Here is a 71,916-nt window from a genome sequence, read left to right as displayed (position 1 = left end):
GGCTGTTGGCGTCTCCCAACCTCACAATATATTTCAGTGACGCACACATAGCAAAATGTCATAACTTCACATACAATGGTAGGCCATACAATCCAACAAGATATTAATGTTCAACAGATCAAGCCTTTTAAAATGATACCTCACAAGGCATGTATTGTACAAAACATTTCATAAACATATGACAGTGGTGAATATGGGGCTCCAGGGTGCTATTCTGAGGTACAGTGTGTCACAATGTCTTAACACTATATGAGAAAATATGGATACTTAATGATATTATGCTTTAATGTCTGTGGCCAAACAGTGAGGTTCTGGAATGTAGTCACTCCACAGGGACTGAAGCCATGCTTATCGCACCACAGTTAAGCTGGGCTGGTCATCTGTTGAGGATGGACAACATCAGAATGCCAAAATGGTTACCGTATGGCAAACAAAGTGGGCAACTGCATAGGAGGTGTCCAGAAGAAATGCTTCCAGGGCACACTGAAGCTTAATTTGAAACAGGGCAACATTGATGTTGACAGCTGGTGAGCAATAGTCCGTGATGGGGTCACCAGTTCAAGATTAACCTTTTGGATCTTGAGGCATAGAGGCTGAGTTGTAAACAGTGGTGGTCTCAGCAGGCAGACTGTAATCCCTTCTTTGGCATCAAGCTATCTGAGCATTTCATACAGAAAAGACTGCCTCTCGTGCATCAATCTTTTTAGCCACAACTGTACCCACAAGACGTAATACCATCGTCACCACCATTTTCAGTCATGAAGGGCAACAACTGGACTGAGATCACCATATTTATTTTGTGTAAGTCAGATTTCTTTATTTAAAACAATTTTTACGAATGAATTTCCTACTGGTCAAAGTTGCCCTTCCTCCAACTCATAACCACTAATTTCCTGAATGTGCTGGTTTGAAAATGTGCCCTCTCCCCCAAAAATGAGGAGGAAACAGAACAGAAGTCACAAACTCTTACCAGCTAGAGAAGTAGGGAATGAAGTAAGCAGCAGCCAGCTGCAACATGGCAACTTTAGGCTGTGCCAGCTTACCTCTTGACAGATTTAAAAGGCCAGGCGGAAAATAGCTACCCAAGAACAATTCTATAAGAATGCACAAAGGAAGCTGCTGGGGAAGAGATTCTGTCTGCCTTTTTTCTATTTACCACCAGAACTGTGTGAATAGTGGATGTTTTGGTTCACTGGAAATTCTGCAAAGTACAAAAGAATTATATTTTGGGTCATGTGAGCAGTGTCCACCCCACACAGGATTGGAAGGGGTTAGGGTGGTTAGGGTGGCCTATTAACTCCACAGGCTGCACCTGGAGGGAGAGCCAGGGGGCAGGGAACTAATTGAAAGCAGGTTCAGCTGTGCAGGAACAGGAGGGGCCTGTATAAAGCTCAGGAGTTGTGAGCCATAGAGGAATTACTGGGAAAGACTGCAGGAAGCAGGCATGCCTTGGGAGGAGGGTTTGGTGCTGGTACATCTGGAAAGTGGAGGGGAACCAGAGTGGAAGGAAGCAGTCCAGGGAAGGAGCAGTGAGGGGAAAGCTACTGGGTTGTGGATCCCTGGGCTGGAGAGGGCCCTCAACCCAGAGTAGAGGGTTCCCCTGCCAGCTGCTTACAGGGCAGTGAGAGGGAAGACTGCTAGGGAGAAGGGGCCTTGCTACCCTGGAAGAGGGGGAACACTGAGTGACTGGGCCAGAGGGCTGAGTCATGAATATGATGTTGCAGTTCCTGGAGTGAGAGAGGGGCTGTAGACCAGAGGGATAAACAAAGTGATGGTGTGCAAACTGTGGAAGGGGGTGTTGGTCTCAAGAGGTAATTCCCAGAGTGACCAGGAGGAGGTGTCAGACCAGTGGCGAGAGGTGCACTCTGTGACTGCTCAAATAAAAGATTTTATTTTGGTTTTGAACCTTTTTTTAATTTTAAAAAATAAAATGAAAGGACATTTTGAAATGATAAGTTGTTTCAAATCAACACATTTAATTTCAAAAATGTCAAAATCAAACATTTTATTTTCTGAATTCTTGAAACAAGTTGGTGAAAACAACATGAATTTGCAAAAATGTTTCAGTGCCACCAAATTACCAACTTTTTTTTTTACACAAAAAAAGTTTTGGTTGAAAAATGTCATCCAGCTCTCAACCCCTGTACTCTCCTAGCAGGCTGTTTCATAGTTGTCCATTGTGCATTCTTTGTACTTCTGTCTTAAGCATTTTGGACTGACGGCTGTTGGAGAGAAGATACTGGACTAGATGTACCACTAATCTGATTTACTATACAGTTCCTGTGTTCTTATATGCACAGTAATAGCTCAAGCTCTAAGTCTGTGAAGGAGCATTAATGAGCTGTCCCTTCAGTCATTTTGCTTCTCTTTCTGTGCAGCTCTTGAGTCTCTCTTCTAGCCCTTCCTGTCTCACCCTACTTCAGATTTGGTTGCTTATGGCTGGTAGGCAAAGAGAAATGTAACATATGGGTATGTGCAGTTGCTGATTTATCGGTGCTGCATTCCCCGAGTCATGCTTTTTAGGGGAGTGGGGAAAGGGAGGCAGTAAGGAATGCCAATAACCTTGATTTGCCTGATTTTTTCTTTAAATCTTCTTTATCCTTTGGCTTGATTTTTATCACACAACAGCCATGACATTGAATGCAGATAGAATAATAATCAGTCCAATCCAGACAGATGATGGTAAGTCAGGGTGCAGATTTTACAATCCAGGTACTATTTTGTGTGTGTGTTTAAAAACTACTTTAACTTAAAATCACCAGTATAAGCTTTCTGAAAACTAACATAAACCTAAATCACTCTGGGGCTCAGACCTTGTTTGCCAAGTGTTAAGCTGGAGTGACATGCTATAGCTTTGTGATAACTATATATAGTGTGTGTGTTTGTGAGGGGAAGGCAGAAGGCCCTGCTGTCATAAAATATTAATAACAATGGAGCATTTCACTCAGGGATCTCAAAGCACTTTACAAACATTGAGCTAGATAACTCCCAGGCAAAGGGTATGATGAGGGAAGGTGTTAGGAACCTTTCGCACTTTGCACCCAGTCGTGTGAGAATAAAGCACAATCCCCATCCCTACACTCAGGGGCGTACAGGACTGTTCCACCTGGCCCGTGAAAAGGTGCTCCCTTGACACGGTGGGGTGGGCCCCTAGCAGTGTCCCTCACAGCAGCCAGAGGAGCTGGCCACAGAGGAGAGACAAGCCTGCTGCACTGCCCCAAAGGGTAGAGCAACGTATACATTCTGCTGTATGCCAGGAGCTCTGGGAGGGGTTGTGCTGCCTGTGAGTCACAATTGCTCCCCAAACTGTCTTTGTGATGATGCAGCTGGGTGAGCAAATCCCTCATTAGCCAGTATACAATTAGTGCACACCTACTTGTGTGTGTCCTCAGTTTCCTGTGGAAAAGTGGGCCTGTCAAATCAGACTAGGACAGAAAAAGTAGCTGATTATTTTTTTTTAGCTTTGTTGCCTGGGCCCTGATAATGTCCTGGAACTCTTTTATATATTGCCAGGAACTGAGGTGGTTGGAGTGACCTTTTACTCATCCCCTACTGAATGCTCAGAGACACTGCAGTACTTAAATGCAAGCTTTGCATTTTTATCTCCTTTGTGGTGGATGGAAGAGGCTATTCTAGCTATCTCCCCTGTGCCATGGGAGGGATGCAGTTTGCGTCACAAACACAAAACTGATGCTGACTAAGCCCAGGCACTCTATTGCCTTTGAGGCTTGGGAGACAGATAGAAGACTTTGCTTAAACAAACAGGGTCCCTTAGACAGAGCCTGAACTTGCTCGGGAAGGGATATGGGACCTGCTGACAACAACCACTTGAAGGCCTCCAAACAGCCCCAAGTGCTCAAAGCTTGCTCAAGTGGCTGAGTCCATCCCTCCTTCTCAGTCTTCATCAATGTCCTTGGGATAACATTATTGACCACGCTAAGCATCTGTCAGTTAACATGGGGCCTAGCATTGCAAACCCAAGCTGTCTCCTTGCAAGCAGTGGGTCTATGTCTCCTCACGCATCATGAACACTGTGCACATTATCAAGGCACGTTCCTCTTTTCTTCAGTAACCATTTCATCTTTTTCTGAATGCCCACCCTTCTGCTTTGCTACCTGGCTCCACCTCTTGTGCACTTGTGTGCTGCCAGCCCCTCATATGCAGGCAGCCAGCCCTGGGTGCCTTCCAGCAATGGTTCTTTTCCTTCTTTTTGCTTGTCCATTCATTCAACAGGTATATTTATTAGATCACATAACTGCCATGCAGCATTACACCAGTTAGTCTAGAAGGGGTTGTGTCCTGTCTGTCCTGTGTGTCTGACCAGCTATTGGCTTAACATGGTTTCAAAAGGTTGCCCATATGAACCTGCCAGACAGTAAATGTATAATTTCAAAGGATCAATTTTGATAGTACTGTACAACCGCTAATGAATGTTAGGGCATCATTTAGGCACTAGAACAAACTAAGCTCCACCTGCAGTGAAGATGCAGGGGTTGGCAGATAACCAACAGAAAAGGAAAAAGAAAGGTCCCTTGAAAAAAATCTTTTTTTGGCTACATCTACACTTGAAGCTGGGGGTGTGATTCCCAGCTCACTTAGATGAACCTGTCCTAGTGCTGCTTGAGATGCTGTGCTAAAAACAGTGGTGAAGCTGGGGTAGCTCCCCTGCTATTTTAAAGCACTTGCTCAAACGGAGCAAGTGAGCACACAGCTACACACGCTGGGAATTACTCCCCACCAGCTCCAAGTGTAGACCGAACCTTCGTTCAGAACGTCCAGCTTGTGGCTCACATCCAACCTGCGTCATTTCCATGGCAAAGTCAGAGAGAGCTGTGAAGATGTTCTTGAGGATTTAATTTGCAGGTCTACATTGTTGTTCACCCATTGCTGTGATGTGTTGAACTCGTCAGGTGCTGTTGCTGTTCTGGATTTACAGCCTCTAATTTGAATATACCTGACCCAAAAGCTTTGGTTTATTATTTTTTAAATGAAAAATGGGGGCAGAGCTAAGAACTTTTTTAAGAGTTTGATAAATTCCAGTCTTCTGATACTAGGGAGTACTACAGCATTGAAGACAAGGAATGAAAGGAAGTAATTCACAAGATACCAATTAGGTCTAGTAAAAACAGGCCCCTGTGTGATTTATTTTTTTTAATAAAAATGTTGTCCCTTATTTTTGTTGAAAAGTTTCAAAACTTGAAATTTTTCACTAGCCCTTGTACCAGTCTAACACCTTCCCTGAGCAGTAAAGTTCACATACACACGCATACATTCATAGACCCACAGCCACACAATTAAGTCCTTTAAAAACAAAAACATTTTCATCCACCAGACCATTTGAAAATTCACCTCTCTCCCCCCGCCCCCCACCGGCCCGGAAACATGTTACATTTCCCTCCTACATTTAGAAATTGAATGTGCAAATGATTCATGTATAAGTATGTGGGTGGCCCCTAAAGGTAAATGCATGTACATATTTTCCAAACCAAAAATGTGTGTGTGTTTAAAAGCAGCATCAATGAGCCTCCACACAGCTCTCTGGAGACCTTTATACAATACTGTTGTTCTTCCAACCAACATGCCAAGCCAAGTCCTCGGGGTGAAAGGTGCAAGGAAGGTTTAGAACAGAATAGTTTGGCAGAAATCTGGAGGGATGGAGAGATGTTATGTTATGGACCCCTGGGGGAAATAGAAAGCTCTCGATGGTGAATGGTGCAAAGCTGAGAATGGGAGATTAATCTCACCATGTGATGCGATGAATCACTGAACGTGGAGGTAGTGTGTGGCAAATCCACCCCAACTTCCGTGATTACACAATCCACAACTGGATCATTTGGGAATGTTTATCTTTCTTCTTCCTTTTATTGTTTTTATAATAGTGAGGCACCAAGCCAGACTTCCTTTCTGGGGTCAGACCCTCCTTTGTTCGGCCCTTTGTGCACTCTGGAGATGCACATGGGTGTGTTTGGAGAGCTCTCACTGGTTATGTCATTTTGAGAACAGGATGGGGAAAAGTCTACTTCTTGCACTAAACACAGAGTTCTTCCGTTCTTGGTGTGGGCAGGGTTAGGAAAAGGGTCTTTAGGTATTGCTACAGCTAGCCGAAATCTGCCCCCATTTTCTGGAACAACAGAAGGCCTAGTCTGAATTGGAACCACTGGGTTCTATTGGCCATGGAACGGGGCAGGATTTAGTACCCAGGCAACAAGTGCAAACTCCTGTACATGGAAGCCCAGCTCCATGGAGTCTCCCCGTGCAGCTGCATTCAGCAGCAATTTGGGGTGGGGCAAGTAGGGTGACCCCTACTTGTGGTCGTGAGTTGTGCAGTGTGAAAAATCGGGACAGGGGGTGGGAGGTAATAGGCACCTATATAAGAAAAAGTCCCAAATCTTGGGATTGTCCTTATAAAATCAGGACATCTGGTCACCCTAGGGGCAACAGCACTGGTTCTGCTTCTACTGTATGAATTCACTGGATATTGGTCCACATGCAAAGGAAGACAACAAGGCTACAGAGGTTGTTATTCCAGCTCTGTGGGCTGGTGTAGAAGCCACAGAGTGGCTCCTTGGCCGCCCCACCATCAGCGGGAAGAACATGGCTGTTGCTTGGGCCCTGAGAAAAGGATTTGCCCCTTTATCAGCTAAGAAGGCAGAATGCTGCTGTCTTAGAACTGTTAGCCAGTGACTCAGGCTACAGAGCCATCTGGCCTTGTGTAACACTGCCCGGTCAGGATTGCCAGCCGTAGCTTTGTCCTTTGGCACTGCAGCAGAATGAGCCCTCTGTAGCAGTCCGTTTGTTTGATTAAGGAATACAGTTCCTCTGTGTGGCTCCGGAGATGGAAAGACAAAACTCAAACTGTTAAAAACGGTGACGTTTTTCAGGCCACAGGAGATTGGAGTTCTCAGACTTCCCCCTTTCAAGTTGTAGTTCGGCATAATTGTTAGTAAATGATCAGCAATGCCTTTAAAAGCAAGTAAGTGCAAGGAACTAGGAAGGGAATGTTTATGTATGTACCACTGCACTGCATACAAAATGAATTGAGTGAAGAAAGTGGTTTAATAGAAAACATAACCTCAGTTAACTTTTAACATAAGGGACAGCTTTGGTGAAGCAGTTTCATTGAGGCATGAAATACTGCACATTATTACATGCCAATCTCCATAGAACTACTGGAAATAGTAGGGCTAGGAGTAGGATTTGATTAGGCTCTCCCTCAGCTCCTTCCCATAAATATATCAAGGGCACAAGCAGAAAACCAGGGAGCGGAGTAGGGATGGGGTCTCTGCAACAGGGCTAATAAAGATTTGGAACATTAAACATTCTAGTGGCTGTCAATAAAAGACACAACCACCCGATGCCTAGCTCTAGTTTTGAAGTGAATGCTGATTGAGGCCATTGTGTTTGGCAGCTGCATCTTGCATGTTGTTCCTCCATTGCTCACCTGTGCATGGCATGGGCACATTGGGTCCCTAAAAGGGATCTTCATAGCCCAGAACTCTCCCTGCACACCCTGACTTGCCCTGCCTCTTGTCATCCCCTTCTCCAGTCCTACTCTTCCCCCATTTGTAATCTGTGGGCAAGCAGCCAAATTCCCAAAGCGCTTCCTGAGTCCTGGCCTCTGACTCCAGCTCTAACGTCTACTCCTGTCGCCTGGCTGCCCCTCAGAGTGATGTTGTTCCACAGTGGCAGAAGGGAAAATAAACCATTAGTTGATGTTATGCCAGAATGTCTTTTACCGATTTGAGATGGGGCAGGGCTGTTCTGCGGCCTCTAAACAGCAGACGTGAATGTCTTGCTTGTGAAAGGTGAGAGACTGGCAGCCCTGGAAACTGAAGCCCTTGTTTTACTCACAGAACAGGTGCAGTAGGGCAAAGGTGAAGCAAACTCTGCTAATGTGCCTCAGACCTGATGAAGGAACCAACTCTATGGAAAAATAAAGTCGTTCAGCTTCAGTGATCCATGACCTCTCTGCTAAAACTGCTAAAAACGATGCCAATTACTGCTGGTGGTTTATGGGAGGTGGCTACCTGTCCATTGGGAACTAGACGGAGACCATCGACTCATTGCACACAGGCCACCAAACAGCGATCCACTTTCTATAATTTGTGGTCGTGAGTTGCAGTACCTCTATGGGATGGATTTAAACTGATGTACTGTAGGAGGTGAAGGGTTCCACATCCCTAACCAGTTCCCTGAATCATCCAGTGTTGCAAGCCCTTATTAGTCTTAGATAACATGTAGGTTTTTATGTCCATAGCAACCCTGCCCTCCCCACCGCAGTGATCATATTGTCTTACAGAATTACCAATGGTGTACATTACACAAAGGGATACTTAACCTCACTCACTGCCAAAATGCAACCACAGCTGGGCTGGGATGCAGCAGCCATTACAGATCGCACCAGACACGCTACACGACGGGATAGGAAAAATGCAGGGAAAAGAGACAAACCTTTAGAGGTAAGGAGCAGGGTATGATTACACTACATTGTAAACTAGGGCTCTGACTCAGGGTTGAGCCCCCTGCCCCCACCTCCATCCACACACAAATCGGTCCCACTCGAGTCAGCAAGAACGCAGAGTCTAGATCCTAGGTCCCTTCCAGGGGGGGTGGATCTGAGTCTCAGATCCAAGTCCTGTCATTGTGCTGTGTGGCTGCAGCTCAAGCTGCAGACCAGAGTCAGAAGGTTTGTGTAGTGACATACAGATGCATTAGCATGGTTATGAGACCCAGGTCCAGCAATTGTAAACCCAGATTTACAATGCAGTGTGGACACCCACGGGCAGGCTTGGAAACACTGAATTCACGAGCGTGGGTACCACAGCCTCAGGTTTACAGTGCAGCATATACATCCCCTCTCTGCCCAGTGAAGTATGGTTAAAGTGGGCCGAAAGGCAGACTGAGAGCACTCAAGGTGGTTGTACTAGGAGAGGGGGGCAGGAAAGGAGAAATCTTCAGGGATGATATTTCTTGGAAGCCCACTGATGACAGGCAGCACTGGAAACTGCTGAAGAAATCTGCAGCAATGGAGCCCATGGTGCTGCCATTCTTTACTGTATGGTCAGTGCCACTCAGCATGGGTCCCTAGGGAAGCTGCTGGGCCTACAGTAGGGTGATGTGTGGGCAAGGAAAGGCAGGGCGAGGCTGAGGAGTAGCTGGGGCCAACGGGATGTACGTAACTATATAAAAAGTGACAGATGTGTTACTCACCTTCTTAGCTCCTTGGGGCAGGGACCATGTTTACCCTTACGTTTGTCCTGAGTCTGTTGTAACAGGGCACCAATCCTGATCAAGGCCTCTGGATGCTACTGAAATGTAAGTATGAATTATCATAAGTCCTTAGATAAAGACTCTGCTAACAACAAACGTTAGCGGAAAGAGTGTAAGAAGCCCTGGGAACACACTAGCTTGAGATTTAGGGTCAAATTCTCCTTTCTAGTACACCAGTGCCACTTCCCTGAAGGTAATCTTCATTGCGGGGATGGAGAGAAGTCTGTCTGCAGACTACACTGCCACCCTGATGGATGTGTTGCAATATCAGTGGATGAGCAACACGACAGTGGAAAAAATGCTGGCTCCCCTTGCTACCACAGAGTCGTTTATTTCTGTGATACTTCTGAGACTCAGACTATGAGACTTTTGCCTTTTCCTCCCTCAACACGTTTAACTTTTGACCTATGTCAGCTGTCAGATTAGAATGAGTTTAGTCACATCAGTCTGGGCAGGAATTAAAGCCAAGCCCTGGAGGTGAAAGAGCAGAGCCTTAAAGAGATCACCTTAATTGACTGGGCCTCTTAATCCTCCTGTTCTTGTACATTAATCCAAATGCCTCGAGTTCTTCTTTTTAACCCGCTTTTTAAAGCTGAAGGAGTTATACTTTTATACAACAAAGCTGAGCGAAGAAGGCAAATGTGACCTTAGCCCTTCTAAAGAGGGGGCTTTAAGATCATTTTGAATGCTGGTCTTTATTCCGGTCACTCCCCGGCAGTGTAATAGCTGGAAAGTATCAGCCAGATCCTCCTTAACCTGAAACCTGTCAGTGATGTTTTGCAGAATAGTGCTGGTGTTTGACATTCCATTTGCAGTTTCCATTTATGTTCTTAGTGTCCTGATAACCCGGATACTTGAAACAAGCACAAAGAAAGCACAGTTTAGAGCACGCTAAATTTATCATTGAATGAGTCTTGTTGGCTAGGACACCATTTCTCCGAGCACCTTCTCGACACAGTAGCTGTCAGTGTGTACCCCGTCATTGCCAGTCTCAGCAGAGAGGCCAAGTTCTGAATGGGCCATGGAGACTGTATTGTCCCCTAACTTCCAGAGATGCCCCCTTTAGTCAATGATATGGTGGTGAGACAACTGGGGAAAATATTGAATTCAACAGCCCATGCCTTGTGTTATGTAGCCAGATGGAAAACTTTGGGCTCCAGCAACTTTAATGAGCAATCGACTAAAAACCAGATAGATTTCCATTGATACTTATTTACAGGCAAACTGTCATCATGCATAATTAAGCAATTGAGTTGGCTCTGCAATAAATAGACCCAGCATCTGATTTCCACTGTAGACATATGCATTTAACTATATTACAAAGAGGTGTTCTGGTGCCCTAAGTGGACAGTGGGAAAGTTAATCAGCATATCCCAAGGATGAAAATGTTAATAAAAATGCTCATTTAACTCTTCAGGGCACTGATCATGGCTTCATGCATATGTGTATATATCTCCTAGCACAATAGGATATACATACAGAAAATGGTGTGGCCTAGATGATAGAGCATTGCACTGGGATGCAGGAGACCTGGTTCTAGATCCAGCTGTGTCACAGACCTGCTGCGTCACCTTAGGCAAGTCATATCACTGCTCTGTGCCTCGGTTTCTCTATCTGTAAAATGGGGATAATGATGATGCTGACCCCTCTTGGTAAAGTGCTTTGAGATCTACTGATGAAGAGCTAGGCATTATTATTTGCATAGCTCTGATCCTGACTGGGGTCTCTTGACACTATTGCAAGATGAATATTTAATAAGTGTGCAGGAGGAATTCTTCTGACCATTATCAGGCAGAGTGAGAAATTCTGCTCTCAGTTACAATAGTGCAACCATATTGACTTCAGCGGAAACTGCACTGATGCAAAATAACTGAGAGCAAAATTGGGTTCAAACACTTCAGGCCAGATTGCTCCCCAACCAGGATGCTGTGCACTGCTCTGGCCACTCAGCTTCTCCCATCTCTGTACATGAACACAGCAGTGTTACCTGCACAAAATTCTCTATTACCTGCACACTCTAGGGGAACCCACCTTTACCCAGTTCCTAGAGCTCAGGGGTAACCCTGTTAATTTAGCCACCCACCCTTATCCTTCCAAGGGCTCAGGGCATAACCTTATACTCTGTGGATTTGCAGGATCTTTTACCTCTATTTATTAACAATCACCAAAACAGAATGCACACACTAGTCATACAATGCTCACCACTCCCAATAAGGCAGATGAACTTTTCTTGATGGCCAGTCAGGGTCAGGTCATCTGGGGAACTCGAGCTTCTGCACAGTGTCATTAGCAGAGTGAGGTCTGGCAGTTCTGATCTTGGGGTTGTGTCCTGGAGTTGGTTCCAAAGAACTTCCGTTTGGACCCCAGTTTATATAGTGAAACTTGAGTCTTCCTTAGCTGTACCTTAACCAACCATTTTACTAAAATATTACTAAACAATTCTCTAACCAAACCTAACATATTGTAAAACAATTCTTTAACCAATCATACCCACCACTATAGTTGATTTACACCTAGCAAAGTTAGTTATGCGACAGAAGCAATCAAAGAACCAGACAGACCATACAGATAAACAATAGAGAAGTAGGGCAAAACAATAGATTTCACAATCACAACTGTTGATAAGGGATTTCTTGCCAGACAGAATGCTATCAAACAACATTTTCTTCCACCATCTTAAGATCTGTTTCTTTACCTGATGATGGTGGGTGCTATGAGGACAGGATCGCCTTCTTAACAGCCCGATATTACATTGTTTTAATGTAATTTAGATGGAATGTGAGGATGTGACTTTCTGCTTCTTGGCACATGGCTGCTGCTCTCCTAATATGGCTGCAGAGAAAGGCCTCAGACCTTATGGCAGAGAGAGTGAGAAACAACAGAACAATTAAACAGGAGATAAGGCACATAAAGCTCAACCTGCACCGCCTAGCTCGTACCAAGAACTATGCGCATTAAAATTTCATCAAAAGCAGATTTAAGCCCTGAGCTGTAGCTCCAGAAACACTGAGCTTGGTACAGCTCAAACAATGTGTGTGCAAAAGCAGCTTTAAGCCATATTTGCACTCCCCCAGTATGGAGGCTGATCTGTACCTGTCTGATCTGGTCTCCCTGATAGCTGCTGTGACTTGTGCTGGCTGCCAACAGTCCCGAGGGACCTTAGTGACACCTCAAGATTGTCAGGGGCATGGATATCACAGCCATGTCTCTTCTCCCTAGCCACACACTTGTGCCAGCTTCAGGGATCACTGGGGTGACCCTCCTGTGGCCAGCTCAAATAAATTTGTTAGTCTGTAAGGTGCCACAAGTAATCCTTTTCTTTTTAGTGGAGAATCTGTCCCCCTTCAATTATTATAGTCTACAGCTCTGGTAAAAATGTGGGAAGACCAAAGAGTTTTGATACATTTGGTACATACAAATATTTATTCAGTGCCACATGTATGCATTGTACTCTGCAGACAAATAAATTGGCTGGCCATAAGGAACTTCCACTGTAAATACAATTTGCCTATAAATACAGGCAAGGCATTGTTTTCTACATGTGATGCTAGAGTGAGATCCATATGAAACGTCAGAAAGAATGAGGTTCCAGTTAGAGCAGGGCCAATTTATTTTGCCTCATTCTGAGCCCACTCAAATGTGGGATCAAACATTCAACTCAAATATTTCCAAGGTCAGATTCTACTGAAGAGAGGCTATGCAAGAAGCAGTAGTGGATTAAAAAAACATCCAATCAAGAAAAGTGCAAAAAAAAGTGATAGAGAGTGAGCAGGATTAAAAACAACCATGGCCTCCTTTGAGAGAGAGAGAAACTCTAATGTGGGGCGGGGGAGGTGAAATCTTGGCCCTGTTCGTCAATGGGTGTTTTGCTATTAGCTTCAGTGAGGCCAGGATTTCACCCAATGTACCTAATCACATGTATAGGGCACTCATTTGTGGAAGACTAACTTCTGAAGTTGTCCTTCTATTTCACTGTATATCCAGAAAATAATCCCATATATCCAATAGCCCGGGCTTCTGTTTAGCTGGGAAATATTATTTTAAACCGAGTGAATCACACTTGAAAAAACTCACGCTTTCAAATTACCTGGGGAAAAACAGGGTTCATGACCTTGAACTAATTCTGTGCACCCTGTGAACACACAATAATTTGAGATTCACAAAACCTCAAATTCCACAAGGCTTTCCCCTCCCAAGGTTTGGTATCGCTGGGCCAGAAGCCCAGATTTGTCATCAAGTTGAGTCCTGTACGGATAGTGACAATAATGATCCTTTCTCCCCACCTGGCTAGAAATAAAGCCCTGAATCTCAAAAGCTGAAAAATAAGATATTTGGGCAGCGAAAGTGGGAGACGGGAGGGACTGTCCCTTTGAAGTAATCAGCTAACCAAGGCGTTGGATAAGAGAAGGACTTCTTGTAATCAGACATCTGAGAGGACTGTCAAAGAAACCTCCAAACACTTGACTGCAGATAAAATAGGAGCAGCAATAAAAATGAAACAGGAGTAGTTAACTCTCCTGCACCTGGAGAATGCAGGGTGCAGAGCAGGGAATGAGAAAAGCGGGAATGTTCTTTTCCTACTGTCTAGTGAATCGAAGGCAATAATGCCCTTTCCACCTACACTACAGGGGAATATTAACAAGCTGCTGGGGTTTAGTGCATGAAAGTGTGTGTGAGGATGTTCCTTAGCAGCAGAGTAGGGCAAATATTGAATAGGTATTGCCCAGCATTTGTCCAAATAAAACTGAGAATTCACCTTTACAGTATTCAGTCCTTTTTAGTAGTGTTTGATGAACAGTAATGATATGGTATGGGATAGTGTATGATAATTGTATGAGCAGGGGCTGTTTTTTGTCCATAAGAATGTCAATGGCAAATGAAAGTTTGCGAATGCTTGTGTGAATTGTTCCCAGAGCGTTTACACAAGAAATGCTTGCACTGCCGTCTTGCCATTTCTTTTACTTCCTTCCGCCTGCTTATAAAAATTTCAGTCACCCAATCAGGGAGCTAAAACAATGCCTCCATTGAGATTTTTGCCTTCATTAGGACTTTAGGATTGACCCAATGAAATGATGTGTACATCACAATTGTTGGAATCTATTTTAATAGAGCTCTGGCCTCATTAATACTTAGATTGATTTCTCATACACAGTGAGAACTTCTGTTATGTCAGCAAGATCCTTCTTGTACTAAGTCATCTAAGCTTTTATTGCTTCCTATACTCATTCACACATAGAAAACGTAGTGGGCCAAATTCTACCTTCTGTTACGTGTGTGCAATCCTAGTGTAGCCAATTTGTTTACATGGGTATGAGATCAGAATTTGATCCAACATGTGTAGTTAATGTAAATGAAATGCCACAGCAGGGTGAAGCTCCATGTATTTTAGCTGTTCCCCCGCCCTTTACTTGTTAAGCTACAGTAACTTTCCGCCTGTTCCCCCAATTTCTAATACCTGTATAAATAGTCTAAAGGTCTCTTGTCAACATAGCTCTCAGACTTCTAGCTCTTTGAGGGGTGAACTTACTTTGTTTTATTGCTTGTATGGCATTCCTCAAAGAAGGGGACTTTGACCTTCTTAAATTCCTGCTGGAGATTAAATACCAAAACCAGCAGTCCACAAGGGAGTTAATAGACAGCTTCAGTACACACAGCAGGCCCTCGCAAGGAGGTCAAGTTATTAACACACTGGGAAATGTAGATTGTATCTCCTAATGCAGGATATAACTAGCATTCTAGATCAGCTCCTGACAACGGTGCCCAGAAAGCCGCATTTCAGAGTGGAGCACACTGGCTATCAGCAGATCTACAGATTTCTGCTCGTTTCGCTGAGCAGACAAACTTTGCTGGTTTTAGAGGCTTTCATATTAACTTTATTTTATATATTAAATTTATCTTCCGAGGCAAACTATGCCTTCTATACCATAATCACTGAGTACCATGTGGTTTTATTTTTAATTCAACAGAGAACATTACCTTTGGGCTTAATTATCTGTTCAGTATGCAACATTACTATTACCCAAAGTTGGGTAATACTAATAAAATCTTTGGTTAATATTCATATTTTAAACTAATTAGTTCCAGCCATGTTTTCAACTTGTACGTGTTGACTTTCTGCAGATATTTGGATGATCAGATTTGGTTAGCATTAATAGCTTTTTTTTTTTTTTTAAACAGACAAGCCTGCAACAATGACTATTCCTGAAAGACAAATGTTAAATTTGCTTTTTATGGGTTTTTGCACTAGAAGCCCAATTATAAGAGTTATGCTCAACTAGCCAGGCTCAAGAAACAATATCATGTGTCTAGAGTTGGTCAAACATTTTAGAACATTTTGAATTTGAACAAAAATCAGGAAATTTTGATATTTTTTCCATCTTCCCCCTTATTTTTGATCAGCTGTACATCTGTCTCAAATTTTTCTTATTTCAAAAGTTTACATTTTGAAAAAGGAGAGAAGTAGCATTCACAAAATGTCTTTTCTTTATTCTGAGCCAGCTTTATGTGACTTATGTAACTGATCACAACTAACCCCACCACATTTCTAAGTTGGAGATGCAAGGAAGTGAAACGTATGAAAAATGAACACATTGAAATATATTACTTGTTTTGGCTAGAATTACAATAAACAAAACAACATCCACGCCACAACAGCTGTCCACACATATTTTCTGCTCCAAGGTTTCCAGAAGTCTTGCAAATGAACTTACACCATTCAAATGGAAATGAAAAAGGCATTAATATTAGCAATGAATGAATCTCAAGAGGATTGGCGCTGGGGTTTGGTTTGGATAAACATAGCTGATATATGCAAAGTGTGCCTGGAGAGCCTGCAAAAACAAGCTTTCTTGGGAGATTTTCTGCATTTCTGGTTGGGCTGGAAATACCATGACAGCAGGCTTTTCCGCAGCACTTCAGCACTCCATGTTCGTTTCCTAACCAGAACTCAGATCAGAAGTGCAAAGATGCATAAAAATGAAAGAAACCTAATAAAAATACTTTGGCTGGGAGGTGCTATAGAAGTAGAATGATCTCAGAGCATTTTTACAAACAGTAATTCATAATGAAACCTCACAATACCCCAACGGAGTAGTGGTTGTTAATCCTGTTTTGCAGATGAGGAAACTGAGGCACCAAGCAGTTACGGGCCTGTTTTTTCTCCAAAGCTCTACACACATTTACATATGAATACCTAGCATAGGGTCACTCACTCAGTTCAGCATAGAAAATGTCAGTCAGTGAGCCCTATAAATAAAATCAAAGAGCAGAGGAAAAGCAAAAGAAATCAGGAGTCCATTGTACCTGACAACTGGTATTTTAAAGTAATATCCCCACCACTGTAAATTAATTGGATCTATTAAATTCCAATAACTCATTTCAGATAAGATGCTCTTTTCTCATTGAGGCTAAGTTTTAAATGTAAGAACTTCTGCCTGAAATCTGACCTGGCCTGAGCTGCCATATGAATTCTAAACTGGACTGAGCTGCTAAGGACTCAGGATCAGCTTCAGGCATTCAGTGGACTGTACTTCAGTCAGTTGTACTGAGCTGACTGAATGGGTCCATGCTACCCACCGGGAATGAGTATAAAGTTTGCCCCACTAGGCCACCTTGCATTGATTTGAGTAGAGAGGCTGGACAAAAATAACTACTCCCTCAGCTGGTGAATCTCTGTAGTTTGCTGGGTACCCCCTCTCTGGTCCCTTACACACTCCACAGTATGCCCCAACCCTGAAATGCCCCCTTTCCCTGCTCTGCAGCTCGTCAGATGCAGATTATTGTCTGGGACTGTAATCTCTGCTCCCTCTGGTCCATGCTCCCCCACATATACTGCTGCTCTGTGAGTAGCTGCACTACTTGACTGCAGGAGGAGCAGAGCTGGAAGGTGGGAGCAATAATATTTGGGAGAGTAGGCCTGTGGGTGGGGGAGGAGGGGAAGAATGTGAGGAAACCTGAAGGGGGCAGACATTGCAGATTTTGGACCCTTTTTGCTTCCGCCCTCTCCACTATTTCATGTTGTTTCCTCCCAATACCAATAACAGGGTTCCAAAAAGAACTAGATAAGTTCATGGAGGACTGGTCCATCAATGGCTACTAACCAGAATGGGCAGGGATGGTGTCCCTAGCCCCTGTTTGCCAGAAGCTGGGAATGGGCGACCGGGGATGGATCACGTGTTGATTACCTGTTCTGTTCATTCCCTCTGGGGTACCTGGCATTGGCCACTGTCAGAAGACAGGATACTGGGCTAGATGGGCCTTTGGTCTGACCCAGTATGGCTGTTCTTATGTTCTTAATCAGCCACATAAATCAGGGCTACAAAACAGGACAACACAAACTACTACCGCCTAACTTATATTGGGCAAGTTGACTACGCCTCAACGAGACGCTGCAGTGCTGATTCCTCACACTAGGTGGTGCTGTGCCAGGGTATGAATAGCAGCATTCCCCACCCCATCAGATGACCTCACATGGTGTCTCTCAATAAGTACTGATCCTTGTTCCAGAGAAAACTCTTGGAGGTAAAGAGATTCCCTCTGGCAGGAGGGCCTAGGCCTCTGCTTTGTGATAACTAAAAGATGTCGAAAGAATGCAGGAAGGAAATGGGCAGCTTGCAGTGGGGGGTGGGGCGGGGTGTCTCCTTCACTCCCTTTCTCTTTTGCTTATGGCTTCAATGAATGTTGTCAGTAATGCTGGAATGTCTTTCCATTCATCCTTGAGTAGCCCCGCCCCTTGGCCATGCTCATGCCCCTTGACAGTTTGCTCCACCCCTGCCCTTTCAGACACGGACAAGCTGGGAATTTGGGACAAGAAATTTGGTTAGCCTGTTCCTGGTGCAATCACCCTCTTACAGCTGTGTGCTGTACTGGCCTGCAGCCAACCTAGCTTTGCCAGTTCTGGGGTAGGTGGACCGGAGTTATGGTCCACTCCATAATTCCCTTTGGAGGAAGTGTCACCTCCCTGTCAGTGCTAGACTTTCCTTGTACATGTGTGCTAGGAACATAAGTGGCCAGAACTGTGCCTGACCCCTGTGCAGGGAGGCAGTGGGGCTGAGGGGTGTCATACCATCCCTTTTGCACGTTTGCACAGGGGTGGGCACAATCTCACCCCGTGCTTACAGTCTGTAAAGTGTACATAAAACACAGCAGTCAATAAAATGCTATCACATGTTTCAATCATTGGGCCCAATGCATCCCTGGTATAACTCCATTGGTTTCACTCCTAAGAGAACTTTAATTTTCCGAAGGATACCGGGTGACACTTCATGTGCCTAAATATATCATTATGATCTTGTTTTTTAACCTTATTCCTGATCTCCTTTTGCTCCGTAGAGCAGAGAGAGGCATGGTCTGGCGGGCCAAGCCCATGACTGGAAGGCAGCAGCTACTGACTGCTGAACTTTTTTTGACGCTGGCTCTTTCTGGTGCCCGAGGCAAATTGCCAGGACCTCAGTTTCCCAATCTTCAAAATGAGGTAAGAATAATACCCTGCCTCGCAGGGTGTTGTGAGGATACATTAATGCTTGGAGGGTTCTCTGGAGATCATTGGTATTAATCAGTTAGTGTTGCTGATTTGTTCCATTCCTGTGGGTCTAACTCAGTGTGGAAGCTGCAGGTAGCTCCAGTCTTAAATTGAAATCATACCAAAAAGGACCTATCTTTTCCTCAATCCTTCAGCCCTGCCAGTTGGAGGCACATATTTCTCAGGTTGCTTGGTGTGAGTTTCTGTGTGACTTGGCTATGAAACAGTCAGCTAGGGGTTCTGTGAGTACCTCTTGCTAGTGGTTAGCATTGATAACAAATACTGGTTTGCATGGCACCTGCTTTTGCCTTGGCACAGTGTCACTGTTGGGACGACAAGTACCGGCTCCCAGGAACCTGGGTTCTCACAGTGGTGGATGCAACCTGCTGTGTCTTTCTCACGCAGCTAATATTCCCTTGGCAAGTTTGACTTTCTCCCACACCTTCCTTCCTCTTTGCCCTGTGTCTGAGTCCTTATTGTTTCAGGTCTGGCCTTTGAGGGCCACTGACTTACAGCTAACTTGGAAATTATGAAGGTGCACTTGGCACCAGCCATAAAGGGGGTACAGGTCCCATAAAGGAGACAAAAGTAGTGTAACTGGAAGAATGCATAAATCCCTGGCAGGAGTTTTAATCCTCTTACCATGCTGTCAGTTTTGATTTATCTTCCTGTTTAACTTTAATACTGTTGCATCTTCAGTGTTCTAACCCAGTGGAACAGCTGGGTCATTTTTCTGGTTTTGAAACCACGTAACATGAGATGAATTCAAAGTGCCTCCTCGGGACCTTGTCACTGTAGACCGGCACTTTGTTCATCTTTGTGGTGGAGCCATTAGGCTCTCAAAGTCCACATCAAAATCCTAATTCCTAAATGATTCTCATCTCATCCGCATTTCCCCCACCCCCTCTCCAAGCACATAATGTTTCTATTGTACAGAGGCTGTTTTTCTGGGGAAGTGGCAGGGATTTCAATATCATAAAGGCCGAAGCCAGGCTTTGATATACTGTCAGCAAAAGCTGAATACTGTAATTTTAAGCAATTTTCTAAAAGCTTCCCTTCCCCCACTCTTCCCAGTGTTTTTTTTCCCTTATGAGCTTCTCTGCCCCTTCTTTCACATGATGCTCACAGGGCAAATTAATGTAGTGCTGTTGATGAGAGACAGTGAGTTACTGTGAGCATAGACTCGCCCGTCTCCCTTTACGATTACACCCTGGCAACTTCAAAGGTCTAGTCATCCTGTTTCCATCTTCCCGTGGGTCCGCTCGGCCTGACTTGACTGCACAGTTCAAAAGTGCAGGCTCCTAGGGCTGGCGACAGCAGCCCCACGCCTATCACATTCGACTTAGTGACAAGATCTGACGGACTTGGTCAGTATGACAGAATTTTTCCCTTCTCCTTCCAAGAAGGATTATTGCACGGGGAGGAAAATGCTTTTCCCTTTTTGCTCTGAACTAAGGCAGTCCTTTGTGCAGAGCCCTTTTTTTTTTTTTGTACAAATATTTAATCTTTTCCAATCTGCCCTTCTGCACCGCCTGGCAGTTCCTGTGGCTATAACCACGCTGTTTGTTTTAGCTTGTAACGGGACACTGTTTTGAAAAGTGATGCAAAATTCAGATTACTGTATGAATTTAGGCTTTATTTTGCATGAGTGCTTTTCAAGGCAGCTATAGTTTTTTTTTTAAAAAAAGGTTTCTTCTCCAATAAGAACGATTTTGCCCCTGCAAGGGGGAAGGGTATGTGTAGAGAAGGCTAAAGCTGTGTCTGAGTAATTGTCAAACTACTGTTCTCAGAAACGTGGAGCTCTGTTGACAAACGTTGCTGTGCCTTTCTTGGCAGTGGACTTTGCGCCTCTTTGGGAGGGAGTATGGTAAAAAAGGAGAGTGAGTGATTAGGAAACCAAACTCCTTTCTTCCATTCCCAGCGGAGCAACTTGCTCCTTGCACGAGCTTTGGTGATACTTTGGATCCAAAACTTATGATTTTGGGTGCCTAAAGTTCGGCACTCAAACCTGTGACCTGCTTTTTGTAGATCTGAGCAGCTGCAACTCCGACTGACACAAGTAGGAAGCTCAGCGTCTTTTAAAATTAGGCCACTTTCTGGCTGTAAGGCCCAGATCCTCAAAGGTATTTAAATGTCTAGCTCCCATTGATTTCAATGGGACCTGGGTCTGTAAATGCCTTTGAGGGTCTGGGCCAAGGTGTCTAACTTCACGAGGCCAAGTTTGACAATCTTGGCCTTAAATCTTTCTGTGCCTCAGTTTATTGATTGTAAAGTGAGTATAGTAATAATAAAGCCTCAGATCAATATGAGGCTAAAAGAGTAGGCTTCCTTTTTTACTCACAGCAGCTGTAGCAAGGCTTTTTACACACTACTGAGAAGAGCTGAAACAAGACACGGAGCCAGGGATTCCTCCTCAGGCCTCCTCTTTGGTGCAGTGGAAATTTCCTCCTGCTCTTCCTCTTCTGCGCAGTGTGAGAAGGGCAGATGGTGATCCAACCGGATGCGGCAGTTGACACCTCTCTGACAGCTGGTCCTTGCTGCATTCCCAGAAGGTAAGTTGGCTTGATGGAACACACTAAACTTCACTCGGGCTGCATCCACCCTCGTCAGCTGAGGAGCTATAATTTGCCACAGTGCAGCTGCAGTGGCACTAGCTGTAATGGAACCGTTCGTGCAGGCTAGGCACAGTGTTTGCCACCATACAGCCTGGCCCGGAGTCGGGCTGCATGATATGGTAGTCAACACACTAGTGTGTGGTCCACGCTAGTGTTCCCGCTGTTGCTACTACTGGTGGAGCTGGACCCATGGTGGGAAAACTTAGGGGGGAAAGGATAGCGTGGACACAGCCTGGAAGTGGAGTTTCATTCAAACCAACTGATCGCTAAGCAGGCTCCTCTGTATTTTGGGGGCAGGGGCGTGAAGGGGAAAGAGGAGGGGCAATTTTTTCCCCCTGTGCACTCCAGGCTCCATCACATCAAATCCATGACACAGTGTTAGCCAACCAAAAATAGCTACTATGCAGCCTTGGAGAGGAATACACTGCCTACAGCCTGGGGGAGCCCCCGTTCGTGAGATAGATATGTGCCCTCTTGCTCTGACACAAGGTATACAATGTTCCATATGCCAAGGAATCACTTTGCATTGAATGTCCAGGGACAGAGGAATGGGGGGAGGGATAGCTCAGTGGTTTGAGCATTGGCCTGCTAAACCCAGGGTCGTGAGTTCAATCCTTCAGGGGGCCATTTGGGGCAAAAATTGGGGATTGGTCCTGCTTTGAGCAGGGGGTTGGACTAGATGACCTCCGGAGGTCCCTTCCAACCCTGATATTCCATGATTCTATGACCTGCTGAAAGACTAAACTCCCATCAGATTGTATTCAGCCCCCAGACACAGCACTGCCACTGCTCCTGTGTCTGCCGGTGCTTCCCCTGCCCCCGACCTTCCTGCAGGAGGCAGGATCCGCTCTGGTTGGCTGACTGACTGGCATCTGAGGAAGAGGCATAAAGGAGCCACCTTTTATGAACACTAACCCCTGTCTGGCAGTTCGTAGTAGTAGTAACTCTTTCTACTGTGGTAGCACGCACAGGCCCCAGCGGTGATGCCAGGCACTGGGCAGAGAATCTCTGCTCTGAAGGGATGGGACAGGAGCTCTCAGTAAGCACAGAACTGTCATGAAGATTTCTCCATCTGGCCCCACCCAAACAGTGATCACTGGAAAGGGAGGAGAAAACTCCCGTTCTATCAGCAGAGCCCTGACAGTTCAGGGGACACCCACTACCTCAGGGGCTTCCAGCCCCTGTAGCCAGAACATCCATTCAAGAGCCCTTGCAGCAGCAGGTTTGGCTCGTCCTTTGTTTTTCTCATTGCTGCCATGTTTTATATTGCTCAGGCTGTGACTGAGTTGGTCTCTCTCTTCCTGCTGGAATTACCCCCGCGCTGTTGACTACAGTCTTAAGGCTATAGTAGCTCTGTCTTCTGGTGTAGCCTCCCTGGAGGAAGCAAGGGAGTCTGAGAACAGGGAATAATGCAGGACAGGAGATGTTTACATTACACACAGTGAGGATTTTAAATGGCTTTTGGCCTTTACCCATCCAAGCTACCCATCCCTAGGATAGGTCACCCTAGTGCCCGGCTGAGATGCACAGCCTTCTAGGGCTTTGGCACCCTTGAAAGATGCAAATCTTTTGGGCAAAATAATGCCTATAGGGAACGCAATGACAGATAAAAGATAATAGAGAGGAAGGATGGCCCAGTGGGAAGAGCACTGGCCTGGAACTTGGGAGACCTGGATTCCCTTCCCTGCTCTGCCACAGGCTCTCTGCGTGACCTTGGGCAAATCACTTAACCTCTCTGTGCCCTACTTCCCATCTGTAAAAGGGGATAGTAGCACTGCCCTACCTCACAGGAGCGCTGTGAGGATAAATACATTCAAGACTGTGAGGTACTCAGATACACCAGGGTCATAAGAGTACTTAAGATGTCTAGAATTTCTATTCAAATAATAGATCTGATTTATCAATGCATAATCTGATACATGCCAAACCAAAATTTATTCCAGAAAAAAATTAGGTGCTGTTTACTAAATACCTGTTTGACTAAGGGATCTGTTAGAAGAATGTATTTTCATCTGAGCAGGTTATATGTTTATATATACACAGTTTACCACATTTTCCTGAACTTGTTACTGAAGGATTTGCTAAAATGTAAACATTTGCCCAATGTTTCACTATAATTGACTTAGAACAGGTCTGAAGCTCTCACCCATATCATTCCCATTATCTCAACGTAATTTAACTTCAGAGAAAAGTTCAACAGAGTAATTTCATAGAAAGGCAAAGCCATACAGTTTAGTGGTTTGCTAGTCTTTCTGCTAACAAGGAACTGAATTTCACTCTCGATGTTTCAACTTGAGTCAGTGTTTTCTGATGAGATCTCAGTGGATAAAAATCTTGCTCCTGGCATCCCTGTTATGCTTATTTTCCTCATCATGACATCACGGTGTTTATAATGAAATGTTAGCAGCTCATTCACTGTGCAAACATCAGTCTTGGAGGAGCAGATTGCAATCTCTAAATTTATATTCTGATTAGTACAGCTGTAGGTTTTTCATGGTAAATTTAGAGAAGTCCTAAGCTGCGAAAGTCATAGCAAAAATGAAGACTGATGGACATGTTTTACAGCAACTAAGCTACCTTTGCAGAATCAGTCCTCTGCAGTTAATGTTGGATTCATCTCATCAGTTCCTGGGATACTGAGTTACTGCCCCTTCCTCACCTAGACCACAATGAGCACTCTTAGTTCCTCACAGGAATTGCTCATCACCTTCACACACTTCATTCTCAGGAGGCTTAGTCATCTTTTGTTCCCCACTCTTTCCTCAAACATTTTATATTTCTAGGGGGGAGGAGTTATCACGCCATCATCTGATTTTCTTTCCTAGTTGTCATCCTGGTGTAGCACTCAGATGTGGCCTTTTGTGTCTTCGCATTATTGCCACTCATTCTTCTTGTGAACTTCTATGGGCTAGATTTTAAAGACATACAGTCTGCACAACTCATTACCTATTCATTGGCTCATCTGCCACACACTTATTCGGTCATGTAAAAATAACATCAGCCCTGACAAACACTTATCTTCAATTTTTATATAAGAGCACAGCCAAACAAACATTAGGAAAGTAAAAGGCAAAGAATAATTTGGCAACCAATATCTCCATCTATGGGCTGATTCTTTGCAAATTGATTTTCTTTTTATTGATATATTTTAACATTAAATGAAGTCCACTAAAAGTAAATCCAAAGGAATAGTGGTTGAGATTCTTTATATTTTGTTTTGTATTTTTTAATGCTGTAGTGATATTCCCAACTACAGCAAATAATAAAAAACTGTCCTTAAACAAAAGTAACAACTGGTGGAATATTAAAACCGATGGCTGGTTGAAACCACCAATGGAATAGTCCCAAAATGTCCACTTGCCAAAGATGGTCACTAGGATTCTCTGAACTGCATGCAATAATGAAGGAAGACAGAAGGTTGGAATACCTGTGGTGGAAAACCCAATCAGCACCCGTACATGAGAAGGTCAAAACTCACCTACAGACATATACTGCATCCTTAAGAAGAGAAACTAAGGAAACCTTCCTCTCAGCAACATTTACATTGTCCAAATCATGACCAGCAGAATAGTATGAAGAATCTGGGTTACTGAGCCGTGAACTGGCTCATTGACCTACAGTGCCTAAACATGCCTTCAGACCTAACCCTGCCTAACGTTCAAAGCTCTCTAATCTGGCTACTTCATAGGAAAAATCTGTAGAATCAGAGGGACACACTGGGACAAAGGAAACAAAACTAAATCCAGGAACGGCACTCAACTCGATATGGAGTTGGGCCCATCACCCATGTCAAAGCCCTGGAAGCTCTGAAAAGTATCAAACCCACCAACTGTGAAAAAGATTCCTTACCCACTGTGGGAAGAATAGCAGTGGTGGAGAAGAGCAATAAAACACCTGACTCCTGCGATAACTGAGATAATCTATGTCTTGTTCAAAGAAGGCTAGCTACCAGTTTTCCTAAAGAATGCAATGGGCTGGCCAAATTTGAAGAAGTCTAAGCTTGATGCTAACAGTCCTACTAATTACCACCTGCTTCCCAAAATCCTTGTTCTTGGTATCTGGGCACCAATGGGATGTGTCCTCTTGGTTAGGTTTGAAACCAGGACAAAGCTCAAGAATGACCCTCCTGGCACTGAAGGGTGAAATATTTTGATTTGCCATTGAGAAAAGAAACTGATGAAATATTTCATTTTGGGTTGATTTGAAATGAAACATTTTGGTTTGTTGAACCTAATTGAAATGTTTAATTTCAGGTCAATCTGGCATTAATCTGTGTCTCTTTGAGCGGCCATGCTGTCTCATGAGAGTTGTAGTTTGGGTTCTTTATGCTCCCATTCTTTCCTATAGACCAGGGTCCCTGGCTGGACTACATCTCACAAGATACGTTGTTGTCTTCCCTCCAGTTGAACCAACATGTTGCATCATGGGAGTCTTATGATCTCAGTGCATCATGGGAGTTGTTGTCTGGCTGGGGAGCCTGGCCCATAGATGAAAACTGGGAGCTTGAGGCACTTGAACTACAACTCCCATGAGGCACTGTCAAGCTTCCTTCCCCACTCTGAAGTCTAGGGTACAGATTTGTGGACCTGCATGAAAACCTCCTAAGCTTATTTTTACCAGCTTAGGTTAAAATTTCCCCAAGGTACAAACTATTTTCCTTTTTCCCTTGGACTTTATTGCTGCCACCACCAAGCGTCTAACAGATATGTAACCGGGAAAGAGACCGCTTGGAAACGTCTTTCCCCCCCAAATCCTCCCAAACCCTACACCCCCTTTCCTGGGGAAGGCTTGATAAAAATCCTCACCAATTTGCATAGGTGAACACAGACCCCAAACTCTTGGATCTTAAGAACAATGAAAAAGCAATCAGTTTCTTAAAAGAAGAATTTTAATAGAAGAAAAAGAATCACCTCTGTAAAATCAGGATGGTAAATACCTTTCAGGGTAATTAGATTCAAAACATGAAGAATCCCTCTAGGCCAAACCTTAAGTTACAAAAAGACACAAAAACAGGAATATACATTCCATTCAGCACAGCTATTTTATCAGCCATTTAAACAAAACAGAATCTAACACATATCTAGCTAGATTACTTACTAAGTTCTAAGACTCCATTCCTGTTCTGTTCCCTACAAAAGCATCATACAGACAGACAGACAGAGCCTTTGTTTCTCCCCCCTCCAGCTTTGAAAGTATCTTGTCTCCTCATTGGTCATTTTGGTCAGGTGCCAGCAAGGTTATCTTTAGCTTCTTAACCCTTTACAAGTGAAAGGGTTTTTCCTCTGGCCAGGAGGAATTTTAAAGGTGTTTACCCTTCCCTTTATATTTATGACAGCATGATAGCAGGTCAGGGGGATGCAGATGAATGTTGAACTGAGCCCAAATGATATGTTTTCATTCAGGAATGTTAAACCTTTTTTCTGTGGTAATATCAAAACAAAACATTTCAAATAGATTTTTTTTTTTAGAAATTTTTATTCTATAGAAAACTTTGATTATTTCACCCTTCTACCCTTATTTGAATAAAAGCAAATGTGTAAATATCTAACAAATGGCATGACTGAGCCAGGGAAGTGCTAATGCTCCCAGGTCTTCCTCTCATTCCTGATATACCAACTGTTGTAACTTTACAAAATGACATCATGCCACAAAAAACAGACTAATGAGGGGCCGGAAGCACAGGCTCACTTTTCAGTGGGTAGGCTGGCTCCGATCACCTGGATGTAGTTAAGACAAATCACACTGAGCTGTTCTGCTTTGTAGAGGCTGAATTTCTTGCTGTGTTACTGTGTGTTTATCTGAGATCTTGTTAAAACTGTTGTCCATTTCTCCTGCCTTTAGATCTTTTGCTTTTCTTAAATGCTAAAACTCCAACTGTGACCTCTCAGAGAAACTGATTCACTTCATCAAATGGATCCTGTAACTTTGATGTAGAAGCTTTTATTAAAAGGATCCAACATAAATGAGACAAGGAAATGTCTTTGCGCTCTTCAGAAATGCATTGAGAAAGAAAGGGAAATGGAAATCAGAAAATAAGCAAAGTAAAATATCCGCACTTATTTAATAAAAGCAATTGAATGTTCTCTGGGTTTGTGCAATATAATAAGGTAAAACAGAAGTAAACATTATAGTAATAAGACTTAAAACATTGCAGTGTTTAGGTGGCACAATGAAAATCATTAAAAGTCAGAATGGGCAGAAACTAAGCTACCAACAACATCCTTTAAGTTTTATAATATAAAGTATAAAATAAAGTGCAATATATTATGCTATGGATTTAATCTGGAAAGCAGGAAGATTAAATACTAATTATGTGCAATGGGCTGTGTTAACTTTGCTGCTATACCATGAAATGTAGCATTTTCTGTCTTTATGAATTTAACTGTGCAGGCTGAAAGTTGCATTAACACTTTTATTCACTTAACAGTTTAGTTTAAAAACATCCTTCATCAAGGTGAATTGAGTAGAAAAATGGAATGAATTCCACCCTTCATGGTGATATTATTTGGCTAGAGTTAGTTTTCTGGTACAGTGGTTTAACAGGGCAGCAGCACATCATAGAAATGTAGGACTGGAAGGGAGGGCTTCAGTACGTCATCTAGTCCAGTCCCCTGCATTCAAGGCAGGACTAAGTAATAACTAGACCATTCCTGACAGGTAGTTGTCTAACCTGTTCTTAGAAACCTCCAGTGATGGAGATTTCACAGCCTCCCTAGGTAACTTTTTCCAGTGCTTAACCACCCTGACAGTTAGGAAGTTTTCCCTAATGTCCAATCTAAACCTCCCTTGCTGCAATTTAAGACCATTGCTTCTTGTCCTATCCTCAGAGATTGAGAACATTTTTTTTACCTTCCTCCCTATAACAAACTTTTATGGATTTGAAAACTATTATCTTATATTACCCCCCCCCCCCCATCTTCTCTTCTGCAGTCTAAACAACCCCATTTTTTTTCAATCTTTCCTCATGGGTCATGTTTTCTAGACCTTTAATCGTTTTTGTTGTTCTCCTCTGGACTTCCTCCAATTTCTCCACATCTTTCCTGAAATGTGGCACCCAGAACTGGACACAAGACTCCAGCTGAGGCCTTATCAGAGTAGAGTGGTAGAATTACTACTTGTGTCTTGCTTACAGTGCTCCTGCTGATACATCCCGGAATGATGTTGGCTTTTTTTTGCAACAGTTACAGTTACACTGTTGACTCATATTTAGCTTGGGATCCACTGTAACCCCCAGTTCCCTTTTCATAGTACTCCTTCCTTGTACTTCCCTTTCCACATTACTTCCATCAGTTTTAGTCCAATAGCTGTATATTCACACATGAAAAAGTTAGCTCGTTAACTTTGTAATGACATCTTAGAATTTGAAGGTTATTGCAGAAAATCAGCCAAAATTAGCGATGCTCTAAAATCAAAAGTACTTCTGGCTTTTTTTCCCACATGGATTTTCTCTTGTCACTAATGTTAAAGCAAAGGGTTTTTTTGTTTTGGGGTTTTCTGTGTATTTCAATGCTATTTAGAATCTCATTCATGTAAATGATCCAAATGACAAACAAAGGGTATGCGTACACAGCAAATAGAGGTGATTGTAACATCAGAAGGCATACCAATGCTAACTTTATTCTAGCTGGCATGGATAAAAATAGCAGTAAAGACATGCTGGCATGGACTTCGGCATGGGCTAGGAACCTGATTAGATACCAAAGATCCCTGGACAGCTTGTATTGGGACAGCTAGTCTGCACTGAAGCCCATGCTGCCACATCTTCACTACTATTGTTATCCATGGCAGCTAGATTAAAGCTAACACAGATGTAGCTATTCATGCTACAATGACACCTTCATTTGCTATGTAGGTGTATATCCTAATAGCTCCTGTCCTTACTGAAACTGAGCAAGTATAAGCAGGGATGTCACTGCCATCAAGTCATTTCTCAGTCTACTTTTTGATAAACTAAACAGATTGAGCTCTTTAAGTCCTGAGATAGAGATCTCATTAAGATAGAGAAGAGTGGTTGAGAGGAGCAGTGATTTGATACAGGACTGGTTCTACTGGCCACACAAGACGAAAGATATCAGGCCAGATTCTCATCAGTAAATGCCACTGGTGTCTATTTTCAGGAGTAAGTTTTACCCATGTGACTAAGGGCATGCAGGAGCAGACCCTTGGCTAGAAAATAAATATGTAATAAATATTCTTGTTATATCTGTGGTAATACATTATTTTTCAGAGAAATTTGCAGAAATATATTGCAGAAATATTGCCATTATGCGGAATGGTGCTGGTATGTCTCTCAATGGCAGCAGACATTTTGCTGATACAAACAACTGTTAAATTAACCAAATAAAATAGAACTTACAACCCCCACCTTTGAAAGTATCTTGCTGTGGCCATTCACATAGTGAGAGGCAGTTCCTGGAACCGGTCCTGCATTTGTAACACAGCCAAAATGCTCCACTGACTGCAGTGGGCATTATTTGTATGAGTAAGGACTGCAGGACTAGGCACCCTATAGCAGCAGTCTCTCCAGAGTGTAACCTCCTGCCTGAATGTTGTTCCTATTAGCCCTGGTCTCCACTAGGACTTTAGGTCGAATTTAGCAGTGTTAAATCGATGTAAACCTGCACCCGTCCACACGATGAAGCCCTTTTTTTCGACTTAAAGGGCTCTTAAAATCGATTTCCTTACTCCACCCCTGACAAGTGGATTAGCGCTTAAATCGGCCTTGCCGGGTCGAATTTGGGGTTTCGTGGACACAATTCGACGGTATTGGCCTCCGGGAGCTATCCCAGAGTGCTCCATTGTGACCGCTCTGGACAGCACTCTCAACTCAGATGCACTGGCCAGGTAGACAGGAAAAGAACCGCAAACTTTTGAATCTCATTTCCTGTTTGGCCAGCGTGGCAAGCTGCAGGTGACCATGCAGAGCTCATCAGCAGAGGTGACCATGATGGAGTCCCAGAATCGCAAAAGAGCTCCAGCATGGACTGAACGGGAGGTACGGGATCTGATCGCTGTATGGGGAGAGGAATCCGTGCTATCAGAACTCCGTTCCAGTTTTCAAAATGCCAAAACCTTTGTTAAAATCTCCCAGGGCATGAAGGACAGAGGCCATAACAGGGACCCGAAGCAGTGCCGCGTGAAACTTAAGGAGCTGAGGCAAGCCTACCAGAAAACCAGAGAGGCGAACAGCTGCTCCGGGTCAGAGCCCCAAACATGCCGCTTCTATGATGAGCTGCATGCCATTTTAGGGGGTTCAGCCACCACTACCCCAGCTGTGTTGTTTGACTCCTTCAATGGAGATGGAGGCAACACAGAAGCAGGTTTTGGGGACGAAGAAGATGATGATGATGATGAGGTTGTAGATAGCTCACAGCAAGCAAGCGGAGAAACCGGTTTTCCCGATAGCCAGGAACTGTTTCTCACCCTGGACCTGGAGCCAGTACCCCCCGAACTCACCCAAGGCTGCCTCCTGGACCCAGCAGGCGGAGAAGGGACCTCCGGTGAGTGTACCTTTTAAAATACTATACATGGTTTAAAAGCAAGCATGTGAAAGGATTAATTTGCCCTGGCATTCGCGGCTCTCCTGGATGTACTCCCAAAGCCTTTGCAAAAGGTTTCTGGGGAGGGCAGCCTTATTGCATCCTCCATGGTAGGACACTTTACCACTCCAGGCCAGTAACACGTACTCGGGAATCATTGTACAACAAAGCATTGCAGTGTATGTTTGCTGGCGTTCAAACAATATCCGTTCTTTATCTCTCTGAGTTATCCTCAGGAGAGTGAGGTATCATTCATGGTCACCTGGTTGAAATAGGATGCTTTTCTTCAGGGGACACTCAGAGGAGCCCGTTCCTGCTGGGCTGTTTGCCTATGTCTGAACAGAAATGTTCCCCGCTGTTAGCCACGGGGGTGGGGGGAGGGTTGAGGGGGTAGCCACGCGGTGGGGGGAGGCAAAATGCGACTTTGTAACGAAAGCACATGTGCTATGTATGTAATGTTAACAGCAAGATTTACCCTGAAAGAGTGTAGCCACTGTTTTATAAAATGTGTCTTTTTAAATACCGCTGTCCCTTTTTTTCTCTCCACCAGCTGCATGTGTTTCAATGATCACAGGATCTTCTCCTTCCCAGAGGCTAGTGTAGATTAGAAAGAAAAAAAACGCACTCGTGATGAAATGTTCTCTGAGCTCATGCTGTCCTCCCACACTGACAGAGCACAGACGAATGCGTGGAGGCAAATAATGTCAGAGTGCAGGAAAGCACAAAATGACCGGGAGGGGAGGTGGCAGGCTGAAGAGAGTAAGTGGCGGGCTGAAGAGAGTAAGTGGCGGGCTGAAGACAGGGCTGAAGCTCAAATGTGGCGGCAGCCTGATGAGAGGAGGCAGGATTCAATGCTGAGGCTGCTGGAGGATCAAACCAGTATGCTCCAGTGTATGGTTGAGCTGCAGCAAAGGCAGCTGGAGCACAGACTGCCACTACAGCCCCTGTGTAACCAACCGCCCTCCTCCCCAAGTTCCATAGCCTCCACACCCAGACACCCAAGAACGCGGTGGGGGGGCCTCCAGCCAACCAGCCACTCCACCACAGAGGATTGCCCAAAAAACAGAAGGCTGGCATTCAATAAATTTTAAAGTTGTAAACTTTTAAAGTGCTGTGTGGCATTTTCCTTCCCTCCTCCACCACCCCTCCGGAGCTACCTTGGTAGTTATCCCCCTATTTGTGTGATGAATGAATAAAGAATGCATGAATGTGAAGCAACAATGACTTTATTGCCTCTGCAAGCGGTGATCGAAGGGAGGAGGGGAGGGTGGTTAGCTTACAGGGAAGTAGAGTGAACCAAGGGGCGGGGGGTCTCATCAAGGAGAAACAAACAGAACTTTCACACCGTAGCCTGGGCAGTCATGAAACTGGTTTTCAAAGCTTCTCTGATGTGCACCACGCCCTCCTGTGCTTTTCTAACCACCCTGGTGTCTGGCTGTGCGTAACCAGCAGCCAGGCGATTTGCCTCAACCTCCCACCCCGCCATAAACGTCTCCCCCTTACTCTCACAGATATTGTGGAGTGCACAGCAAGCAGTAATAACAGTGGGAATATTGGTTTTGCTGAGGTCTAAGCGAGTCAGTAAACTGTGCCAGCGTGCTTGTAAACGTCCAAATGCACATTCTACCACCATTCTGCACTTGCTCAGCCTGTAGTTGAACAGCTCCTGACTACTGTCCCGGCTGCCTGTGTACGGCTTCATGAGCCATGGCATTAAGGGGTAGGCTGGGTCCCCAAGGATAACTATAGGCATTTCAACATCCCCAACCGTTATTTTCTGGTCTGGGAACAAAGTCCCTTCCTGCAGCTTTTGAAACGGACCAGAGTTCCTGTAGATGCAAGCGTCATGTACCTTTCCCGGCCATCCCACGTTGATGTTGGTGAAATGTCCCTTGTGATCCACCAGTGCTTGCAGCGCTATTGAAAAGTACCCCTTGCGGTTTATGTACTCGCCGGCTTGGTGCTCCGGTGCCAAGATAGGGATATGGGTTCCATCTATGGCCCCACCACAGTTAGGGAATCCCATTGCAGCAAAGCCATCCACTATGACCTGCACATTTCCCAGGGTCACTACCCTTGATATCAGCAGATCTTTGATTGCGTTGGCTACTTGCATCATAGCAGCCCCCACAGTAGATTTGCCCACTCCAAATTGATTCCCAACTGACCGGTAGCTGTATGGCGTTGCAAGCTTCCACAGGGCTATCGCCACTCGCTTCTCAACTGTGAGGGCTGCTCTCATCTTGGTATTCATGCGCTTCAGGGCAGGGGAAAGCAAGTCACAAAGTTCCATGAAAGTGCACTTACGCATGCAAAAGTTTCGCAGCCACTGGGAATCGTCCCAGACCTGCAACACTATGCGGTCCCACCAGTCTGTGCTTGTTTCCCGAGCCCAGAATCAGCGTTCCACAGCTTGAACCTGCCCCATTAGCACTATGATGCATGCATTGGCAGGGCCCATGCTTTCAGAGAAATCTGTGTCCATGTCCTGATCACTCATGTGACTGCGCTGACGTCGCCTCCTTGCCCGGTATCGCTCTGCCAGGTTCTGGTGCTGCATATGCTGCTGGATAATCCGTGTGTTGTTTAATGTGCTCCTAATTGCCAAAGTGAGCTGAGCGGCCTTCATGCTTGCCTTGGTATGGCGTCCGCACAGAAAAAAGGCGCGGAACGATTGTCTGCCGTTGCTCTGACAGAGGGAGGGGCGACTGATGACACGGCTTACAGGGTTGGCTTCAGGGAGCTAAAATCAACAAAAGGGGTGGCTTTACATCAAGGAGTATTTCAGGCAGGACTTCACAGAGGGTTCCAATAAGAAATGGTGCACCTAAGTTATTGTTCTTCTTGGAACAAGCAGGTTGGTCTGGCCTCTGATTGATACACGGCTAGATTTACCTCGCTGCACCTTCTCTGTGAGTGACTGCAGTGTGACCTAGAGGAATGAGTCCCCTAGACAGGGGATGGGGGGGAAGCAAATGAGTACAAAACAAATCTGGTCTATTTCTTGTTTTGATCCACTCCATCTATCTTTTACATCTTTGGCTGGCAGCAGACGGTGCAGAAGGACTGCATGCCATCCACATCTCAGGGCTGCTCGGCAGAAGATGGTACAATACGACTGCTAGCCATCCTCATCTCTTGCCTGCCCGGCAGAAGATGATGCAATAGGACTGCTAGCAATCCATATCGCCTGCCTGCTCACCATAAGATGGTTCAATAGGACTGACTGCAGGACTAAAGAGAATGACTTGATCAAGTCACTCCAAATTTAGTCCCTGTGCCCATGTCTGCCCAGGCGCTCCTGATCGACCTCACACAGGCGACCAGGAGCACCTCGTACATGACAATGACGGCTACCAGTCATATTGTACCGTCTGCTGCCACAAGGCAATGGGTTGCTGCTACTGTGTAGCAATGCAGTACCGTGTTTGCCAGCACCCGGGAGACATACGGTGACAGTGAGCTGAGTGGACTCCATGCTTGCCGTCGTATGGCGTCTGCACAGGTAACTCAGGAAAAAAGGCACTAAACGATTGTCTGCCCTTGCTTTCATGGAGGGAGGGAGGGAACGGGGGCCTGACGATATGTACCCAGAACCACCCGCGACAATGTTTTAGCCCCATCAGGCATTGGGATCTCAACCCAGAATTCCAATGGGCAGCGGAGATGGCGGGAACTGTGGGATAGCTACCCACAGTGCAACGCTCCGGAAGTCGACTCTAGCCTCGGTACTGTGGAAGCACTCCGCCGAGTTAATGCACTTAATGCACTTAGAGCATTTTCTGTGGGGAGACACACACTTGAATATATAAAACCGATTTCTAAAAAACTGACTTCTATAAATTCGACCTAATTTCATAGTGTAGACATACCCTTAGTAACTTACCCCTCTTGGCACTTGGATGTAGTAATTGGGATAGTCATTAAGTTGTATTGCAGTTTTCCTTTAAGAAAGAGTGAAGTAATTTTTAAGTTACAGGAGTGCAAAAATCCTGTGCAACTAGTAAACATTTATATATAGTAGCACTCTTTTAACTTAAAAACATCCAAGGAGGATTTTTGGTGTCAGGGAAAATATGTTAAAAACAAATCCCCTAATTTATTTGCTGCCAAGATTTTTGCCAAGTGAATATTTTATGTCCAAGTTATAAACTTCTGAAAGATGGGGGGATATAATGGAAATATTGAAATAGTCTTAAGCAATGCAGTGCTATGCACTGACGTACTGTATGGGGTCAGCCCTGTTTCTACTGAAGTCAGTGGCAAGCCTCTCTTTGACTTGAATGGGAAGATGCCCAGGCCCTGTATGTAATTTTTCATGTCTCAGTGGGAGTTTTCATACTGTGTCCAGAGATGATCTCATGATCCCTGTTGTCCATGAGTGCTGGCAATGTCTTCCAGCAGTTGGTTAGCTAGCTCAAACATAAGTGCTAGCCAAGTTACCTGGAATACTTATGTCATCACAAGATTTACAGGTTCTGAAATGCAGTGGAAATATGGTGATCTTAGAGAAAACCTAGCAAATGCTAGCTGTAGAAATGAATGGAAAACTTGCTTTCACACAGAAACCAAGGAAAATATATTCTGCATGTCCTTTGAGATTACACATGGATCATGTTGAAAGTGAATTACTTATTCCATGTCTGAATAAAAGTGAATCTAGGACTCCCGATCTTCCCTTATATAATGATAGGGCAAGAGGGAGGATACCAATCAGCTATTACTCAAAGCAACCACTCGATGTCCCCATAGTGCTACAAAAATGCAGCACAAGTAGTATTTTTCTATCTGAACAAAATATCCAGGAAGACCTTTTACGACAGGTGGTTTGACGCAACTGTAGCTGATACCATCAAGAAATTCACAGAAGTCCATCACATCTCTATGCCTGCTCCAGGCACTTAATAGGACTGTAAGTCTGCAGAACATGCAAGGAATATGTAACAGAGATCTGTAGTTTGAGTCACAGAGGAGAATTTGATACTTAATCCACCCTACTGTCCTTAGCTCTAGGGTGGGGAAAAACGGAAATCTGTTTCCTCCAAATTTGGATACATTCTGTGATATAGATGTCTCACATGCTAACATCCCTGTGGGTTAGGATCTGGAGTCTTGATGTGAGAGAGGCCTTTTGTGAAAAAGATTATCATTAATTATTTCAGTGTCAGCCCCATGCTGTCTGTTTAATCTAGGTTGGGTTGTCAAAACTGCCAAAGTTTGATGAACCTGGGAATATTTTCAGACCCAAATCCATTTATAACAGGATGGTTGCTCTGATTTTTTTTTTCCTTTTAGCAAAAACTACCTTCTGGTATTTTTCTACATTGCCAAAAGATAGCAAGAAATAACCAGGCACAGGCAATTCTCAGAAGTGGGGACAACTAACTTCTAACTATTTCTCTTTAACTGTGTGTCTCGGGGATCTCTTGATGCCAACTCGCAGAGGCCATAAGGGTTATAGGAATCCCCTGGTGAGGTATTTACATTCTAGTTCATCAGACTGTCATGCAAGGTCTCCAATGAAAGCCTGTGTCACATGGAAAATGCATATATGGCTGGTGTGTAAGGAGTTATGTATATACATGGAAAATTATGTTAAGATCTGTGTCTAGGGACTGGTCACCAGCAAAGGTGAAAAATAGATAAACATTTTGTGTCTGAAAAACCATCTATCTGTTTTCATGTAAAGTATGTATTGGCTCACAATGGACCTCCACTTACAAGTCTGAACCCAATGATAATGAAGGATTGTGAAATCTTCAAAGAGAGAAAATTAATAGGAAGAGGTAAACAGCAGGATTTATCCTGTTTTGCAAACTAAAACAATGGAGTGGGGTACTATATATGGGGTACAGTTGAACCCCTAGTTATTCCTTCAATCTCTGAGGCAAACTGTCAGTGGGCTGATCTTATGAGAGGGGGGTCTCAGTCAAACTGGTTGAAAATGCCAGGGAAAGAACTTGAAGTAACCCATCTTGCAGAAGATAGGTGAATGCCTTGTTAGCTAAGTTTAGCCTCTAGAAAGTGTGTTATGATTTTATTTTATATGTAACCATTTGTTTCCAATATTCTCACTCTCTTTCACTTGAATGTCTGTTCTTTGATGATAAACTTATTCTTGTTTTCGAGATAGATATGTAAGTGCTGTGTGTTACGTAAAGTGGTCATTCTGAACTGAATCCTACAAGTTGGTGTGTACTGTTTCTTTGGGAACAGCAGGCCTGGTAATTCTGTGAGTGTTCAGTGGAACAGGGGCGGAGCACTTAAGAGGGTTGCTCGGAGGACTCGGGGTTTTGTGTGTGCCTATTGCTAATCTGTACAGAGAGAGTTAGGCCTACAGTATTTGTGTTGTCAGAGGCTGGTGGTTTCAGGGAGCTGATCCACAGCAGGCACAGACAAGATTTCCTCATGCCCTGGGTGCCCCTGGGAAGCATCACACTCTCAATCTCTTTGTGTCAAACTTAGTGTCACTTTAGCTTTTGAATTCCAACTGCTACTGTGCCAATCAACCCACTCCGATGTGGCACCATTCATTTTAGTGAAAGCAAAAGAACACATCATACAGATGGGTAATGATCAACACACATTAAAGAATTCTATAAAAATCTAATAATAGACTGTAATAATCTGAATGGATCCCAAAGATTTAGGAATGTTTCCAGCCATTTTATGGGATTCCCATCTCAGCTCTTTGGCCTATCATGTGGGCTGCACTGTAGTTGTTTTGCACTGCACAGTGGACTCAACTCAATCTAAATTCTGCATATGTGGACACTGGGGGATTACCCATATTTCAGCAGCACAGAGCCGGCATAGCAACTCCCATGCAACCCCTGCAGCTAGTGTAGAGGGAATGGGTGAGAGGTGATGCAGCTGGTGTATCAGCTCCTGGGGGATGAGGAGAGGCATAGGTAACTGATGCATGCTGTCACTCAGGGTGATCTAACTGATGCTGAGGGATTGGCCGAGCACTCAGCCAGCCCAGGCACAGGGAAGTATAAACATGGCTTAAAGCCATGAGTTACGCAGTGCACTCGTCAGCCTTAGCTGAGTCTGAGTCCTTGATTTAATTTCTGCTTTCACTGTGGACTTTTTATTTGGGATTTTTAGAAGGTCTAGAAATGGTTTTCAAATTAGGATCAAACTCCCACTTTCTAGTAGCAGAGATCTGATATAAACAAGACTACTGCATGCACCAGCCACCAAAACTTTGGGGCTCAATTCTGTTCCCACTGATGTCACTGACAAAACTCTGATTGACTTCAATGGGAGTAAGAACAGGACATGGGTACCTCTGACCAGGGGTTAACAGAACCTGCTGGGGGTTGGACTCTAACCCTCACTCTGACCCCAGATAGGAACACAAATGCACTGGCCTGCAAGATACAAGGCTCCACTTGTCTCTACGCAGATGAGGACAATCCGGGATGATTGTAGACTTCACCATGCTTGTGCTGTGGCTAAGTTTTCTAAACTTTGGATTATAGTAGCATTTATTTATCTTTTCAGCCACTTGGAAATTGATTTCATACTTATTGCACATTTTGCTGCATTTCAGTGGGAATGTGTGTCAGAGACAGGATGGAATTGCTCATCATTTTGGTTAGCAAATACTTACAAATTTTGCCCAGCTCCCAGTGAGACCATGGCACATATTTTGCACCCTTTAGCATACAGGTAAATCTTATGCGTTCTCTGTGGGACATGTTCATACACCTTTGAGCTTCTCCAGTTTGCCCTCTTTGAAAACCCCAAAGCACCCAGCAGTTTCTGGAAACCCTTTTGAACCAGTTATAATTGCAGCTCCAGAACCTTGCCTATCAGCCACTTCACCTTCCAGTTGCTGTTTCACACAGAACTAAGCTCAGGAAAATCATCTGGAGTTGAGTCCTAAATAGTATGTGAAACTAAAGGCCTAAGCTGATTTCTTTTAAATTAATAAATCCATTTATTTTTTTTGAAAGTTATACCTTAAATTAGTATTTGTTGTTTTGTGTTTTTCCTGTTGGTTTGTGGAATGGATTGTTTGTATGTGCTAACTGCCAGAAGTGCACAGGGAGAGACAGAAACATTCCCTTTTCAGGAAAACCCTGAGAAGTCATAGCAGAGCCAGGCTGGTGACTTTCTCACAGGTCACATCCATCCACCCACTCAGACAGGTCTCGCCCTTTGCAGTGCATTGTCCAGTCCTCCCTGAGGAAGGAAAAGGCAAAGAGTGAAACTTAGGTTTTATTATTATTAGTAGTAATAAATTATGTTTCTCTAATGTCCCTAGCAATAGAGAAGAGATGGGAATCCGTTGTAGTAAACCCTGGAAGAGGATTCTGATTTCAGGATGTTGGACACGCAGAGACCCTGAAGCTCCCTGGCTCTTTTATCTCACAGACTGAGGAACACAGCCTGTGCTGTGCAGTGTGTTACCACACTAAGTCTATCTAAACCTGGCCTGGATTAAGCAATCATAAGGCCAGATCCCATCACCCTTACCCACATCGAATAGTTCCTCTCTGATGGAACAGTCCCACTGAAATGAAACCCAAGGAGTAAGGTACTCCTCAGTGTCAGGGCAGCAGAATTGAGCTCACTGAATGGCTAGTCGACCATGCTGCAGTAATTTCCATGCCAAAGGATCCCTAAGTAATTTATTGTCTACATAGCATACAGAAATTACCTCATCCACTCTTACATACTGCTGCCTCTGTGGTGAAACATGCACAGCAACACCCTACTGCAGGAAGAGCAGGGGGATAATGTGCCCAACTGAAACTACAGGAGGGAAACCTGAAAACAGAATGGGTGGCTCCACAAATTGGAACTTAGTCAGGACACCGGGGTTCACCCATCTATTTTTGCACAAAGTGCTATGGGTCTTGTGATGACTCCATATTTATATGTGCTTTGGAATTTTTCTCTGACCTCCTTTCTCAGTCTCTATTTGTTTATTATTCTGTCTTTATCATGAATTATACTCCTTAATCGGGACTTGGGGCTCCACTATGTCACCTGCACATCTACCAATGTGATATATGCCATCATGTGCCAGCAATGCCCCTCTGCCATGTACATTAGCCAAACTGGACAGTCTCTACGTAAAAGAATCAGTGGACACAAATCAGACGTCAAGAATTATAACATTCAAAAACCAGTCGGAGAACACTTCAACCTCTTTGGTCACTCGATTACAGACCTAAAAGTAGCAATTTTTCAACAAAAAGACTTCAAAAACAGACTCTAAGGAGAGACTGCTGAATTGGAATTAATTTGCAAACTGGATACAATTAACTTAGGCTTGAATAAAGACTGGGAGTGGATGGGTCATTACACAAAGTAAAACTATTTCCCCATGTTTATTCATCCCCCCCCACCCCCCGCTGTTCCTCAGAAGTTCTTGTCAACTGCTGGAAATGGCCCACCTTGATTATGACTACAAAAGGTCCCCCCTCACCCTCCCCCCCGCTCTCCTGCTGGTAATAGCTCACCTTACCTGATCACTGTCCTTACAGTGTGTATGGTTAACACCCATTGTTTCATGTTCTCTGTATATAAATCTCCCCACTGTATTTTCCACTGAATGCATCTGATGAAGTGAGCTGTAGCTCACGAAAGCTTATGCTCAAATAAATTTGTTAGTCTCTAAGGTGCCAGAAGTCCTCCTTTTCTTTATGCTAGGCACTGTACATCCTAAAAAGACTGCCCCTTGCGAAGGAAATTCCAGTCTTAGCATATGACAAGAGACTACAGGTGGAGGAAAAACAAAGGCAGGGCAGACAAGGGAACATGAAATCACTATGGCTGGTATAATGAGCAGCAGTTTCAGCCGGACAACTGCATAGCTGTTGTGTAGCTATCATGGCAAAGGTGAGCCTTAAAGAGGCCAGTGTAGTGGCTATGTGAATGTTTACTGTCCCTTTATGCCTCATTTTTGCCTTGTTTTGTCCAACAGTTCTTTTCCTCTGTTCCTTTCTCTATAGTCTCTCCTAAATGGTTTCTCTTAATTGAAATTAGGCAATATGAGTTTGCTTATCAGGCACTGTCCGTTCACCAAGTTCTAAGGATGTATTGTGTTTACTTGTATTGCTTCGGTGTTAGACTTAAGCGAAGGGCAAACATTCACAATCACAAATGCATATCCGTATTTCCAAAGAGAATCTCCGAGGGCTCCCCTTACCAGGCATCCATTCCTTGTGGGTCTCGCACAATTCTTTTGGCACAGACGATGTCATCTGTTATGTCATTTGACAGCAAGTCTGCAAGGAAAAGAGGGGAGCATGAATGGGGGTTTTCCGTGTGAGACCTCAGTGTGGTGCACCCAAGTATAAGGGGCATGGCTGTTTGGCTGGCCAGCCCTATGTTGTGCTCTCTCTGTCGCATTCAAAAGGGGCTGCTTGCTTGTGCAGCTGCAGAGCTGCAGTATTGAACTGGGCTCCCCTTGTCCTCCTTGCTGCACTCTCAGAGCAGGGAGAGTGAGGGGATCCTAGATCAGAGCAACACCTCCCGGCTGTGCCTGAACATTGGCAGGCAGAGTCCTCCACCTAAGCGGTGACAATCCCAGAACATCTGCCCCCCTTCCCCCCCACACACACACTCAGAACCGGGTAGGGAGAGATCTGCCTAGACCTCCCCAGCCCTCATATGTGGAAAGAGAAAGATGGCCTAAGAGAGAAGGGAAAGCCGATGGGAGGGGAAGGGTAAGGTAGGGAAAGAGCGATGTGATGGGATGGGGGAATGGGCTGAAGAGAATGTGGTGGTGGGCAGAAGGAATTGGAGTGGGAGAAAGACATGAGGCCAAGCTAAGGGAATGACCGAGAAGCAATGAGAGTGAGGAGGGCAGAGGTTGCTAGAGGAGAGAACCTGTGAGGACAGTTAGATTTAATGTAGGGAAGAGCAAGTGAGGTGCATGGGCTAGAGGGGCTGAGCTCATAGGAATTAAACTTGCGCTCACTCAGCCTATCAAGCCACACACAGAGAAAAGAATCGGAGGGACCATTGTTGGGTAGCTGAGAGATCCAAGGGCCCTACCCTATCCAGAAAGGTCAAGAGGAGAATCCACTCAGCATACATGGTAAATAGCAGGTACCTCCCACCCCAGTTTGCCAGAGGCTGCACTGCACCCTCTGCTACTTTCCATTGAAGAGCGCATCTGATGTGTTGGTTGGAACAGGAGAGTGGGAGTCCGGACTCCTGGATTCTGTTCACAGCTCCAACAAGTTGCATGGTTTTGGTCATGTCAGTTAACCAATTGGTGTAATAACACTGTTCCCACAGGTGAGTTGGGAGGTTGAATTAATTCAAGTGTGTGACATACTTTGATACCCGCAGGTGAAAGGCAGAGTTTTATTATCCCAGGATATGCATTATGTGTATCCCTGCCAAAGGGGATGGTACCTCATTCTGCCCATCCCCTCTGGGATGGCTCTGAACCTGCCTTCCCACCCCAGCCCAGGCAAAGTGGCTTCCAGGAAAAACACATTACTATGGCTGTGCCTGGGTGTCCCCCTTAAAAGTGGGGAGTTCCCATGATGGAAGTGGTTCCACGTAACAAGTAACACGGCTCCAGGCTGTTATCTTTCCCAGGTAACCACCACATGGCTAATGGTGAGAAAATGTGTTTTCTCTACCTCAGCCCCACCCAATTCAGGGCTGCCTACTCTCCACCCAGAGCCCAGCCCTGCAGGGAGCCCTCCACAGGGTCCTAGAAAGGGGGGATGGTACCATGGAGCTGGCTGAACCCCTCTTCCATGCAGGGGGAATGAGAGCTGTGTGTTAATTTTTAACTGAGGAATGAAGAGCAGCCTACCACGACATGGGCAGGAATCCTGCAGCTGCTCTCTCCACTCTTGGGGAGGGGGGGTGGATGAGGGGGAGGGTTAGGGACAGTACCAGTGCAGGGTATGTGACAGAGGTTCTCAGTGGGGCTCCGGTAGTTGTTGCACCAGACACGGCTGTTGATCTGGAAGATGCCATAGTCCGTGCTGCCATCTGCATTGTCGTCCTCTGCTGCCGAATTGAAGCCGCTCTCAAAGAATGCCATGCAGATCCCTAATGCGGGAAGAGAACATGCTCACTGTCCACCGCAGAGGCTGTCCACAGAAACAGGGGCAATTCGGGGGAGTACATGAAGGCAGAGCCCTGGAGAGGAGGGAGACAGCATGCAGAGACAGACAAATAGTGGGAGTGGGGAAAAGGCAGCGGGAACGAGGGAGTGGTAGACAGGGTGAAAGAGTGAAGGGAGTTTGGCGTGAGGGGAAATTGGGGAGAAGTGTGTGTGTGAGAAGGAGGGAGCACTAAAACTCACAGTTGGCGAGGCTGTAACCCTCGTACCCGTCCAGCCCTTCTTCATGCAGCGTATAGGCTAGTTCACATCGGCTAAAGATTTTTGCTTCGTTTGCCGTGATCAGGCAGCCGAGCAGGGAGAGAAGTGTGAGCGCCTTCATTTTTGCCAGAGAATGGGGAACCTCAGTTCCACCTTTGAGGAAAAAATAGAAGAACTAAATATCAGAGGGGGAATTCTGTGGCCAAAGGTCTAACTCCCTATTTCCATAACAAATACTGGCCTGACTGTCCCTGAGGTAACCCAGTATTAAACTTTTCACCCCAGCTGTGGTACCTTCTCTTTCGCCCATGGCTATAATCTTGCCCTCAGAGGGGTATTTGTTTCGCACAGAGGCACTACAGAGTGTGCATACGTGCACAAACACACACTGTAAACTGGACAATCTAAAGACTAACAAGTTTTATTAATCCAAAAACTGAAAACACTGAGGCTAATGGCATCAGAACTTCACAGCTGACTTTCTCATAATTATGTACATGGTGAAGAGTCAGATGTCTTCTGGGAACTGGAAGGCTGACAAGTGCAATCCGCCTGGCAAAGGGTTACACATATTAAAGGCTAAGACGTTTTGGCCAATGGCCACTTCTTACTCTGGAAGCACGTCCACAATGATAGCAGTAACTTTGCTCTCTCAGGGGCCCTTCTCTTCCCTCCCTCCCCACATTTTCCCTGGGACCCTTATAAGAATAGTTTGTGGCATTGAAGGCCCAGACCTGCCAAGTCTACTGCTTGTCCCTGTATGCTACAGTTTTGGTCTTTTCTACAGGTCTTCAAGGAAACTTGTTTTTTTCTGATTCTCGGCTCTGAGTGTGTGTGGATGGAGGAAGGCATCAAAGGGAGAAATCTTATGAAATTGGAGCATTGTTTGTATGTATTAGAAAAGCCTTGACACTAAAATGTTTCAGAGTCATCTAGTGTTTCTCTGACATCCCTCCTTTAGATTCTCCAACCCCAGATTCCCCAGCCTCACAAGACAGAAAATACTTTCTGTTCCGGTTTTTTGGACCACATTTCTCAGATTTTTCCTTTCATCCTATTCCATCTTGAAATCTACTGTGAAAGCGTCTTAGGAGCTACTTAGCAATTTATCAGCTTGTTACTGAGGTCAGAAAGCAAAGACGGGGAAAAAATGGGAATGTGGCTTTTTTAATCCCTATATTTCCAGACTGAATATTTAATATGTCATTGCTGGATCTTTTAAACCCACCAGTAGAGACTTGTTGAAAATGACCTGGCTTACTTTATTTCATTATGGCATTTTTGGGATTAATTAAGTGATACAGTTATAATGCTAACAGGCATTTTCCCTACTCTCCTCTTCCTCATCTTCTTAGGACTTGTCACCATGAATAAAAGAATAAGAGTAAGAGGGGGAATATTGCATAGGTTTATTATTTATTGGACTTATATATATGGGGCCTGCTCTTAGGCCCCTTGTTGCACCTGTTTCACATCTCTCCAGCAGTGGAAAGCAGCTGGAAAATTGACTTAACCAGCCCGTTGGGGATTCTCTTAACTGTGGCTGGCCCTACCCCATCTCTCGAATAGGGTACATGTTGGGGGAGAATGCAGGGTGGTCAGCACACTGCTATGCCAGCTTCTAGCTAGACCCCAATCAGGAAGGTATAAAGCTGCTATTGACCCCGCCCCTTATGACCCTTATCTAGAGCCATCAAACATGCAAATATTTCTCTCACTGGTGGTTTGTTGCCCCTAAAATGGGAAGACATAAGCTTCTGATAGGTTGAGCCTGAACTTATGCAAATATCTACACATTAATGCTAATTTACTGAGCACTGTTTTGTCTCCAGATGTTGGCAGGTGTGGTGGTATTAATGAAACAGTAGCAAAAGGTATTATCAGCTCTTACTGGTGGCAATAGCAACAGCAGGACAGAGCCTTCTTGGACAGGATGGCTAATATTTTAAAGGACAATTGTACCCCCCCAAACCTTAACGTACAGCTTCTGATCACAGCTCCCTCCACAGCAGAGTCTGGTCTGAAAGTTCCCAACCGACACCCAGTGTCTCCCCCTCTAACTGCTCCCCCTTCTAGAACCTGCTCCTCCCCATGTCCCTGTGACATCACTCACCGCCATTCTCAGTTCAAAACAACACAACAAAGCTTTGTTGTGTGTCGTACATCTCAGACTCCTGCATTCTAAAATATACTGCAGAATTAAATAATGCAAGGAAGTGGTCATCTGTAGCAGAGCTGGGTGAATACTGCAAACATATTTCTTCAAATCGTCACTTCTAAAAGCATGTTTAGGATCCTATTTTAGGATATGTGAACAAAAATAGTTTTGAATCCTTAATCACAAGTATTCACACCTGAAAATGGATTCTAACTCCTCCAATCAGGCAACAGAAGCTTGTCATGTGACCAAATGCTCATGTAAAACCTGTGTCAAAAACACTTCTAAAACACTCACAATGAGTTAATTGTGAACAAGCTACAGGCCAAGAATTATTCCCATAAATTATTCAGTGAATGCATTCAAACAACAGATTACTTATTTGTATTGTGGTAGCATTCAGAGGCCCCAGTTAAGCTTGGGGCCCCGTTGTGCTAGATCCTGTAAACACAAATAGGGAGAGACAGTTCCTATCAAGACTGACAACGGAAGCATTTTTATACCCTTTTGATCGATGGGGAACTACATACAGAGTAAAGGCCTGGTCAGGCCCTAAAGGATTTACCCAAGGTCATGCAGCAAGTCTCTGGTAGAACCAGGAGCTAGTCTGCTGAGACTCCATTCAGTGCCTTAACCACAAGACCATCCTTCCTCTCAAGGGTCAGGGACATAATGTAGGTCCCTCATCCTCACCTCTGCCTCAGCACAGAGGGGAGCAGAGTTCTCTCCCTATGTTCCCCAGGCACTGTGACTGCTTGATACAATGCACATTATCTCCTGGAACTCCTGCTGGTGCTGTGTGCCTCCAACAGGAACTTCTGGTCCCCTATCTGGTATTGCAGCTCAGTTGGACCAGTGAACCTGGCTGCTAGAGACAGGAAAGTGTAATAACATTATACAGGGCACTGGTGAGACCTCATCTGGTTTAGTGTGTGCAGTTCTGGTCTCCTATGTTTAAGAAAGATGAATTCAAACTGGAACAGGGGAAGAGAAGGACAACTAGGATGACCCGAGGAATGAAAAACCTACCTTATGAGAAGAGACTCAAAGAGCTTGGCTTGTTTAACCTAACCAAAAGAGAGCTAAGGGGAGATATGATTACTTTCTATTAATACATAAGAGGGATAAATACTAGGGAGGGAGAGGAGTTATTTAAGCTAAGCACCAATGTGGACACAAGAACAAATGGATATAAAATGGCCATCAACAAGTTTAAGCTTGTTTCTAACCATCAGAGGAGTGAATTTCTGGAACAGCCTTCCAAGGGGAGCAGTAGGGGCAAAAAACCTAACTGGCTTCAAGATTGAGCTTGATAAGTTTATGGAGGGGATGGCATGACAAGACTGCCTGTAATGGCATGTAGCCGATCTGCAACTGCTTGCACAAGTATCTCAAATGGCCACTGATGGGACACTGATGGGGAGGGCTCTGAGTTACTACAGAAAATTCTTTCCCAGGTGTCTGGCTGGTGGGTCTTGCCCACCTGCTCAGGGTCCAACTAATCGCCATAGTTGGGAACAGGAAGAAATTTTCCCCCAGGTCAGATTAGCAGAGACCCAGGGGGGTTTTCTCCTTCCTCTGCATCATGGGGCCTGGGTCACTTGCAGGTTTAAACTAGTGTAAGTCGCGGGTTCTTGTTGGGATTCCCTCCGAGACCTCTTTCAACTCAACTTCCCAAGAACTCAGTTCAACTCCAGTTTTCATCACTCAGGTATATTTATTTGGCATATAGCAGTGCTACACTGAGTTGATCAGACTCAAACACAGGATGTAGGGTGGTAGATGCAGGATACATCACAGCTCCAAAGTTACACAGAAAATTCATTATATGTCTCATTGCATTTACCATACATTGCATCACACATTTCTGGATTGGTCTGGTTACTTTGCAGGAACCAATCCCTGTGCAGCATGAGCTGTCCACGCACTGTCCATGCTTTGATTTCCTCTTCACCTTACCTCTACATTCCTAACTTATTTTGTCCTTTGTTATCTACTTCACAGGAAATAGTTCCCTGTTCTCTCTCTTGGCTTAGTTGGCTCAGACATTCTGTCTTCTTAGCCTACTGACCTATTTACTTATCTTTTTTAGCACAAATGTTTTGTTTTGAACCTGATGAATTCATTTACGCCCTAATTCTGTCTTCCAAAAAATGAGGCTTCCCTCCATATGTTACTTACTCATGTTGGGCTAGGCCTCAGCTACAAGTCTCTGTAACTTGAAGTCTTTAAATCATGATTTGAGGACTTCAGTAACTCAGCCAGAGGTGATGGGTCTATTAACGGAGTAGATGAGCAAGGTTCTGTGTCTTGCAATCTGCAGGAGAGCATACTAGATGATCACGTTGGTCCCTTCTGACCTTAAAGCATATGAGTCTCATATAGAACAAGGTTCAATTGTTAAGAATATAAGAATGGTCAGACTGGGTCTCAGTCTTTTTTAATCTCTCCTCATACAGAAACTGTTCCATACCCCTAATCATTTCTGCTGCCCTTCTCTGTACTTTTCCCAAGTCTAATACATCTTTCTTTGAGATGGGACAACCAAGACTGCATGCAGTATTCAAAGTGTTGGCATACCATGGATTTACATAGTGGCATTATGATGTTTTTCTGTCTTATTATCTATCACTTTTCTAATGGTTCCCAACATTCTGTTAGGTTTTTTGACTGCCACTGTACATACAGCAGATGTTTTCAGAGAACTATCTACAATTCCAAGATCTCTTTCTTGAGTGATAACAGCTAATCTAGACCCCGTCATTTTGTATGTATAGTTGGGATTCTCTTTCCCAGTGTGCTTTCCTTTGCATTTATCCACACTGAATTTCACTTGCCATTTTGTTGCCCAGTCACCCAGTTTTGTGAGATCCTTTTGTAATTCTTCGCAGTCAGCTTTGGACTTAAGTATCTTATGTAATTTTGTATTGTCTACAAACTTTGCCACCTCACTGTTTACCCCTTTTTTGGGGCCATTTATGAATGTGTTGAACAGCACTAGTTCTAGTACAGATCCTTGGAAACCCTGCTATTTACTTGTCTCCATTGTGAAAACTAACCTGTCATTCCTACCCTTTGTTTCCTATCTTTTAGCCAGTTACTGATCCATGAGAGGACCTTCCCCCTTATTGCCATTCCTGATTACTTTTCTTAAGAGCCTTTGGTGAGGGACCTTGTCAAAGGCTTTCTGAAAGTGCAAGTACACTATATTCACTGGATCATCCTTGTCCATCTTTTTTGACCCCCTCAAACAAGTCTAATAGATTAGCGAGGCATGATTTCCCTGTACAAAAGCTGTGTTCGTCTATGTGTCTGATAATTCTGTTCTTTACTATAGTTTCAACCAATTTGCATGGCACTGAAATTAGGCATACTGGCCAGTAACTGCCAGGATCACCTCTGGTGCCTTTAAAAAAAATAGGTGTTACATTAGTTATCTGCCAGACATCTGGTACAGAGGCTGATTTAAGCAATAGGTTACATACCGCAGTTAGTAGTTCTGCAGTTTCATATCTGAGTTCCTTAAGAACTCTTGGGTAAATACCATCTGGGGCTGGTGACTTAATACTGTTTAATTTATCAATTTGTTCAATTTGTTTTTATCAAAGGCTCTTATGTAAATTAAGTTGTCATGAGATAAGAGGGAAGATCCTTTCATGGATTGAGAACTGGTTAAAAGGCAAGGAACAAAGGGTAGGAATAAATGGTAAATTTTCAGAATGGAGAGGGGTAACTAGTGGTGTTCCCCAAGGGTCAGTCCTAGGACCAATCCTATTCAACTTATTCATAAATGATCTGGAGACAGGGGTAAACAGTGAGGTGGCAGAGTTTGCAGATGATACTAAACTGCTCAAGATAGTGAAGACCAAAGCAGACTGTGAAGAATTTCAAAAAGATCTCACAAAACTATGTGATTGGGCAACAAAATGGCAAATAAAATTTAATGTGGATAAATGTAAAGTCATGCACATTGGAAAAAATAACCCTAACTATACATACAATATGATGTGGGGTAATTTAGCTACAACTAATCAGGAGAAAGATCTTGGAGTCATCATGGATAGTTCTCTGAAGACATCCACGCAGTGTGCAGCGGCAGTCAAAAAAGCAAACAGGACAGAGAATAAGATGGAGAAAATCTTATTGCCCTTATATAAATCCATGGTACGCCCACATCTTGAATACTGTGTACAGAAGTGGTCCCCTCATCTCAAAAAAGATATACTGGCATTAGAAAAGATTCAGAAAAGGGCAACTAAAATTATTAGGGGTTTGGAACGGGTCCCATACGAGGAGAGATTAAAGAGGCTAGGACTTTTCAGCTTGGAAAAGAGGAGACTAATGGGGGGATATGATAGAGATATATAAAATCATGAGTGGTGTGGAGAAAGAAAATAAGGAAAAGTTATTACTTGTTCCCATAATATAAGAACTAGGGGCCACCAACTGAAATTAATAGGTAGCAGATTTAAAACAAAAAAAAGGAAATTCCTCTTCACTCAGCGCACAGTCAACCTGTGGAACTCCTTGCCTGAGGAGGTTGTGAAGGTCAGGACTATAACAGGGTTTAAAAGAGAACTGGATAAATTCATGGAGGGTAAGTCCATTAAGGGCTATTAGCCAGGATGGGCAAGGAATGGTGTCCCTAGGCTCTGTTTGTCAGAGAGTGGAGATGGATGGCAGGAAAGAGATCACTTGATCATTACCTGTTAGGTTGACCCCCTCTGGGGCACCTGGCATTGGCCACTGTCGGTAGACAGGATACTGGTCTGGATGGATCTTTGGTCTGACCCAGTATGGCCATTCTTATGTTCTTTGTTTCAAACCTCCTCTATTGACACCTCAGTCTGGGACAGTTCCTCAGATTTGTCACATTAAAAAAACCTGACTCAGGAGTGGGAATCTCCCTCACATCCTCTTCAGTGAAGACCGATGCAAATAATTCATTTAGATTCTTTGCAATGGCCTTGTCTTCCGTGAGTGCTTCTTTAGCACCACCGTCATACAGTGGCTCCACTGATTGTTTGGTAGGCTACCTGCTTCTGATGTTTTCTGTTAGTTTTTGTATCTTTTTGCTAGTTGCTCTTCAAATTCTTTTTTGGCCTGTTTAACTATACTTTTACACTCGATTTGCCAGAGTTTATGTTCCTTTCTATTTTCCTCAGAAGGATTTGACTTCCAATTTTTAAAGATGTCTTTTTGTCTCTAACCCCATCTTTTACTCTGTTGTTTAGCTGTGGTGGCATTTTTGGTCCTCTTACTGATTTTTTTATTTGGGGTATACGTATAGTTTGAGCCTCTATTATGGTGTTTCTAAAAAAATTCCACACAGCTTGCAGGCATTTCACTCTTGTGTCTGTTTCTTTTAATTTCCGTTTAAGTAGCCGCCTCATTTTTGTGTAGTTCCCCTTTTCAAAGTTAAATCCTAATGTGGTGGATTTCTTTGGTATTTTCCCTCTACAAAGATGTCAAATTTAATTACATTATGGTTGCTCTTACTGAGCAGTTCAGCTAGATTCACCTCTTGGACTAGATCTTGTGTGCCACTTAGGACTAAATCAAAAATTGCCTCCCCACTTCTGGGTTCCTGCTCCAAGAAGCAGTTATTAATGGTGTCTAGAAATTTTATCTCTGCATTCCATCCTGAGGTGACATATTCCCAGTCAATATGTGGATAGTTGAAATCCCCTATTATTATTGGGTTTTCTGTTTTTGTAGCCTCTCCAATCTCCTGATCATAGAATCATAGAAGATTAGGGTTGGAAGAGACCTCAGGAGATCATCTAGTCCAATCTCCTGCTCAAAGCAGGACCAACGCCACCTAAATCATCCCAGCCAAGGCTTTGTCAAGCTGGGCCTTAAAAACCTCTAAGGATGGAGATTCTACCTCCTCTCTAGGTAACCCATTCCAGTGCTTCACCACCGTCCTAGTGAAATAGTGTTTCCTAATATACAACCTAGACCTCCCACACTGCAATTTGAGACCACGGCTCCTTGTTCTGCCATCTGCCACCACTGAGAACAGTCGAGCTCCATCCTCTTTGGAACCCCCCTTCAGGTAGTTGAAGGCTGCTATCAAATCCCCCATCACTCTTCTCTTCTGCAGACTAAACAAGTCAACTTCCCTCAGCCTCTCCTCGTAAGTCACATGCCCCAGCCCCCTGATAATTTTTGTTGCCCTCCGCTGGACTCTCTCCCATTTGTCCACATCCTTTCTGTAGCGGGAGGCCCAAAACTGGACGCAATACTCCAGATGTGGCCTCACCAGTGCCAAATAGAGGAGAATAATCACTTCCCTCGATCTACTGGCAATGCTCCTACTAATGCAGCCCAATATGCCATTGGCTTTCTTGGCAACAAGGGCACACTGCTGACTCATATCCAGCTTCTCGTCCACTGTAATCCCCAGGTCCTTTTCTGCAGAACTGCTGCTTAGTGAGGGTGATCATTTCTCAATGACCCTCACAATTCTGGTCAGGTGGTTGATAGTATATTCCTACTGCTATACTCTGATTATTCAAACATGGAATTTCTCTGGTATTGTTTGATTCATTTAAAACTTTTATTAGATTTGACTCTATGCTTTCTTTTACATATAGTGGCCCTCCCCCAACCAATGTGACCTACTCTGTCATTCCTATATATTTTGGATCCTGATATTACCATCTCCCATTGATAATCATCCTTCCACCAAGTTTCTGTGATGCCAATTATATCAATATCCTCATTTAATACCAGGGACTCAAGTTCACCAATCTCAGTTTTTAGACTTCTTGCATTTGTATACAAGTACTTATAAAATCTATCAATATTTAGTTTTCTGTCTTTGTGTTATGTAACTGAATGGGACTCTTTTTCATTTAACTTTCTCTCCAGTTCCTCCTGCCTGTGCTCTATTAACTTCTATCCTCTCCTTTTAGTAGTATATAGAATATGCCCTTTATTAAATCATTCCCTAAGTGATTCGTTTGTCTGAACCATGTGGTCCCCTGCACCTATGGGCTTTCCCCCAGCTCTTTGTTTAAAAACTCTTCTACCACCTTTTTAATTTTACATACCAGCAATCTGGTTCCATTTTGGTTTAGGTGGAACCCATCTTTTCTTTACAGGCTCCTCCTTTCCCAAAAGGTTCACCAGTTCCTAATAAATGTAAATTCCTCCTCTGAACATCATTGTCTCATCCAGTGATAAGTTTCCAAAATCTTAACAATCAGTTCCCTATAAAAAGTTCTGATTTAAGGGATGTGCCTCTGTCTGCCTCTGTCTGCTCCCTCCCAAACCCTCCCCCCAGGCTCCATCCTGCCCCTCCAGGCTCTGTCCTGTCCCCTCCCCCCCCCCCGGCTCTGTCCTGCCCCCCTGCCCTCCCCAGGCCCATTCTCCATCCCAGGTGCCTGCCGGTGGTGCAGGAGTCCTGCAGCCCTTGCATCAGTGGGGTCGCTCCCGGCATGTGGGGGAGGCGGCTCCCTGCAGGCAAAGGCTGCCGTCTGCCTGACTCCCCACTGCGGGATGTGAGCGCCCCCAAGTGGCAGAGGCCGGACAGCCCCACAGCGCAGGAGCGGGAGAGACTGGGGGGAACTCACCCCAGCATGCCCAAGGCAGCCCCCAGCCATGGCAACAGCCAGCCCTGCCCGGCTCCTGGGGCAGAGGAGGCTGCTGCTGCCAGGGGCCTGGCTCCCCGGCCCTATTCGGTGCCCAGTCACATGGTGCCTGATCTCCCTGCCCAGCGCAGCTGGTCGCGCTTCTTGGGCCGGACAGGAAGCAGCATGGAGCTTGGCCATGGCTGCTGAGCGAGGCGGCATCGGATCGGCCTCTGCGTGCAGGGCCCCGGAGCAGCTGCCCAGATGTCTGCACAGTGCAGGGACCAGCCGCAGCGTGGCCCTTGCCCCGAGACAGGACACGGGGCCCCACAGCCCTTCCATAGCCCCGTGCCCCCGAAACGTTGCTGCTCCATGCACCCCCCTCTAGCACCAAGCCCCTTCTCCAACCAGGGCCGGCTCTAGGATTTTTGCCGCCCCAAGCAAAAAATTTTTTGGCCGCCCCCACTTTTTTTCATGCCCTCCCTGCCCCTGGCTCCTCCCCTTTCAAACCCCTTCCCTAAATCCCCGGCCCCGCCTCCTCCCCCGGGCATGCCACATTTCCCCCCCCCCCATTGCTTCCTACAGTTCTCCCCCCGCAACCACCTGCCCTAGCTCACCTCTGCTCCGCCTGCTCCCCTGAACACGCCACCGCTCCGCTTCTCCCCCCTCCCTCTCAGGCAAGGGAGAGGTAGCGCATTCAGGGAAGCAGGCAGAGCGGAGGTGAGCGGGGGGGGGAGGGAGAAAGCGCAGGAAATAACGGGGGGAGGGTAGAGGAACCGCTTCCCGCCCCAGCTCACCTCCACTCCACCGCCGCCGCCTCCCCCGAGCGCACCGGTGCTCGGCTTCTCCTCCCTCCCTCCCAGGCTTGCCGTGCCAAACAGCTGTTTCACGCGCGGCAAGCCTGGGAGGGAGGGGGGAGAAGCGGAGCGGCGGCGCTGCGCTCAGGGGAGCAGGCAGAGGCGGAGCGGAGGCGAGCTAGGGCGGCGGGGGCACATTTCTAGGGGCGGCCTGGCTGGTGTCGGAATGCCGCCCCTAGAAATGGGCTGCCCCAAGCACCTGCTTGTTTTGCTGGTGCCTAGAGCTGGCCCTGTCTCCAAAAGCCCCCTTCTATAACACTGAGCCCTACACCATGCACCCTCCCTAGCGCCACGAGTCGGGGCCCCCTTGGCCTGGGGCTGCCCCAGCCGAGCCACAGCATGGCTGGGACTTTCTGGGGCACCGACTGCCTACCCAACCCTCCCTGTTCCCTGTCCCCTGACTGCCCCCCCAGAACCTCCGCCCCCTCCAACCGCTCCCTGCTCCTTATCCAACCCCTCCTCCCAGCCCCAGCTTAGCCCCCTTCCTATGCTGCTCAGGGCAGCGTGTATGGATGCCGCGCGGCCCGCTGGAGCTCGCAGCCCCACCCCTTACCATGCTGCTCAAAGCGGCAGGGGCTGCAGAGCTGCCCAGGATCGGTCCAGGGCGCTGGCGCCGGCGGCACGGCATGCTGAGGCTCTGCGAGACGGCGGAGGGTGGGGGAGGGGCCGGGGGAGCCTGCCCGGCTGGGAGCTCAGAGAGCCCTAACAACCGGTTCTAAAACTGCTTCTAAATTTAACAACCGGTTCGTGTGAACCGGTGCGAACTGGTTCCAGCTCACCACTGGTCTCATCCATACAGTGACACCCTGCAGTTCTGCCTGTCTAACTGGCTCTCCGCATGGAACGGGAAGGATTTCAGAGAATGCTACCATGGAGGCCCTGGCCTTGATACTCTTACCTAGCAGCCTAAATTTGGTCTCCTGGACCTCTTTTCTACCTTCCCTTATGTCACTGGTACCTACATGTACCACAACCACCGTCTCCTCCCCAGCACTGCACATAAGTCTATCTAGATGTCTCAAGAGGTCTGCAACCTTCACACCCGGCTGGCAATTCACCATGCCCTTCTCCTGGTCATCACAAACCCAGCTATCTATATTTCTAATAATCGAATCTCCCATTACTATTACCTGTCTCTTCCTAATAACAGGGGATCCCTCCGCCAGAGAGGTATCCTCAGTGCAAGAAGATACCATGATATCATCTGGAAGGAGGGTCCCGACTGTGCAATCATTTCTCTCTGCTCCAGTTACCCTGAGTTACCCTTGCCCCCTGTCAAGGGATCCTAAAGGGATTAGTTGATCAAAGAATGGCAGACTAGAGCCTCCTTAGGAAGTTCTCAGCCTGGCCTAGCAGGTGGCTAGGCTCAGCACACAGCCCACCAAACAGGCTACACTATAAACTTCAATCAAGGAGGCGTGCACAACAAACAAACAAACAAACAAACAAACAAACTGACCCCAAGGGTCACTTAGTGGCTCCTCCTTCACCTGGCCTAGCAAAAATTTCCCTGTTTGCTAGCTCCAGGATTTTGTTTAGCTCCATTTTGTTTTATCAGCTCATCGTGTATTTGTTATACTCAGCATGGAAAATTAATAAACCCATTTAAAAATACTGTGGGGGAAGGGGTGGAAGAGGATGGAAATCCCTTCTTAAGGGGGCACTTGAATAACTTAAAGCAACAGAGCTGATTTGCTTTATTTTTAAATGCCTAAAATTAACCAAAAATAGGGTTGTGGTAGTGGCGTAATTTTCTTACTTCTTGGATTAAATTTATTTTGTATCAAGCTATAAGAGATTTCAAACATATATAATATTTCTCTTTTTTTAGATTAAATATTAATCACAGCATCAGAGTAATAAATAAATCAAGTCTCCCTGATTATATTAGCATGCAAGTCCCTTATCGCATGGAAACATTTCTGATGGGTTTCTGTTTCAGCAGGAGACCGAGCAAGTACAGTATCTCTGACACTACAAGATTTACAACTTAATTCCCTGCTTGGAAACAAAGAAACAAATAGCTGTATGTCATGCACTGAAGTGAAACATTATGGATTCTATTATTACTCTAGTTTCTTCAGGATTTCTCAGTGGTCGGGAAAAAAATTCTATTAACTTTCTTTTATGACTACCAGCAGGGTAATGTGGAGAGAATAATCTCTTCCATGTATAAGGTCTGGGGCCCCTAAAACCTGAATATCAGCCCAGGAGCTTTGTCAGAAGGACTAGCTGCTTCATTCCCTCATAAAATGACTATCTCCATTAATCTGTGTTTATTTTCCTTCTGCTTTTTAATTTGCTTAATGGACTTCAGCCGAAGTCTCTCCCAGCAGTCAGAGGAAAGTAAACTCTGATAAATCCTTAGGGACTTAATAGTCACAGTTAAGCACTTCTTTGGATTATTTTGTCTGACTTTCATCTTTGCTGCTGCAGAGATGATGGCTGCAGAGCACTCCAGTTGTAACCCCATGACTTAAGAGCCTGGGAATGAACTGACAAAAGATGTTTCTCTTTCTCCCTCCCTCTCCCCCTCTGCTTACATGGAAATAAAGCAAGACTAGCTTAGACTATAGGAGATGATGTGTCCTCCTGGTACAGCCCTGATCCCACAGAAGCAATGCACATGGTTCAAATGTGGTTGATAAATGGAAAATTCTTTTCAGAGAGTGCTGGCTGACTTTGTGTTGGTGAGGGAGACAGTTTAGATTCTCCTGACTGCCTACCACCTGTTCTGTTGGTCCAGATTCTGTAGATGGCTATTGAGGAGGAAGAGAAAACCTGAAACCTTTCCATCAGTGTCATAGACTAGGAGCTCCAAAACATGTAAAATTTGTTAGGTCTCTTCCTCGATAAGGGTTTTATGACATTTCCTTGCTTGCGGTCTTACTGGCAACATCGATTCATTAATATTTCATGTTATTAGTATATTATTATCTTCTTTTCAATGGGTAGCCTTTGAATCTGTTGAATGACAGCCAACAGTGGTATTAGTTTCTAATTACCTTGTTGTTAAGAGTCCAAGTTCTTCCTGGTTTTACTCTTATATTGCTTTTTACACTACAGATTTATTGCTGCGCAGCCTATATTCCTGTAGGAGCTGCTTAGTCAGAAATTGCATTGTATAATTAAATCCCACTACCTATTTCTGATTCTGAACAAAGGTTTACTTTATTGTTCATTTTAGTAATTCACTTTTTTATTTCATATTCTCCATGTGCCCTGGAGATCATTAGATAGATTTTGTCAAGCTGTCTGGAGTGGCTCACGAACATGTGTACCAACCTCAAGGCAGACTGTTACAAATTAGGGCACAAACCCCAACCTGATTGTGAGTTATATACTTAGATTTCACCTAGTAAGTTTCAAGTGTGAACTCCTCAGGCACTATAACTGCCTTAAGATGGAGTCACAAACAGTCCCCTTGGGCACTGTGGTCTATCTTGCCACTCAGGCCAAGCTTGCCTTTGTGATAGATGGTCCCTTACACCAAAAATTACAACAATACTCAGGTTATTCCCAGGCCCAAAGGATCAGTCACTTATCCCACATCAATTGCACCTCAGATATCAAAGCAAGGATAACAGTAGTACCCAATCCCATAATTAACTTAAGATTTATTAACTAGGAAAAAATAAGAGTTATTTACAAGGTGAAAGCAGGCAAACATACACAGACAAATGAGATACAGTCTTAAGTTCCAAAGGGGAATAGAAGTTGCTGCAATATGCTAGCTCTATATATGCTTCAGAGCTAACCCAATCTAAATAGCTGGGGATCCCTTGCTTATGCTTAGTAATCTTCACCCTTCAGAGTTCAAGCAGCATAGAGATAATAATTTCTTCTTGACAGGAATTTTTATTCCCTTCCTCCAGAGTTCAGGCTGATGGGACGAGTGTTCATGCATGTCTCCCCTTCTTGGACATGGGGGAAACAGTCAACAAAGTCTTTTGTCCACCAATGTTCCACAATGGCCTGTCTGGTTTCTCTGGGCCTTCTTTGGTTGGAGAGGAGATGACACCAGTGTTTTCCCCAGGAATTGAAATTAGGGGGGGTGTTCAAATTAGGGGGATGTCAGGGCCGATGAGGGGTGAGACTGTGAGGGTGAAGTTGGGCTGTATGGCACCATAGTAAAAACTGAAAAATGTTTCATGACCATTTTATTAGATTTGAAAATCATCACACAAATTAAAGTTGGCTACTCAAGCCTTCTATGAAGCACTACATCTACATCCATCTTGGTTTCTTGTTATAATTTTGCACAACTCTGTTAATGAACTTCTTGAATGCAATGCATTCATCTTTGATGGCTTCTCGTGTGTCCGGTACTTCCATTCCTTCAGTTGATATGCTCATTTTTTCATTCACATGATCAGGCAGAAGGCGACTTCTTTCAAAACACAAAATTCTATTCAATGATGAAAAAGAATGCTAAACTGTAGCTGTTGTGACTGGGAGTAGCAAGAGATGAATTCCTACTTCTTTCAGCCCAGAAAACATAGCATGAAGATCGGGTCGAGCCACTAGTAATGATAAAAAAGAAGTTGAAGTCAAATCTTCATTCATTCGTCATACAATATTCCACTCTGTGTTCAAATTCTCTATTCTGTCCTGAGCACATGGCAGTCCCATTGCTGGTAGTGCCTCACTCCACTCAACTGTTGGTGTTTTATAAGACAGGGATCTGTAAAAGCTACGGAGAGGTTGAGTAGAATCTAGAAGTCGCTGTTGTAGTTTTTTAAGAATCAAGTCTGTGTACTTTTTCAGTTGTCTTAACAAACACTTCTTGTCCTCTTCGCTTAAGGATTCAAAATAAATGCCTTCATTAGTCAACTTCTGGACTGAAGCCTTTGCTTCTTCCTGTACTTTTTCAAAGGACAGCTCTCTGATTGATCCAAATGTAGCTTCTATTGCTGGACAAAGATCTACTAATGTTGTAGCAGATGCCTGGATGACATTGTTTAATGACCCAAGTGGTTTCAACAGTAGACTTACATGACAGAGAATGGCAATAGTCTTCTCTGAACGTAGTAGCAAAAGTAATCCACCAGCCTCACTACTTAGATCCATCCCATCTTGGTAGATACTTTCCAAAGCCAGTAATAATGGCTAGAGTAATTTTAAGACAACAGCCAAGGATCGCTCATGAGAAAGTCAGAGGGTTTTCCCAGGTTGGACTAATGTGAACTTCAGTCCCAGTGTATCTTCTATATTTTCCAAGATATTCAGTCTTTTTGGACTCTTGCTGAAAAAAGAATGTAATGAAGACATTAAATTTATAGCTTTTTAAATGTCTTTTGAAGAGTCTGCAGCTCGTACTAGCGCTAGTTGGAGTAGATGGCCTCTGCAGTGTGTATAGGAGAGATTAGGGTTACACTTTTCTCTGAGCAAAGCTTATGCTTCACCATGTCTTCCAGAGAAGTTTGCAGCTCCATCAAATGCACAAGCAGCCATCTGTTTGGGGTCCAATTGACAAGCATTTAACTCTTCTAAGATGTGGGTTGTCACAGATGCAGCCAATCTGTCTTCTATAACTTGAACAACTAGAAATGCATGTACTGGCCTACATCTGACATCAAGATAATGTACACAGTGACTTAATACTTGATGACCATTTGCATTGGTGCATTCATCAGCCATGTCTGCAAATTTTTTGAATGTGGTGAGAGAGTTCTTCACTTTTTCAACTGTTGAGTCTTTCACATCACATGCGTCTAGCCAGTCAGTTGAGTTTCTTGCAGAAAGATAGGAGCATTTGCTGGTCTTGTTCAGAACCACTGTTTAATTTCAGGATGAACAAGTGACAATGCACTTAACATTGGCCTCCAGTTTGTAGTGTGTGGTATGTCTTGCTTAAATAGAAAGTATGATGCCACGGCCATTTTTGTTGGCATGAACTGTGTTGTGTCTCCAGCATTCTTAACAGCCTCATTAACACTCACCGGTGTTGTCCTTGGTCAGCAGAGACTCCGAGTTCAGAGGTGCTTTCACATGAGTTCACCTCCCACGTGGGGGGCAAGAAGGCACCTTGCTTGTTCCTCCAGCTGCTCACTGTTCACTCTGGCCACTGTTGTTCATTGTGCCACCATTCACTCCATCACTCTGTTGCCAATAGCCCTGGGCCATCACCTTCTGCTGCCACCTGCCACTGTGACCTCTGCGGGTTGGTCTCTTGAGGTTCCACCCAGCTCTCAGTGATTTCAGCTGAGCTCACAACAGGGGGAACCTCACTGCTAGTGCAGACTGGACCATCTCTTCCACAGAAACACTGTCCCACAGCTGGTCTAAGCACTTAGACCTGATTATCAGTGATTTCAACTGTAGTGGTCACTTAACAGAACAAAAAACTATCTATGGAGCCCTAATCAGCTCTGTCTTTAAACAGTGGAGAGGGGCAGGTCAAATAGTACTTGTGACTCAGGCAGACCATCAAGCAGAACACCTGTCCCCACCCTCTCTCTTGATGCCCTCAATCAGCACAGGCTAAGTACAGTTCTACTGCCCTTTACTCAGACAATAAGAATAACAACATTTCTTTACCCCCGTATTCAAGTGAACAACATTTCTTTACCCCCCCCCCCCGGTATTCAAGTGATTTGTAACCCAACCCTAGCCAAAATCTATCACTTGGGCAACACACCTCTGTTTGCTGGATACCTAGGTAGATTAGGTGTGAATGTAAATACAATCTGGTCCTGAAGCCTTTCCCCCCAGCCTCCAGCTCATCACTAGCTGTCAGGGAGAGCTCATTTAGACTTTGCTTACAAATCATAATTTGAAATTATTAGGTTGCCCAACATCACCAAAATGAATGCACTGACATGGTCATAAAAACAACAGCTGTACAAGGAAGCTAGTCTATGTTCATACTTTTATACTTTTTCAGATACATGTATTTTATCATACACTGTATATGCTTTTAAAATTTGTATTAATGTTTCAATTTCAATTCACATTTCCAAACAATCACTAAATTGGCAACACTGCATGTAACTAGTGCACAAAACTGTGCGGGGGGGAGGGTGCTGGGGAAATTCAGGGGGGGTAAACACCGCCATGGGGGGGGGTGTAGGGAAATCCCTAGATGACACCTCTTATAGTAAACTAGTATTTCACACTTGGTAACACTTCTCTCCTGTTTGATGACTTACACAATTACAGAGCAAACATATTACCTTATAACATGGGATACAGATGTTATAAGTGAGATTAATGCATGCAATAACTTACAAGCATTTCATAAAGTCTAAACACTAAACTCATTTTTAACAGTACTAACACACAGGTGAGCCAGACTGGGTTCCAGCTATGCATTTGTCAGTGTTCAGTGAGGCCTAAGGGCCTTGGCATGAGCTGTCACCTGTTCTGCCAGCATCACAGGTCCCATTACACTAACCCTTCCATTTACTATTTCTAATCATCAGTCTTTTTCCAATCTCCACTGTTATCTGGTTTGTAGGTACAATTTGTACATATCATCTGTGGATGGGAGTAATGGGGAGTGAGAAATGAAGTAGTGGCATGAAGCTAGAAGCTGAGCTCTCCTCGTTAACAAACCAGCCCACAGAGAAATGAATAAATATGGTACCCACAGGATTATCATAAATGCTAATAAGAATTTTTTCTTTATCATACCTTTGGAACAGCTTGACTCAACCTGAATTGATCAAGATGTATTTCTACCAAAGAAGATCCCCATCACAGTCTGTGCCTCTTTTTGACTCATTTGATAACGCTAGTGCCTGGAAACATATTGCCTTACTTTTGGGCAACAGTGGATACACACAGTAGGTTCACCACTACCTCACAGACACAACATAGACCTCTACCACAGATCTAGAGCAATATAGGTTTCCAAGGTGCTTAATAATACACACACCTTATTGGACTGGTTTACCTGAATACCTAGAAAGTGACAGAAAGGCGGACACTTCTTACCAGTACGCCCGTACTGGCCCACCTCTGGGAATAGCCATCATAGATTTGTCAAGAACAAATAGTGCCAAACCAACCTAATTTCCTTCTTTGACAGAGTTATTGCCCTTTAGGATGGGGGAAGCAGTAGACATGATCCACCTTGATTGTAGTTAGGGTTTTGATACAGTCCCACATGACATTCTCAAACAAACTAAGGAAATGTGGTTTAGATTAAATTACTATAAATTGGGTGCACAGCTGGTTGAAAGACTATACTCAAAGAGTACTTATCAATGATTCACTGTAAAACTGGGATGGTGTATCAAGGGTCAGTCCTGGTTCCCGTACTATTCAATATTTTTATTAAAGACATGGATAATAGCATGGAAAGTATGCTTATAAAATTTATGACACCAAAATGGGAAGGGTCGCAAGCACTTTGGAGGACAGGATTGGAATTCAAAAACGAGTTTGACAAATTAGACAATTGGTCTGAAATCAAGAAGATGAAATGAAATAAAGACAAGTGCAAAGTACTTCACTTAGGAAGGAAAGATCAAGTGCACAATCACACAATTGGGAACACCTGGCCAGGTGATAGTACAGCTGACAAGGATCTGGGGGTTCTAGTGGACCACAAATTGAATATGAATCAACACTGTGATGCAGTTGCAAAAAAGGTTAATATTCTGCTGTGTACTGTAGCGGGGTTATCTGCTCCTGCCCTGTGGGGCTTAAAAGCCAGCCCTGGGAGAGAGCCAGGGCTGAGAGCAAGAAAAGATGGGCTGATTGGGGAAATGTCCGCAGCTGGGCCACGCCCCAATCAGGCTGCAGCTGGGCCTATAAAGGGGCTGCTAGGCTGAAGCTTAGCCAGTCTCTCTCTGTGTTTGGAGAGGGAAGGGCCTGGCTGCAGGGATCTGAGGGAATACCTAGATTGGAGCAGGGGAGCTCCGGCCTGGAAACCCCAAGGCTGTGAGGCCTAGGTTAGGGCCTATTAGGTACTGGGGTTGCCAGGGGGCAGCCGACGGGTAGACAGAGGCAGTGGGTCCAAACCCCTTTGCCTATGATAAATGGCTGATACACTGCAGTCTGCCCAGGGAGCAGGGCTAAGTGAAGATTGGCAGTAGCCAAGACTGAGGCGAGGTGGGGATAGTGGGTGGGGGTTCCCTGGGGAGGGGAGACCCTCAGGATTGTTGGGTTTACTGCCAGGGGGCAGCACCCCAGTGGGAGGAGGCACTGGGTCCTGGGAAGGACTGGGGCCGGTGGTAAGGTGGATCACCAGATGGCAGAGGGCGCTCCAGAGGCTGATGAGCTAATTCCCAAGGACAACCAGCAGGAGGTGTCACCAGGTGAGTCTGGCTCTATTACAGTACTAACAGAAATGCCTTATGGAGATAATTGTCCTGCTCTAATCCACACTGGTGATGTCTCAGCTGGAGTACTTTGTCCAGTTCTCTCCATCACACTTTAGGAAAGATGTGGATAAACTGGAGAGAAGTCAGAGGAGAGCAATGAAAATGATAAAAGGTTTGGAAAACCTGATTTATGAGGAAAGATTAAACATGCCTAGTTTTTTAATCTTGAGAAAAGAAGACTATGGGGGGACCTGATAAAAGTATTCAAATATGTTAAGGGTACTTATGAAAAGGATGGTGATCAATTGTTCTCCAAGTCTATTGAAGGAAGGATGAGACATAATGGGCTTAATCTGCATAAATAGAGCTTAAGGTAGAGATTATGAATAACCGTCTAACTATAAAGGGAGTTAAGCTCTGGAATAGGTTTCCAATGAAGGTTATGGAACCCCCATCACTGGAGACTTTTAAGAACAGGTTGGACAAACACCCGTCAGGGATAGTCTAGGTTTAATTGGTCCTGCCTCTTGAGGTCCCTTCCAGCCCTACATTTGTATTATTCTATGCTTGTGTAGGATAAACTGTTAGGGCCAACAGGGTTACACATGTGGTCAATCACTACAGAATTTGGATCTTCCATTTTTAATAGAATTCATTGTTTTATGTAGTAACTAAATATCATAGGCATGAAAAATAGAAACTTTTCAAAATGAAATATCTAGTAATAAGGTATGTGGGGGAGAAGAGATTGAGGATCTATTTTATCTAACAGCCAGAGGACATAGGCCGCAGTTCTAAAAAGCTGTAAGCATGTATTTAACTTTACGCAATGTGAGTAGTTCCACTGAAGTTAATGATACCATGTGCAGGGTGCAAAGTTATGCATATACATAAATCTTTGCAGGATCAAGGCCTTATTCAGTAGCTCAGTGAGCAACCAAGAATGAGATCCATGTCCAAACTATCATGGGATGCTTGCACCTCCAACCAGTGGAGACTGGGAGAACCACAGAGATATCTGGTCCTGGTGAAGGACTAGGCCTAAGGATGTGGATCCTTGGTCTTGTGCATCTCTCAGGAATAGATCTAGACAGCTGTTCAGCTATAGTCCTGCGGGAAGCCAGTGTTCTTCAGTTGGACTCCCGCTGGCTCAGTGAAGGAACACTCTGCCACTGCTAGGGCCCTGGGCCATGACCTGGTGGAGCAGGGAGGGCCTGGGTCCCCATACCCCAACTGTCACCCACCCCCTAAGTGATGCCCCCCTTTCCCAACCGGCCGCTAGGCCTTACAGCCCTGAGAGCCAGGCTGACCCTACTGACTCCAACCACTAGGTTTTACAGCCCTGGAAGTAAGGGCAGTCCTATTGACTTTGGTCACTAGGTCTGAGAGCCATGAGAGTCAGGACAACTCTATCTGTTAGGCCTTACAACTCTGAGGAGGGACAACTTTGGGGGGGTCAACAAGCATGTGGACAAGGGGGATCCAGTGGATATAGTGTACATAGATTTTCAGAAAGCCTTTGACAAGGTCCCTCACCAAAGACTCTTAAGCACAATAAGCTGTCATGGGAAAAGAGGGAAGGTCCTCTCATGGAGTGGTAATTGGTTAAAAGATAAGAAACAAAGTGTAGGAATAAATGGTCAGTTCTCAGAATGGAGAGAGGTAAATAGTGGTGTATCCCAGGGTCTGTACTGGGACCAGTTCTGTTCAACATATTCATAAATGATCTGGAAAATGGGGTAAACAGTGAGGTGGTAAAATTTGCAGATGATACAAAACTACTCAAGATAGTTAAGTCCCAGGCAGACTGCAAAGAGTTACAAAAGGGTCTCTCAAAACTGGGTGACTGGGCAACAAAATGGCAGATGGAATGCAATGTTAAATTCAGAGTAATGCAATTGTAATTGGAAAACACAATCCCAACTATTCATATAAAATGATGGGGTCTAAATTAGCTGTTACCACTCAAGAAAGAGATCTTGGAGTCATTGTGGATAGGTCTCTGAAAACATCCACTCAATGTGCAGCAGCAGTCAAAAAAAACCCGAATGTTGGGAATCATTAAGAAAGGTATAGGTAATAAAACATAATATCATATTGCCTCTATATAAATCCATGGTATACCCACATCTGGAATACTGCATGCAGATGTGGTCGCCCATCTCAAAAAAGATATATTGGAATTGGAAAAGGTTCAGAAAATGATTAGGGGTATAGAATGGCTTCCATATGAGGAGAGATTAATAAGACTGGGACTTTTCAGCTTGGAAAAGAGACGACTAAGGGGGGATATAATAGAGGTCTATAAAATCATGACTGGTGTGGAGAAAGTAAATAAGGAAGTGTTGTTTACTCCTTCGCATAACACAAGAAGTAGGGGTCACCAAATGAAATTAATAGGTAGCAGGTTTAAAACAAACAAAAGGAAGTATTTTTTCCACACAACTCAGTCAGTCTGTGGAACTCTTTGCCAGAGGATGTTGTGAAGGCCAAGACTATAACAGGGTTCAAAAAGAACTAGATAAGCTAATGGAGGATAGGTCCATCAGTGGCTTATTAGCCAGGATGGGCAGGGATGGTGTCCCTAGCCTCTGTTTGCCAGAAGCTCGGAATGGGCAACAGAGGATGGATCACTTGATTGCCTGTTCTGTTCATTCCCTCTGGGGCATCTGGCACTGCCCACTGTCAAAAGACAGGATACTAAGCTAGATGGACCTTTGGTCTGACCTAGTATGGCCGCACTTACGTTTTTATGACAACGCCTTTGGCTCTAACCATTAGGCCCTACTGGCCTGAGGCCAAGGGCAATCTGGCACTTATTCACAGGATGCATTCACCCCACACTGGACAGGGTATCCCCATCCATCACAGCCCCATTTAGACTAGCCTCTTCCCTAGTACAGATGAGAGCCTCCATGACATGTTAATCTGATACGCTGATCTACATATGGATGTCTGGGATCCTGCTAGGAGAATTATCATGGCTAATAAGAGTAAAAGTTGCTTTGTGGGAATTTATTAGTTTCCTGTCTTTGCATTTGTGAAGAAAGACTTTGGCTAAAAGTCACTATTTGCGTGAGGAAAATATAAACAAAATGAAAAGGTCAGCCCATAATAAAACCCACACAACAACAATAACAAGAACTCAAGAAAACATTAACTAGATGTACAACAAGCACATATAATTTATAGTTGGTATATTCTTCTGACTAAAAAAACTGCTTCCCTCTTGCTGCCTAAAACCAGCCAACACAGAGAAGTGAAGTAACCTTCAGCAAGCATTATTTTTAACTAAAGTTGTTTATGCTCTCAGTTGTTATTGTTTAAAGTGGAGCAGCAGAAAATTACACTTTGCTTCTCAACTTGTAACACACTTTACCATCTTTTTTTCAGTTTAAATGACACCATGTAACTTTGCTGGGTCAGTAATGAATCAGGAAGTGAGATTTCATTCGGCAAGAATCCAGAGCTGCTTATAGCTAAAGCAAAATAAAGGATTAACACTAATTAGGCTATTTATGAACTCTAAATGCTTTCCTTTATTTAGTTCATATGAAAAATTTACCTCTCTGCCGTCTCTGTGCAGTCTTTCACTCACCATGGAAATATTTTCCTACTCCGCCCATAGATCTGCATATATAACTTCACTGGGAGTTGTGTGTGGATATTAGAGGGCAGAATTTGGTCCTCAGGTTATTAGGGTCAGACCTTTTCCAGCATCAAATTGGGATGGGGGGGACAGTTCTTAGTACTTAAACTGTCACCATCATCAGATGGAAGAGTCTCCACCCCACTTCCAATAAGAGGTAGGAATGTGGGTGGAAGAGGGAATGGGCTGGCAATAGCTCACTTTCTAGTTGCCAAGTACTACTATCAGACTGGTGGAAAGGAACTCAGATATACCCCTTATTTGAGGGGCTGAAATGTAACTGGGGATACACAGGCTTTTTACATATCCTAATCAGCACTTTATGCTAAACTCATGGCTTTTCTATACAGAAGACAATGGATCTCCAAATGGGAATATGCTTGGGCTAAAAAGGGCATAAGGACAATGCATGTATATCCTCTAAGAGACAGAACTGGAGTGGATCTAGCATTCTGCATCTTTTGGGAACAGAACGCTTGTTCAGGTACAGCATTCATTCAGGACCCAAACTGACGACTTCCTTGCACACATCTAATGTCTTCTCCTTGTCTATTACTTTAATCTCTTGACATCAGACACACTGACAGTGTGAAAACACAAACTAGGTGGGTTTGTTCACACTGCAGCTGGCTACAACAGCAAAAATAAACTTGACAGAAATTAACAAGCTACAGCCACAAAATAAAAAATAAACCGTTCCATTTACAGCAACTCTTCAAAGTCAACCAGACAGATTTGTGGGCCTGCTGGGCCTTTTGTAGCTGATTCAGTGAGCCCAGCTTTGGAAAAAGATTGTTGACTCAGCCTGCCTCATCTCATGCACAAGTGTGACAGTGCTACCTTCGGTAAAGCCTTAATGTCAGTCAGCCCCAAACCAAGGCTCCTACAAAGCCCACATCCATGTGACAAAGGGACAGCCAGTGCTGTGGGAAGGGTTTGTTAGCATCAGTACTTCCATCCGTCTCATATTAAATCTTAGACGCGAGGGTAAGGAGAAGACTGTTTCATAAAGAAACTAAAGGCCATCTTGGTTCAAGCATCCGCCGAGTATCTTGTTATATGCCTCATATTAGGAATTTATCACATATTTGGACTTTGGTCGGTTGAGCATTGCAGTGATACCCTCCTTCTGAACAGTGAACTAAGCCCAGATATAAGGGCTTGGCAGAGCATGTTCCACGGGGGTCAGGGGAACGAAGCCCTTCCCCAAACACAGAGTGACAAAAGCGTTGTTCTACAGCTGCTACTTTAGCCTTAGCGCTGCTACTTCGGTGTCCCTGTATCTGGGGTGAATGGCTGGTGTACCTGTGCAGGTGCCTTCTCCAAAAGTCCCTCACCACCTACATGGTGCTCATGGAGAGTGGGCCTGGCCACACAGGTAAATCCTGTTCTTCCATGTACAGCAGGGCTGCAGTATTCCCACTGCCTCCGGGGCCCTCTGACTCTGGTGGAGCAGCACGGGAGGGATGAGACTTGCCCCTGAATGCTGAAGCCTTTGGAGATCTTGCTAGTTCACCTTATGTGCATTCGATAGCTAGCCATTGCCATGAATTACCCAGCATGTCACATGGCCACACAGCAGGAGAACACTTTCTAAGAAATGTTCTCATTCTGCTTATTTTGGTGGGCTCTCGTTCAAAGGCTTTCACAATGGGCTATTCTAAATATATGAAGTCATAAGATTCAGGAACACAGGATCTGCCCTACCGGAGCAGACCATTGGCTCATCAAGTCATGTATACTGCCTTTGGCAGTGCCCAATCCCGGATTGTGCAAAGGAAGGTGGAAACCCACATAATGCATCTAACAAAGATTGTAGATCCAAATACAATTAGTCCCAGTTAAATCCAGACACTCTGTAAGAAGGCCATGTTGACTATTTTAGGCTGGGACCATTTCAAAACAGAGGTAAGGTATTGTAGATCCCTCATTAAAATACAATTGTGATGAACTGGGGCCATCTCTCTACAACTTATGAATTCTGATTGATATTGTGAAGTTGTATTATGAAAACCTGCTGTGTCATCTCTTCCTATATGTGTTGATCCACCTTTGCTGACAGGCCCTGTAGCAGATACAAACCAGACAAGGACTGTGGAAAATACTTAAGGGTAACAATGGTACTTAAACGTCACAAACAATTATGCTAAAAAAGCAGCTGCATCTTTAGAAAAAACAGTTTACTGGATTCTTTTAAAGGGAGAGGAGAAGGTAGGAGCAGTGGAAAGTTACCCAAAAGACAGAACAAATGAATACGGGGGGGTTAAATAGCAAGCCACCACAGAGGAAGAGAGACAGCAAGAGGATGCCTGGGTAAGTGAGAGCCAGGTCACAGAAGGTGAGTAAGGGGGCTCCAGGAGGGAGAGATCACCCAGCATGTAGCACCCTCTTGGGGCAGGAGGTCCCTGCCTGCTTTCCTGAACACAGATGGCCCCTAGGATGCTGAACAACCCAAGGGACTCAGACCTCCGCCCAAAGAATACCATGGAGTGGTGAGCAAACTTAGGCAGGGCCATACATTTAGTGTTTTGTATAATTATTTTGCTTCTATGCTTTACATGATTAAGTTTAGAGAGCATAAAAGGGTTAGTTTGTGCAAAGTGTATTTGTGCCAACTGCTTCACAAAACCTGTGTGCCCCTGAGAGAGTTTGACTCTAAATTAGAAGCGTCAGACCTGTGGGGTGGAGTTCTGGGGAAGGGGTGTATTTGAGTAACTGAGGTGTCATAGCGGTCACTGTTGGTCCTAGGGCCCAGCACAGATGGGTTCAGGAGCTCGACTCCCAAAAAGGGGCAGCGCACTCAGAGTTGGTGCCCAGGAAACATGCCAGAGAGGCCAAGAGAGGAACCAGTGCCACAGCCTGCTGAGGCTCGAGAAGCTTAACATAGCCCAGAGGCTCCAGAGCCCACAGGGTTGGATTCCCCTCACAGCAGTCCCTGGAGGCGGTCGGGAGGAGTGCTCGCTAGGATCTGTGACAATAATGCAGAGCAAATAGATGCATATGTGAAGGGTTTTCAAAAAGTCATTTAGGCCTAAATTTTCAGGAGGCCACTGATCTGGAGTATCTCAAGCTGAGGGCCTAAAAAATGAGGTACTCCAGTGGCCATTTGTGAAAGCTTAAGCCTTTAGCACCTCATGACTTGGAAAAAGACAGTTTGAATGACCTCATTAAGGAGTTGCCCATCCTGCTTCTTCATTGTGGGGCCTTGGAAAGTAAAAGGTGTGGCTCTGCAGCTACTCCTCAAGGTGTGGAAAGGTCACGTTTTCAACAACAAGTGTATTGAATAGGAACAGAGTGACTGAAGCTAAACCAAGGTCCTGGCTGTCTGCATAGACGCTACATATCACGTGGCAATTCTTAGATGTGTATGGATTTGTTCTGATGCCCTTTCAACACTCACCTTATTGAGCAGTGTGCTGGGCTTTCCAGCTTAGTTCCAGAGGTGGCAGCATTTCATTACACAGATCACATACCAAGGGCTCAATTCTGCAGGTCTTATTGAAGTGAAACTCCCACGGATGTAAACGTAATTTGTATTAAAAAGTTACTGCTGTGGTCTGGTAGCTGCCAGACACCAAATACATTTCCCTTAATTGACAATTCTGGAAATCTACCTCAACCAGTGTGTGCTTGCAAAATGCATTCTGGCACTTCTTGAAAATGTAGTGCTAACAATTTGCACTGGTGCATCTAACCCCAAATATTTTCACATCTAGAGGACCAATGGGAGTGCTGACTGAGTGAAGGCAGCAGAATTGGGCATGGGGGGCCAAATCCTTCAGTGCTTATTCAGTTATTAATCAGTCTTTGTGCAGGCAAGACCCTATTGCATTTCAATGGGAGTTTTGCCTGAGTAAGGACTGATTAATAACAGAAAAGACTCTGTGATTTGGCCCATTAACTTAAATGTATTTCCTGAGTAAGGACCTCATATTTGCCCCACAGCTTGTAACGTTCTTGGGATCTTATGGTATGAAAGTCACTACATAAATGTAAACTATTATCACTTATTACTAACACACTAAAACCCGGAGTAATATATTTCCCCCAAAGCTTTAACTATAACAATATTGTCCCAGTAGCTCAATCACCAGAATTGTGGGGATCATTCATGAAAGGGTGACTGATGGTTTCTGTCATAATTGAATCCTGACCTTTCCTGATGAGAGTTTTCTGGAAACTCTCATCAGCAACTGTCAGTCTTCCTGAGGCCTTCCTACAGCTCCCTGGCTAGACTGGCCTGCAGATACAGTGACCATGGCAACACATACCTTCAAGGGCACTCACAGGTTAAGAATAGAACATTATATTTTTTCCAACTCCATTGTTTTTATAAAGTGCTTATATTTAATATACATCAAAGGTATTTATGGCTTCACCTCTTCAGAGATGGAAAATTGAGCTGGGTACATGGCACAGACAATGGCAACCCTGATTGATGATCTGTTGTACATTCCCAATGCTGAAGTTATTTTCATTCAATGATACGCTATGGGTGGCCTCTTTGTTCTAATCCATCATTTTGATACATGTGCCAAATTCCTGTGTCTGACACATGTGAAGAGATAACTTGCATGATCCTATGCTTGCTTTTGACTATCTAGCTTTAAAAATGTAGTAAAACTTGATAGAACAAGCAGCATGACTCAGTGTTTTTTCTGGATTTCAAAATATTTGGGGTTAGATGTGCTAATGATTTGCTCTGGAACTACATTTTCAAGGACTGCCAGAACACTTTTCACCAAGCGCACACTGAGATGGGCAAGGCAATAGATTTCCAGCCCTGTCAATTATACTAACTGACTGCATTTGCAAAAAGAACAGGAGTACTTGTGGCACCTTAGAGACTAACAAATGTATTTGAGCATAAGCTTTCATGAGCTGCAGCTCACTTCATCGGATGCATGCAGTGAGCTGTAGCTCACGAAAGCTTATGCTCAAATAAATTGGTTAGTCTCTAAGGTGCCACAAGTACTCCTGTTCTTTTTGCGGATACAGACTAACATGGCTGCTACACTCATGACTGCATTTGGTGTCTGGCAGCCACCAGATCTCAGATGGCTGAACAGATTTATTTATAAAAACATTACAAACAATAAAACAGCAATTAAATAAAATATACAATATTGTTATGAATAAACTGTTT

General features: G+C 44.5%; 2 protein-coding genes across 3 annotated transcripts; one reads left to right on the top strand and one right to left on the bottom strand.

Moving 5' to 3' along the window:
- The first annotated feature begins 20,671 nt into the window (after positions 1–20,671).
- Positions 20,672–31,997, top strand: LOC141981774 (myb/SANT-like DNA-binding domain-containing protein 7). 2 transcript variants are annotated; one of them, XM_074943420.1, is made up of 3 exons: positions 20,672–21,342; positions 30,497–30,905; positions 31,495–31,997. In XM_074943420.1, the coding sequence occupies exons 2-3, from the start codon at positions 30,500–30,502 to the stop codon at positions 31,545–31,547; spliced, it is 459 nt and encodes a 152-aa protein (XP_074799521.1). In that variant the 5' UTR covers positions 20,672–21,342; positions 30,497–30,499; the 3' UTR covers positions 31,548–31,997. The 2 variants fall into 2 exon arrangements, with proteins under 2 accessions (XP_074799521.1, XP_074799520.1); XM_074943419.1 differs by having other exon boundaries at positions 30,302–30,905.
- Positions 31,998–39,070: 7,073 nt separating this feature from the next.
- Positions 39,071–43,393, bottom strand: LOC141981773 (sperm acrosome membrane-associated protein 3-like). Its single transcript, XM_074943418.1, has 4 exons — positions 43,240–43,393; positions 42,825–42,983; positions 41,113–41,191; positions 39,071–39,137 (listed from the first exon to the last, which is right to left on the bottom strand). The coding sequence occupies exons 1-4, from the start codon at positions 43,376–43,378 to the stop codon at positions 39,071–39,073; spliced, it is 444 nt and encodes a 147-aa protein (XP_074799519.1). The 5' UTR covers positions 43,379–43,393.
- Between the last annotated feature and the right edge of the window lie 28,523 nt (positions 43,394–71,916).

The sequence above is a fragment of the Natator depressus genome, chromosome 2, assembly GCF_965152275.1.
Source record: "Natator depressus isolate rNatDep1 chromosome 2, rNatDep2.hap1, whole genome shotgun sequence".
NCBI classification, from domain to species: Eukaryota; Metazoa; Chordata; order Testudines; family Cheloniidae; genus Natator; species Natator depressus.
This window is presented reverse-complemented; position numbering and strand designations above follow the sequence as displayed.

What these genes read in the sequence shown, in the direction of transcription:
- LOC141981774 (XM_074943419.1), top strand. Translation starts at nt 30,323, where the DNA reads ATGCAGAGCTCATCAGCAGAGGTGACCATGATGGAGTCCCAGAATCGC. An exon ending in AGGCGGAGAAGGGACCTCCG is followed by an intron (nt 30,906 to 31,494) that starts GTGAGTGTACCT and finishes TCTCTCCACCAG; the next exon opens with CTGCATGTGTTTCAATGATC.
- LOC141981773 (XM_074943418.1), bottom strand. Translation starts at nt 43,378, where the DNA reads ATGAAGGCGCTCACACTTCTCTCCCTGCTCGGCTGCCTGATCACGGCA. An exon ending in GGGTTACAGCCTCGCCAACT is followed by an intron (nt 42,984 to 43,239) that starts GTGAGTTTTAGT and finishes TTCCCGCATTAG; the next exon opens with GGATCTGCATGGCATTCTTT. An exon ending in CCACAAGGAATGGATGCCTG is followed by an intron (nt 39,138 to 41,112) that starts GTAAGGGGAGCC and finishes TTCCTTCCTCAG; the next exon opens with GGAGGACTGGACAATGCACT.